This window comes from Pipistrellus kuhlii, unplaced genomic scaffold, assembly GCF_014108245.1.
Source record: "Pipistrellus kuhlii isolate mPipKuh1 unplaced genomic scaffold, mPipKuh1.p scaffold_m20_p_1, whole genome shotgun sequence".
Taxonomy (NCBI): Eukaryota; Metazoa; Chordata; class Mammalia; order Chiroptera; family Vespertilionidae; genus Pipistrellus; species Pipistrellus kuhlii.
Window position 1 is genome coordinate 132,977,687 of NW_023425404.1, and position 72,089 is coordinate 133,049,775.

The 72,089-nt window shown below is 39.9% G+C and overlaps 1 long non-coding RNA gene across 1 annotated transcript; it reads left to right on the forward strand.

The window, feature by feature from the left end:
* Nucleotides 1-35,350: 35,350 nt before the first annotated feature.
* On the forward strand, nt 35,351-50,639 carry LOC118703272. Its single transcript, XR_004982973.2, has 3 exons — nt 35,351-35,361; nt 46,075-46,085; nt 50,543-50,639. It is a non-coding gene; the product is annotated as an uncharacterized LOC118703272 (long non-coding RNA).
* Nucleotides 50,640-72,089: the final 21,450 nt, after the last annotated feature.

Here is a 72,089-nt window from a genome sequence, read left to right on the forward strand (position 1 = left end):
TCGCTCCTTTAGCCTGGAGTCCCGAACAGGACTGAACTTTGTTCTTCTTATTTTGTATCTTGGGATGCATATCCATTCCTTAAATTCATCTAAAATGCATTTAAAAATTTCCACAACAATTTTAAATCTCTGCTGCTCACTCCCGAATCAGGGGTCCTGCCCTTCACCCAGCCCTTAAACCACATTACTGAATGATTATTGGACATTTTCATTTCCGTGAAATCTGCCAACAGCATTAGCCATCACTGCTGTGAACATGGCAGTCATCCTTGACGTTGTTGCCTTCAGTTTTCTTCTTCTCTGTCAGCAGGTTCTTGTCTGCTTTTCTACTAAAATTGAACTTTCCATCCTGCCCGCCTTCCCTCTCCCAAGCTTGTCAGTTAGTCCAGGCTCCCACTATTTGGCATAGACTTCTGGCCTCCTCAGATCTAGGCCTTCTCACTTGCAGTGTATCCTGTTTGTATCTAGCAGATGAATTTCCTTTCAGCGTTGCTTTAATCCCATTCCCCACCTTTTATTGCTTCTTACTCTTCCCCCTATATCAAAATTTCACATACCAGTGCTGTGTCCTGTATGCTTCACTGCATGCTTTCATCTTACTAATTCAGTATTGCCTAAGTCAATGCTTCCCACCTATAACTTTTGGTGGTATATGAGTAAACTTCAAAAAAAAGTTATATATTTAAATTTAATGCAATCTAGAAAAATACACATGCACTTCAAAAAATACACATGCACTATCAAATTGATTTGATAGATTTTTATTTTTTAGACTGAGATTAAAGAAAATATCAAAAATTTAAAAAATCAATTTAAATACTCAAAATACTAAGTATATAACATGAAAGCATTGTGAAGGGGATATGTGAACAGCAGACATTCTTTCAAAAGTCATTTATGTTAATCCTCGCTGGCTCAGTAGCTAGGGCATAAGCCTGCAGATTGAAGGGTCCCGGGTTTGATTCTGGTCATGGGCACAGACTGGGTTGCAGGCTTGATCCCCAGTAGGGGGTGTGCAGGAGGCAGCCAGTCAATGATTTTTATCTCACCATTGATGATTTTTATCTCTCTCTCCCTCTCTTTTCTTCTCTGAAATAAATAAAAATGTGTTTTGTGTGTGTGTGTGTGTGTGTGTGTGTATGTGTGTGTGTGTGTGTGTGTTTAAGTCATTTACAATATTTTCACTTCCTGGAATAATGTGGGACAGATTCCACTCATCCTTTCAGTCCTAGTTTATCTTCAAAATTCTCAACCATGCCGAAATGGCTAGAAAGATATAGGAGAAGAAAGAAAGAAAACAAAAGCCACTGGTTTTGACTGGGAACACTGGTCACGTGTGAATGCAAGGTTTTCATGCATGTTTCCAGTGGACGCTGATGTAATAACTCCCAACTGGGCTGCTCTTTTGAATGCTGAAGGGAAAAGGAGAGCTAGGACCAGAGGGAAGGGGCTGTCCCAGGTGAGCACATCCATTGCTCTCAACTGCCATCCAGGCAGGCAGCTCCCTCTGAATGTTGGACAAGTGCAGGTTGAGAAACACCAGAGCTCTCTTCCTGCCCTCCTCTGTCTTCTAATGCCACGACCACCACCACTTCCTCTCCTACCAGCACCGTGCCCTGGGCTGTGCTCTCTGAATGGAGACCAGGACTAGGAGCGGGGGAGGGTGCGAGGCCAGCTGTGGGCTGTGAGGAAATGTGCCATGGGCTGTTGTAGCTTGTCTGTGCTCTTCCTGGAAAAACCAGTCTTAAATACTTGGGGGAAGAAGCCCAAAGTGGCAATTAATGTTGCTCATCCTCCTCCCACTCCACAAATAGAGGCTTTCCCATAGTTAAATCATGGTTAAGTCATAGGATGTTTTTCCCCCTTACTTTCTCCCTCAGGGGTCTTCGGGACTCTCCCATCCCCCAAGACTGTGCCGGACGAGGTGCCATTCTGGTAATCATATTGCTTTGAGGCATCCTTCTGTCTCTCTCCTCTGCAATTAAGTCAGTCAACTATAAAACCATTTTTTTTCACAACAATTTTTAGTGGTTTCACTATCACACAATAAGAAGAATTTCAAGTGAAATTGAAGTGTGAGTAAAAACTGAAGTAGGGGTTGGGTATCAGGTTTACTTTAAGCTCTGCCTTTAACAAGCTGGGTGCTGAGGTGCAACGTGGTTTTCTCATCAGTAACATGAAGGGTGGGACTTCAACACTTCTAGCCCTCGCCCAGTTCAATGAACGTGAGGACTGCCTTTCTCTCAGTGTGTTCCAGTGTTTCCCAGTACTTCCTTTCACCTTCTTGGACACCCTGCCAGATCCACTGGTAGCAAGTGTATCAGCTGATTTGACAGTTTTATTTAAGAGGCAGGTGGATAGTTTTCATTTAACTTCTTACAGTGTTCTGAGTATCACAGATGGGGGAGGGCAAAGGTGACTGGTTCTATCTGGTCCTGGTTTGAGTAAGAAACAATGAGTGTTTTGAGGAGTTGGGACTAGAAGTGGGTAAAACGATGTTTTGAAAAGTGAGGGTAGTCTGCTTATTTATCAAAGTTACTGAAAAATAGTCATTCACAGGTTGAATTTAGGAAAACTAAATACAACCAACTGAGCACTTTAAGCTGAGATAGGGAGAAATCTGCAAGTTTATTCTTCTGCTTCAGGAAAACTTAGTATTTTAACATCTGAAACTCCAGGTTCCACTGTTAGAGAGCTCACAGTGTTAGACGTCCAACTGTTCCACTTTCAGACAGTGCTGATACACTCTACATGTGTAGGCTGTTTTCTAGAGAGTTGTAAAACCCTCTGACGATATGCCACTGGTGTGTGTGTGTGTGTGTGTGTGCGTGAGAGAGAGAGAGAGAGAGAGAGAGAGAGAGAGAGAGAGAGAGAGATGGGAAAAGTTTGTAAATGTTTTCTTTTTCAGGGAAAGCTTATTATTTCACAAGTGTGTACTGTGGGTGGTCATTTGACTTGTGCATCTGAGAGGTTAGAATTATGCTATGAGCCTGGCCAGTGTGTCTGGGTGTTGAGCATCAACCTATGAACCAGGAGGTCATGGTTTGATTACCAGTCAAGGCACATCTTGATTCCTGGTAGGGGTGGCAGGTAAGAGGCAGCCAATCAATGTTTCTCTCTCATCATTGATCTCTCTCTCTCTCTCTCTCTCTCTCTCTCTCTCTCTCTCTCAAATCAATAAAAATATATTAAAAAGTATGCTATGAGATTTTTAATGTGTTACTATAAATTTTCCCTAAATATTCTCGATTTGAGGTCCTTCAGGACGAATCCTTGTTTTCAGGAAATTGAAAGTTTTAAGGGCTCCAAGAGGAATGATTCCTAATAGACCTCCTTTGCCACAGGTTATTCCTTTGTTGATGCTCAGACCACAAATCATTTCCCCAGGAACATGGCTCAAAAGGTTTCATTTAAAAAACAAGTAACTTTGTCTAACATTCTGTCTGGGGGGAAAAAAAACAGTGAGTTTATTCTTTTGTATCATGTCCTCCATTTCCAAGGAAAGTTTTTAAATGAAAAATGCTTCTAAAGAAATGTTATAAAAAATTCAGGATTATCATTCTTCCTTTCAAGGTGTTTAGTGCTTTCTTAATATAAAAACAAGTTCACAAATAAAGTCTTTATTTTATTCTCTATCTATGAGAACAACAGTAATAATAGTGGATACCATTGATTAGGCAATGTCTGAGCTGTAGGAACTGAGCATATTACCCCATGAGGTCCTCTCAACAAATTCACAGGACTGTGTTCTTTGTTTTAGCAGCTGATGAAACTGAGACTCTTAGGGGTTAAGCATTCTGCCCAAGGTAATATAACTAATAAGTGCTAGTTATAAAGCTTTTATCCTTCCTTTATGCTACTTTTTTTTAAAGTACTCTAACTTTTTTCCATTAATAAATATTTTTATAGTCATTTAAAGAACAAAAACATCTGCTTTAGACACATTAGAACTGACTTTTTGAAATTAATTTAGAACACAATTAGAATAAGGTATGCACATGCATCTATGGTTTGAAAAAACAAAACAAAAACAGTAGACAGCCTGGCCAGTATAGTTTAGTGGTTGAGCATCAACCCATGAACCAGGAGGTCACAGTTCAATTCCCGGTCAGAGCATGTGCCGGGTTGCTGGCTAGATCTCCAGTTGGGGCCATGCAGGAGGCAGCTGGTCAATGATTCTCTCGCATCACTGATGTTGCCATTCCTATCTCTCTCCCTTTCTTTCTTAAATCAGTAAAAAAATATTAAAAAAGAAAGGAAAGTAAAAACAGTGGATATGTTTGGAGTAACAATTTATGTTCCAGTGTGATCACCTCTTTGGTGTTGGAAGGGCTTTTTGAAATCTCACCAAAACATCTGGTGTGGAGATTCCCTCTGATACTGCCCTTGGGGGAACTACTTGAGATCATTTAGTGATGGCACATGCAGAAGTTTTCAGGTTCACATAATAAAGGACTTTCCACGTTTGGACAACTTGAATGACCAGCACAATAGTTCACATTTATGCACTCTTTGCAATTGACATATTACGTGTTTCATTTATGAAAGCTTGTTCTTATTTTAAGTCCCAGTCTCTTCTCCCACTTACTTCAGTTGAGAGGCGTAATGCAAACTTTCTCTGTATAGAATATAAATGAGGAGGGGGGGGGGACAGTGTTGGAATGAATAGCTTCTAATTTAATATTCAAGATGAGGAAATTTTTGTTAAGGTTATCTTGGTGAACATAATCCCTTGTAGATTTAACAATGAGTATTAGCTTCCTCTTTGAAAGCTACAAGACCAAGAGCTTTGCTGGTGAAGCTCAGTGGTTTCCCCTCAGGCAGGAAAAAAAAACCCTCAACACTGAAGGCAAGGATGTTTCTGACCAACGCAATAACTTGCCACCTTAGCAACAATGGATCTGTCTGTGGAGAGAGAATTACAAAGTAAATTCTTGCTCACTAAGACTGTTGCTTTAGTTTTAGAGACAGATATTTTGACATTTGATTTACTTGTTCATGCTAGTGTTGATAAAACACAAAGAATAAATATATATTACATATCCTTTAGTGCACTTTTTGCACTCTTAAAAAAGCTCATTTTGAGGGAGGGCTGGATGATTAAAAAAAGCATGAGTCTCATTTTTCCCTTCTAACTTAGAAAGATATGTAGATATGTAAATACACACACACACACACACACACACACACACACACACACACACACACACACACACACTAGAGGCCTGATGCACGAAATTCGTGCACTTTGGGGGTATGTGTCCCTTAGTCCAGTCTGTACCCTCTCCAATCCAGGACTGCTGGCTCCCAACTGCTCACCTGCCTGATTGCCTCTAACTGCTTCTGCATGCCAGACTAATCACCCCTTAACCACTCTCCTCCCCTGCCAGTCCAATTGTCTCTAACTGCCCTCCCCTGCTGGCCCACTCACCCATAACTGCCCTCCCCTGCTGGCCCACTCACTCATAACTGCCTTCTCCTGCTGGCCTGATTGCCCCCAATTTTCCTCTCCTGCTGGCCTGATTGCCCACAACTGCCCTCCCCTGCCAGCCATCTTGTGATGGCCATCTTGTGTGTTAGAGTGATGATCAATCTGCATATTTCCTCTTTATTATACAAATTAAAGATTAATGTATTGAATTTTAGAGAGGTGAAGGGAGAGAAACATCAATGGGAAAGCGTAACATCGAATGGCTGCTTCCTTCATACTCCCTACTGGTCATCAAACCTGAACCCAGCCATGTGCCCTCACCAGGGATAGAACAGACATTTGGTGCATGGGACAATGCCAACCAACTAAGCCACATGGGCCAAGGCAAGATGCCGAATATTTTTAACTTGGGTCCTCCTCGGATTCCCTCCTACTCTCTCCCCACACACTTACCTCATCCCCATGTGTAGAATTTAAGTGCGGGAAAAGGGAGTATGCAATCAAATATAGTTCTTAAAATGCATAAGCAAGAGTCCCAGGGATAAAATCATGTAATTTCACTAGGTCAGTTCTAATTCCTGCATGACTCCAGTCTGTGGGACATGGTTATATGTCCCTCCGGTAAGAAAGAATCAACTGCACTGTCAGTGCAACTTTTCAATCAGGCTTATATCCCCATAATTGTTACTTGATAGATAAGTTTTACCTTTTGATTTATGGGTAAGTGTGCTCCCTGATCAGAATTTAGAGGCATGCTCACCACTAATTTCACCTGATCTGTCACTTTGTCAGGGAAGATTAAAATAGTCTGACAGAACTTTTTTCAACTATGTTATTTTTTCTAAGAATCTTCTCAAAGGGGTTTCAAATAGGTATATTCCTAGTTTTTTTTTTTCTCTTTTTTAGAAATATCAGTTATTTAATACCCATGAATATTTTACTTTTTCTTAAGATAAACATTGAATCAAACTCTCAGTTTTCCAGCCCTTACTTACTATTAGTAAGTAAGAAAGTTGTGTTCAGGGAGTGAAGGTGTACTAGCATATTAAAGGAAAAGGGAAGGCTGGTGCGTAGAAGTTAGTATGAGGGGTAAGGAGAGGAACTGGCCATATTCAGTCTGAACCATATTGAGCTGGGGAAATGTTACTTATCTTCAATTCACTGAATATTGAGGACAGGCTATGGTTATCCTTTTTATAGTCCCAAAGGGAAGGAAAACAATTATATGAAGAAAATATGCTTCTAGGATGCAGAATTTTACCTTTATATCCACCCCACCCAGAAAGTGCCCATACATCTGAGTTTCCTGAAAAGGACTTATCCATTAGAATTGTTACAAGATGGATAGAATAGGGCCATTCCAGATATTTCCAATCAGGCTTATTCTATCTAATAAAAGAGTAATATGCAAATTAACCATCACTCTGCTACACCCACAAGCCATGCCCACCAGCCAATCAGTAGAGAGTATGCAAATTAACCAAGATGGCTGTGGCCATGGAGAGAGCAGGATGCTTGGGTTTTTCCGACAATGGAGGAAGCCAAGCTTTCTGCCTGCCCTGGCCTGCCTTGGCCTCTATTTAAGGCTACAAAGTTTCAATTATAGAATAGAAAAATCCCAGATACCAGGGCCTGTGCTTGGGTCGCTGGGGGGCATGGCCAGCCTGCAAACCACCATAGGCCCATTGCCCAGGCCACCCCACAACCCAAAAAAACCCCACCCTAATCTGGGACACCCATCAGGGCAAACCAGCTGGACCGACCCACACACCAGGCCTCTATCCCATCTAATAAAAGAGTAATATGCAAATTGACCATCAATCCAACGCACAAGATGGCTTCCCCCATGTGGTCAAAGATGGATGCCCCCATGTAAACATAAGATGGTTGCCAAAAGATGGCCAGTAGGGAAAGGTAACTGGAAGGGACCCAGGCCTGTAGGGGAGAGCACTTGGGGGGTGGGGACATGCCTGCAGAGAAGGGCAGTTAGAGGTGACCAGTCCTGCAGGGTAGGGCAGTTAAGGGCAAATAGACTGTCAGGGGAGCAGTTAGGCATCAATCAGGCTGGCAGGGGAGTGGTTAGGGGGTGATCAGGCTGGCAGTCAGGATCGGGCCTAAACAGGCAGTCGGACATCCCTTGAGGGGACCCAGATTGGAGGAGGTGCAGGCTGGACTAAGGCATACCCATACCCCCTTGCACAAATTTTGTGTACCAGGTCTCTAGTACCACCATAATTGTTATTTGATAGGTAAAATTTAAACAAATAGACAGAGACCAATTGTCAATGATGCTAAAGACTTGCTTTGTGTTGAACACTGTGGATACCACAAAGAGCAAGGCACACACAGCCCTTCCCCTTTCAGAACTAGAAAGTAGAAGAGAGAGAAAAGGAAAGTTATAATTGGAGCTGCTCAGAAATAGGACAGGGCCAGAAGGGAAGAGATGGGATGCTTTAGCGGTATGGTGGCAAGTGGCAGTTGCATCCAGGTTGGGCTGGTGCACAGTTATGAAGGACATACCATCCCCTCTCACAATGAACTTTTAGTCTGGGTGGGTGGCTCACACTGTAGAGGGGAAAAAGGAGTAAAGATTGGTTCCATCTGGGATTCATCCCTTGGGATCTGACTCATGTGTTTCTCTGGGGTGGTCTCTGGAAGCTTCGAGTCTTTCCTTGATCGTTAGTCAGAAACAGCTTTTAACACTATCCTGCACTAGAGATTGAGATATATAGAGGATCTACCTAAAGCTTAGTTACAAACTCAAACAGACAACCAAAATGAGGAAACAAAGAAGCAGCCCCCAAATGAAAGAACTAGAGAATTCTCCAGAAGAAGAGATAAATGAAGCAGATATAAGAAATTTATTTGAAACAGAGATCAGAATAATGATGCTAAAAATTCTCAACAGTATGAAAAAAGACATATTAACTATAAAAAAGAACAGTCTGAGATAATGACATAGCACAAATAAAGAACACATTGAAAGAAATGTACAGCAGGTTAGGGGAAACTAAAGATTGAATCAGTGACTTAGAAGACAGAGTTGAAAAAATAAAGAAAAAACAATTAAAAAACAGCTTAAGGGAAATGTGGGACAATGTAAAAAATAACAATATTAGAATAGTAAGTGTGCCAGAAGAGGCAGAAAGGAAGAAAAGAAAAGAGGTATTTGAAGAATTAATGGTAGAAAACTTCCCTAACCTGATAAAAGAAAAAGTTACACAAGTTCAGGAGTCACAGAGAACCACAAACAAGAAAAACCCAAACAGACCCACCCCCAGACACATTATAATTAAAATGCCAAAATAAAGACAAAGAGAGAATCTTAAAGGCAGCAAGAGAAAAGAAAACTGTAACCTACAAAGGAGTTCCCATAAGGCTGACACCTTATTTCTCACCAGAAACTCTACAGGCTAAAGGAGTTAATCACCACCAAGCCAGCATTACAAGAAATGCTAAAGGGATTGCTGAAAAGAAGAAACATAGAGAGAAACCTAGCCATACAGAATTAAAATGGCTATACATAATTACCTCTCAACTATAACCCTAAATGTAAATGGATTAAATGCTCCAATCAAAAGGCTTGGGTAGCTGAATGTATACAAAAACATGACCCAATTATATGCTGTCTACAAGAGACCTACCTTAAAACACAAGACACCAACAGGATGAAAGTAAGGGATGGAAAAAATTTTCCATGCAAATGAAAAAGAAAACAAAGCTGGAGTAGCAATACTCACACCTGACAAAATAGGCTTTAAAAGCATCATGCTAGGTGAAATAAGCAAGTTGGAGAAAGATAAATATCATATGATCTCACTCATTTGTGGAATATAATGAACAACATAAACTGATGAACAAAAATAGAGCTGGTGGGGTGAATACTCTAGAATATAATAGAAATAATCTTGTTATTTGCAGATTTTTAATATTTCCTACAACTTTCGTGATGTCATACTATGTGAGTACAGTTTTGCTAATATTATTATACTTAAGATCATTTTATTCTTGAAATATTAAAGTCTATTGCATTACTATTAGTATGTGCAAGATCACTTTTCTTGAATAATTGGTATCTATTGCAAGTAACATTATCATATTTAAAATCATTTTTCTTGAAATAAAAAAAGCTGGGGGGAAAAAGCAGGGTACATTTACACAATGGAATACCTCTTGGTTGTGAAAAAGAAGGATATTTTCTTTACAATATGGATGGACCTGTAGAATATTATGCTTAGTGAAATAAGCCAGTCAGATAAAGGCAAATACCATATAATTTTGCTTATATGTGAAATCCAATGAACAAAATAAACTAACAAACAAAATAGGAGCAGACTCATAGATACAGAAATCAGACTGACAGCTGCCAGAGGAGAGGGGTTGAGGGGTTGGGTGAAAAAGGCAAACGGATTAAACACAGGGGGAAAAAAAATAATAAAACAAAAACTCATCTCATAGATTCGGACAACAGTATGGTGATTACCAGAAGAAAAGGGGCGTGGTGGGAGGCAGAAGAGGATAGATGTGGAATAAATGGTGGTGAAAGGAGGCTCGGCTTTGAGACTTGGCAATACAATATACAGATGATGTCTTATAGAACTGTACACCTGAAACCTACATAATTTTATTAACCAACATCACCTCAATAAATCCAATAAAAAAAGGAAACTGTTGGATGTTCAGCAGGCAGTTCAGCAACCATGAAAGGATACTTTAATGGATTCTGATCATTATCTAAATGCACAGCCACAGAGCCAAGTGAGTGCATTGTTAAGCATCTGTTGTGAACCTGGTAAAAGAAGATGTAACAATGCACCCAATGAGAAGTTTTCCTTTCCTGACTTTTACATTGCAGAGTTTGATTTTTGAGATCACTGAAAAGAGTGGTTTCTTGGAGCATCCACTAGAAGGAAGGTGCATGTTCTTGTTGTAGGAACAAGGTGGTGGAGCTTAGGAGGAGCTCTGCAAATGGCCCATGCTTTCCTTTCAAAGCCACTGAACTTACTGCTCATGCTGTGCTTCAATTCTAGAAGAAAGCATGTCCCAACCCAGAGAACGTATATGTATGCTAGAGGCCCAGTGCACAAAATTCATGCATGGGGAGGGGTCCCTCAGCCTGGCCTTAACATTCTCTCTCTTAGATTTTAGGATGCAATCTGGGACCCCTCATGGAATATCTGGCAGTCAGACATCCCTCTTGCACTTTGGGACCACTGGCTCCTAACTGCTTGCCTGCCTGCCTGGTTGCCCCTAACACCTTTGCCTGGCTGTCTGATCGCCCCTAACGGCCTCTGCCTTGGCCCCTGCACCCAGGACTCAGGCTTCCCTCCCTCTGGCTGGCCACAGGCACTGGGATGCAGGCCGGCTTCGCCCAGGCTGGCTGTAGGTACCCAGACCCTGCACAGCTTTATCTGGGCCAGTGTCCAGGCCCCGGGTGGCATCGCCCAGTCCCCAGGTTTGTCAGGAGGGATGTTCAGAATGATGTATGGTCTATCCAGACTAATTAGCATATTATCTTTTTATTAGTATATATATGTGTGTGTGTGTGTGTGTGTGTGTGTGTGTGTGTGTGTGTGTAGGTGTATGTGTATTTTATACCAGCAGTCAGGGACACAGACTGTTGGGACCAAGTCTCCCATCTCCTGGCTCTCCTCTGCACTGGCTTCATTCTCTGGTTTGCTCAATGTCGTGGGCCCTTCTGGTTCAAGCCTTTCACCCTACAAAACTAAGCAGCCTCAATAGAGAAAGCTTCTTCTCCTCCACAATTCAGGTGAGCATCAGCGTACTAATGTGAATAACTGGATCATTCCTGAACTAGGAGGTAAACTATGCTGATTGATTAGGTCTGAATGACATTACCCAGAAAGCCCAAGCTTTGATTAAATCATCTGACCTACGTGAACTGGAAATATTGTAGAAGAGGTGGTTTCAAGAAATGTGGGAGTTGTTATAAGGAGGTGGGAGGGATGCTAAGCAAAAATTAAACTTTTTATTCTATATAATAAAAGCCTAATAGGCTAAGTATCCAGTTGTCCATTCAACCAATCAAAGCATAATTAATTTGCTAATGATATGCTAATACTGCTCAGCCACTCACTATGATGTGCACTAACTGCCAGGGGGAAGTGGACTGATAGACCAGTTGCTATTATGTGCACTGACCACCAGAGGGCAGACACTCTGACCAGTAGGTTAGCTTGCTGCTGGGGTCTAGCCAATCGGGACTGAGTGAGACAGGCTGGACATGCTCTGGAGCCCTCCTGTGGCCCCTTCCTGGTGGGCCAACCTCCTGCATCTCTCCCTGGCCCTGATTGTGCACCGGTGGGGTCCATCAGCCTGGCCTGATCCCTCTTGCAATCTGGGACCCCTCAGGGGATGTCAGAGAACCAATTTTGGCCTGACAGCAGGATGACCCATTGCTTTGAGGCCCACTGACCACCAGGGGGCAGACACTCAACACAAGAGTTGCCTCTTGAAGGTAAGTGTGCTCCCACAAGGGGAGTGCTGCTCAGCCAGAAGCTGGGCTCACAACTGGTGAATGCAGAATTGATGATGAGAACCTCTCCTGCCTCCACAGCAGCGTTAAGGATGTTCAACTGACAGCTTCTAGACTGCAAGAGGATGCAGGCCGGGCTGAGGGACCCACCTGAATGCATGAATTTCATGCACCAGGCCTCTAGTTTTGAGATAATTATAGATTCACTAGAAGCCTGGTGCATGAAATTCATACACAGGTGTGGTTCATAGGCCTGGCCTGCGATTGAAGTGTGAGTGTCTGGCATGGAAGGGCAGGACTCAGCTGACTTTAGGCCCTGGGCAGCACCTGGGCCTCCTGGACCCTCATACACCCCCCCTCCTCTACCTCAGTCATAGTGCCCAAGTCCCCATGTGGACACTGTGGGCCAGGGTACAGTGTGGGCCTCTGGTCTGCCCAGCGGCACAGTACAGAAGCTTGGCGGGCAGCATGCTTTCTCCCAGCACCTGTGTGAACCCTTGGGGAGCCCAACTGGCCCAACCAGTCCTGGCAGCTGTGGCCTGGCTCACCTGGAAGAGGACCTGCAGGTGCAAGGTGGGCTCCTTGTAGGGGCCTGGCACATGAGCATAGGGGCTTCCCTGGCACACAAGCCCTGGCTTCCCAAGGGAGGGTATCAAGGGGAGTGAGAGCAAGCTTGAACCCGGTGGATACCCTGCATTCTCACAGCACCTCCATCCTTGTCACCCCCACCCCCAGGCAGCCAGTGAGAGGTCGTGTGGATCGCCAATGCCTGCCATGTTCCACACTGTCCTCTGGTGGTCAGTGCACATCATAGCAAGTGGTTGAACACCCGGTCGAAAGACCACCCTAGGGGACAATTTGCATATTAAGCTTTTATTATAAAGGATGTGCAGTTGTAAGAAATAATACATAGAGTTACCTTACTCAGTTTTCCCCTGTTGGAAATCCTGTGAAGGTATAGTACAATATCCCAAGAAATAGTCATTTGGAATGGATACAATGATTCTGATTAAATGAAAGCTCAAAATTTAAATTAACTGTAATACCATGTCTTACACACCGTCATCAGTGATTAATTTTTTAATTCATCTAGTCAGAGACCATTTATTTAAATGTAAAATATAATCAACCAGTTCACGTTATTCATTTTATAATATGTATTAAACACTTGCCACATGAAAGCTAAGTGGAGAAAAGATACAAAGGTAGGAAAGTGTGTGATGTTTGGGACAATGATAAATTGTCCAATGGGACTGCACTGCCGGTGTGAAGCAGAAGTTATCAGACTGCAAGTAACAGAAAATGTGGCTAACCGTGTCTTAACTACATAGGGGTTCATTTTTTCTCACATAGCAAGAAGTAAGGAAATAGGTGGTTGCTAGCATTGTTTGCTTTGCTCACATGCTGTGAAAGATATAGGCTCTTTCTGGCTTTCCATTCTGTCTTCCTTCTATTTGCTGGCTTTTCCTTTTCTGCATAAGGCCCATGGTTTTTTAATATGGCTGTCACAACACCAGGTATCAAATCAATACAGGGAAGTGAGGTTCCAGGCATATCTCTTTCATCAGGAAATACATTCATTTCTGGTTTCATAGGAGGGTGGGAAAGGCTACCTGGCAAAAGGCAGCAGCTTTATGATTATTGTCTTAGAATGATCACACTTTACCCTCTGGGGATGAGCACATACAGGCGGGAGTTCTGAGAGCAAAAATAGGGCAAACTGGCCGCTGGAGGGCAGCTCAGAGTATTCCACAGAAGAGGAGAAAAATAAAGTTGGTGGCAAACTCTTGGTGGCCCTTTAGGAAGTTGTAGGAGTTTAGATTTTATCAACAAAGATGTAGTATTTCATATGAGTCTCTAATGAATAGATTGGATGGTTACTTGTCAGGAACAATGGAATACTTCTAAGGTTTTAGGTTGTAGTGTGATCATGAAAATTTTCTCAGTATTTCAGTTTTAATATTTATTTATTGTTATTGATTTCAGAGAGGAAGGGAAAGAGAGAGAGAGAATCAACTGCCTCTTGCACTCCCCCCTACTGGGGACCAAGCTCGTAACATGGGCATGTGCCCTGACTGGGAATCAAACCATGACCTCCTGGTTCATAGGTGGATGCTCAACCACTGAGCCATGCTATCGGAAGTATTTTAGTTTTATGTCTTAGAAAGAAATACTTGCCCAGTAGGCCTTATAGAGGGAAACTTTTGCAATCTGTTTAGCAAAATGATGAGGAAAATGTAAGACAAAATAGACCAGAAGCCAGATTTATCTTGGAGCAGCCTATCTGGCTGCAGAATTCCATGAGGGTTTGAGGGAGAGAGATGCAGCTATCCCCAACAATCTGGCAGTGGCAAGTGACTGGCAAGTTGTTCACTCTCCAACCCATGGACTATCTCCCCTTAAGAGGATTTGCAAATACTCCGACAACACATACCAACTCAGTGCCTCCTGTCTAAATATGATGTAAAAATAATAATTCTTTTTTTTTTTTTGAGAATAGACAGAATTTGCCCGTGTGCCACCATGTTCTGCTTAAAGTGTTCATTGAATTAACTCTCTCTTAAAATGTATTTAACTGATCATCAAAATACTAATCATCTTGGATCTATTATGACAGATGCTAGGAGATCTAAAATGCCATGATTTTTAATATTTTTGGGAAAATTCCTTTTAATAAAAGTGCTACCAAGAAATATCTTTGAGAGTTTAACCAGGTATTTCTCTGTTTAGTGAATACACATGTGTTTGGGGTATATGTGTGTGTGTGGTACTGGAATTACAGATTTGGAGGTGAGATTTCATCCATCTTTTTCAGTATCAGTTAGTGTTAACTTTTACTAATTATGTAAATTAACTAAAGTTTTTACCTTCTGGGGGCTTGTTTCTTTTTTGTTGTTGTTGAGTTTAATGAGCTTGCAGTAAGTTCTACATCTTTGGAAGAAATGTGACCAAACCTGGCATCATTGTTTTGAAAGCTAACATGAAAGTGTCTAGGGCTATCCAAAGAGAAGATGCAGAGACTTGTTCAGGGCAGGGGTGGGAAGAGGTCATCATGCATTAACTTTTCCTAATGTACCATGTTCCTTTCCTGTGGGAAAATATGAAAATGTGTTTATTCATTAAGACATGCTAACCAGGAAGTAAGGTCTCTATGGACATTTCATATCTAGAAGCAATATTATACAACTGTTGCTAAGACAGATTTAATCAGCAGACACCAAGGCTTGAGGCAATGGCAGATAAACAGAGATATAAGTGCTGGTGAAATTGTAATTAAAAACTTCCTCCCTCCCTCCCTCCGTCTCTCCCTCCCTCTTCCTTCCTTCCTTCCTTCCTTCCTTCCTTCCTTCCTTCCTTCCTTCCTTCCTTCCTTTATTCCTTTCTTCTTTCCTTCCTTCCTTCCTCTCTTCCTTCCTTCCTTCCTCCCTTCTTTTCTTCCTTCTTTACTTCCTTCCTTCCTAAATAACTCACATTCATTCTTTCTTGGGTGGACATTTTTAACAACTGCTTAAGAATCCTATATAATAAAGACCTAATATAATAATTAGACTGAATGGCAAAACGACCATCCGGATGACCTTCCAGACAAAGCCAGGGCTGCGAGGGCCGAGCGCCTTGCACCAATTTTGTGCATTGGGCCTCTAGTTATACAATATTTGACAAATGAGAAAACTGAACACTGAAAAAATCATACCATAGAGTTGGAAATAGCAATCAGGTCTTTCTACTTTTGACTCAATAAACTTTCCAATACTATATTTTTTTAGGTACTAGGTGACAAAATTAAACAATATAACATTGTTTTACTGACATGTATAGTTTCAGAAAGTGTTCAACTGAATTATAGAATGTAATCTAGGCAATTAAAAGTATTTTCTCTATGAAATAACATTTCTATGTGTTCTTTATCTTGTGATTGATTTTAATGGGTCTACCCAGAGAATAGCTTCATTTAATGATAATTCCTATTAAATTCTGTTTTTGGCTAGGCTAAATAAGCTACTTGTGCTTCAAAGAACACGGGACTGTTTGTGAAGAGTGTGGGTCCATTAGAATTAAATAACAAAAATGGAGCAAGAGTGTTCAAATCACCTTTGTATTCAAGAAGGTAAATGTCAAAACCCTGTAAAAGATTCAGGACTTACTCTGTGGAAAGGGCGGTGTGAAGAGCCTTCTTAGGAATGATGTGTTTGAGAGGAACTTTGCTCGCGGGAGTCCATGTATTATGCAAAGCAAAAAAAAAAGAACCTTGCTTCTTGATGGAAGAGTCTTATATTAGGATTTCATAATTTGCTAGAGGGCACTCACTGACAAAACTTCCACCTGGAAAAATGAATGGGAACCGAACATTCTGGGAAAAGAAATCATACCAGTTAGGGTTTTCTAAGTTGCTTGACATGACATGTTCTAACTTATACTTTAAGCTTGTCTGCCTTCATGTATCTCTTAAGTAGCAAAACTATATATTATTTACCCACTTATTTTAGATGACTGGTCACAGGAACAGTGCATGCCATTTCCATCATCTTGTAAGTCTAATTTAGCTGAATGGCAATAAATTTTTGTTTTTTTGTTTGTGTGTGTGTGTGTGTGTGTGTGTGTGTGTGTGTGTGTGTGTGATGGAAAGCCTTGCAAGTTATTTGGGAGCAGACATTTTGTAGCTTACAGAGCCCGTAAAACTTTCTCTTATCTGATTTACAGTGAGAACCGGATCCAAAAAATAAAATGCACATCAAATCCGGTTGACTCCAGAGCCCAGTCTGCCAGCTCATATAGTATTGAAGGAGTTAGGTGTAAAGGAGGGTGAGTCTGCATGTGTGTGTGTGTGTGTGTGTATGTGTGTGTGTGTGTGCGCGTGTAGGGGTAGTTTCGGCTGTCACAGGGATTGTTTTGTTGGGCTTGATGAATCTCATAGAGAACAATCATGCCTTGCCAATCAGGTTTCTTTAAAATATCTTCTCTCAGTGCTATCCAAAATGCATTAGCTATTATCCTCCTGTGTGTCAACATGCCTTCTTTCCTGAGTAGAGCAAACAAGGCAGCTTCCCTTCAAATGTAATCTAACACCTAATGGGCATGTTTTGTTTTTTTTTCATCATTTATGTGGGTAATTACAGGTATTCCTGCTATAATTTATAAAAACATAGGAAGTGTAATTTTTCTTAGTGTGGTTTTCCATCACAGAAAGTTGTCTGACTAGTACCAGTGATTTACTCTCCAACCTGTTATAATACATTAATTTTTTACTTTAAATTGCAGTTCTTTTATTTTCCACCACCATGATAAGAGTGGATGGTTTAATGAGGTATAAGAGTTTAAACTCGAAAAAGGAATGAAGTTCAGCTGAAGTGTTTTGCTTTTGATTGATTGATTTTAATACCTGTCTATCAATTCACCACAAGTCTTAAAAATATGCATTGTGAGAAATAAGGCTTAGGCTATTTATCTCTTCCCCAGTGTGTTATTTTATAAAAAGAAGGTTTTAACCAAACACAATTAAAATGTAAGTAAAGAATTAAGTGATACATTTTAATAGCATGCTTTATTCTAAAAATAAGATTTTTCTTTAATCATAATCACACTATGTTTTTCCCCCTCTGGAGCAATTAATGTCTTTTGCATAAAAGAAGTTAAAGTAAACTATTGGATGGCTTTAAGGAGGTTCAAGTAAAATTGGACGTACTATTCAAAATATGGTCTAAATGCAAACTTTGCATGTATGTATGTGTTTAATTTTTCCATTGATTATTTCACATAAGAGTAATCAGAGTCTTTGGCAGTAAATATTTTGAACAAAATAAAATGTAGCTTTTCTACAGGGAGCAATACTAAAGAGAAATTTAATATATACTGAGGACTTACCTGAATTCTGGCATGACCAACTAGAAAAGCTGAGATAGACTAAAGTGTAGAAGAGCATTATTTTCTTAATTAAATAAAATAGAACTTCTCTGTGGCACAAATATGAATTAGAGGTATCTCCAAAGAGATCCAAAGAAAGAAGAGGAAGGTTGTTGTTATGATTATTAATGTTCTCAGGAAGAAATCTTCAGAAATGCTATCTTTTCTCTGTATGTTCTAGTAGCATCTCATCTCTTCTGGCACACTGAAGTAATATTTCCTGTATGGTGTCTTTGGGGCCTGAAAGTATTGTTATGTTTCTCTTTTTAAAACTGAATAGAATAGTCTTTAATTTCTAAACTAACGTATATGAGTTCATAGGTATCTAATGACTATTAGTTGTCGTATTAATAATTCAAACTAGTAAAACTGATGGTCTCTCTTTGGATAGCCCCACCCTTTGATACTTCAGGAGAGTCTTACTTTTGTTATTCTTGTTCCACAGTGTATTTGAGTGTTAATTTCAATCCAGGTTGCCTCTCCTTAGAGTCCAAAATTCACAGTCCTTAGTGCCCTACAACTTGATTCCTCCTGAATCAATTTTATTTTGTCCTTTCAGCTGTGGGAAGTCTATTTAGCTCTCAGAGGTCTTTCCTTCTTAGGCTACACATTAACTATCTCCATGTGATTCATCCTCCATGGGTGATTCCCTGGGAATAGAAAAGCAAAACATAGATAGAATCATTATTGTGGCATCTATCTCCCTAAGCAAATAAAACCCACCCACTGTTGTTCATCCTGCCGAGGGTTTCCTAACCATCATCAGAGTCACTGAGTGAGATAACAGCAGGGCTCTCTTCTCAGTGGAAGTGGAGTCCACGTGACCAATTGATCTCAGAATTGTGCTGTGTGCTACAGCCTTGGTGGTTCTGACTACCACTGAAGTGTAATTATTCCATCTTCGTCTATTTTCCTATGCACATTTGTAAATATATACAACTTGGTAACAGGATGTTTTTTATGCCCTGCATACAGGCATCCAAGACAGAGACAGTCCAAGGACACATCGGACACATCTCTTGGTGCACAGAGCTTCTGCCCTGCCAGAGGAAAGGTGAGCAGTCCTTGTACATGTATTACACAGAGACAGCAGGATTTCCCGGGAGGGAAACTGCCTTAAGGTACTTTTCCTTTTTGGCTGAAAGGTTATTTAAATTTGTGAGATGGACTAGGGCAGAGGTTGGCAAACTCATTAGTCAACAGAGCCAAATATCAACAGTTCAACGATTGAAATTTCTTTTGAGAGCTGAAAACCGACTTCTGCACACGGGCCAGGAAGTTTCATTCGCACTGTACATGCATGCCCGCATGTGGTATTTTGTGGAAGAGCCACACTCAAGGGACCAAAGAGCCGCATGTGGCTTGTAAGCTGCAGTTTGCCGACCACTGGACTAGAGTGATGCTGACAAAGTTCAGATGTCAATAAAGTGCATAGAAACGCTGATAAAGAATACATCAAGAAGTTATGGCTGTGTCTAAGTTAAACTAGTGGATAAAAAAATGTTTCCAGGGAAGTTTGACTCAGAGCCTTTGGGAACCCCATCATTTTGTTACAGTAGTGGGTGTGTGACTGAATCCAGAGAGTTGCTACTTTGGGAGTTGAAGGCAGATTTAACATAGGGTAGCCTCTCTCAGAGTTAAATCTCCTTTTTCTGGGCCAAAGTTTGACTTGGAAGTTCAGGCCAAAATCAGAGTAGGCTACCTCTGTGGTCTACCTTGATTCACTGCCATCTGTAATGATGAGCAAGGTCGCCAGGGACACCCAGAGTGTGATCCATTTAGGAGGCAACTTCAGGTTGTATCACTCATGACTACCAAATCTTCAGCATTACAGGCAAAACAGCAATACAGAAGAAGTTCCTGGAACAACCAACATCAAGAGAACAGCCACTACAGAGGTCTCCAGGTCTCTAGCCTAAGAGGAAGGGTTTTGTTTGGATCTAGGGTAGTGGTCAGCAAACTGCAGTTCGAGAACCACATACAGCTCACGAGCTGTGGTTTGCTGCTCTGTTGACTAATGAGTTTGCTGACCACTGAGATAGGGGCTTAATCACAAGGAACAACAATCGCCTGGATTATTGGAATCGAGTGTCTAGGAGCAGATGGGAGCACCAGGAGAATAATCACACAGCCTGGGAAAATAACTCAAAAATAGGCTGGGAGACTTGGAGTTGTACTTGGAAGTTTTACTGCAGAATCATATGTTGTATCCCAAGCTTGGGAAGAAGATGATATCAATTACACATTCAAACTCATAGGACATATGTAAAACTTTATATTGTGAGTATTTCCCAAGTCATTAAAGATTTTCCAGAATCACGAGTTTGAATGACTTAATAATAGTCCACCCTATAGGTGTGAGGAGATGTTTTGTAAGGTGCTCAATATCCAACTAATGAGAAATATAGTCTCATCACAGAATCTAATCCCGAAGGCACCAGTTCAGTGTACATAGTGAACAGAATATAAGCCCCCAAGTCAGAGAGGCCTGTGTTCAAATCCTGCTTCTCTTTTTCACTGTGCAGTTTTGCTCAAATTATTTAAACTTTCAAGTTCTCCAAACTGTTAAAACTGGGTCTCAATTTTTTCATCTGTACAGTGGGGATAATCATATCTGCTTTACAGAGTGGCTGTAAGGATTAGGTAATATAGTGTTTATTAATCTAAATAACAACAGGCAACCAATACAAGATAGCTATTGTAATGTTTTCCATGTGGACAAATTAATTCTTCAAGTTCTCATTTTATTTGGGTTACAGTTTATACCATTAATGTAGCAGTTAGTTAAGGCACTTGTTTTTTAATGATTTTTTTTTCTGTTTCTTAAAAGAAAATACCCAAAGGAAGAAGAACTGAAAATAGTCTCTACCTCCTATGATACCATTTCCCTTCAAATATCATGGCACAATTGCTGGTTTATAACTGTATTGGCTTAAAAATGAAATAGAAATGCAACATGTTAAAGTAAATATGCTAAGTAAGTAGTTTTCATAACTCTCAAAAGTCCATGCAGATAATTACACAAAGGAAAATTATACAAGATAAACAAAACTTATTTTAATAATTTTGCTTTTTAAAAATTTAAGATTAAGTTTTCACATAAAGTATTCCTTTTAACTTAGATTTCCAAATTTAAAAGCAGAGAAGAAAATTAAAATATGTGAAAAATAAACCTCTTAGGATAAGGGTATTCATGGTTCTCAGAACTAAGATAGCCTTAGATTGTCATCTGCTAGTTTCTGGCACAAAGAGGGCTTATATTTTTGTCTAGGTTTTTCTTCTTTTTTTGACAGGTAAATTAAGCATCTGAAATATAGAACGGTGTATTTTTATTAATTGAACTATATTTATATTTTTCCAAAAATTTACTTAACACATTTTTAGAATTTAAAATTATAAATTTCCTGATAGAAAATAAAAAATGTAGCTAAGTAATAATAAGAAAAAAACCCCCACTCATAACCCATCAGTCAGAGACAATTACTGGATATATTTGAGTCTTAAAAAAATGTGTTTATATCTACCTTAGTCAGTTTAGGCTGCCATAACAAGCTACCATTCCTAAGTGAAGTAGTCATATTTTAAGTTACAAGGAACTGAAAGTTGATTTGACTGACATAAGATCTAAATGGTAATTCAAGTTCATGATTTATGCTATTTTAGAAAAGGGTTGCTCAAATACAAAACCCCATAAACATAAAATACCTCTCATTAGTCCTGGGCTTTTCATCTAGCGGTCAGGTAGGGTTCAAAAGAATAAATATAAGTATTATAGAATTCATGACTAGAGTCCTAGAATGTGAACAGAAAGGCTCTTTAAAGTCCTAGTCCAACAGCCAGTCAGTTCACGGAAGAAGATGTTAAAACTTGGTGAGACAGCTCGGGGTCATGGAAAACCTTTAGACTGTAGAGTTAGAACCTGGGTTCAAATTCTGGTTCTGACATTTATCACAAGTCAATAGGAAAATGTACTCAATCTCTTGGAGCTTTAGTTTTGCCATCCATCCTATGTGGTTAATATTAACTGGTTCACTAGACTGTTGTGAAGTCAGTTCCCTTCTTGTCCATTAATGACTTACCCGAGGCCACTTAACTAGTCACCCAGAGCCCTTCCCCAGGTTATTCATCATATGCTCTGTCCACTACATCCTGGCTTCTTTTCTAGTTAAGTATTTTGAAGCATGGCATATTAAGGCATGTCATTTTAATGAAAAATTGACTAGAACAAAACAAAGGTGTGGCAAATACTCCTGTTGACCCACTTTTCTCTGTCAATGCTTTCCAGCTAGGAGCACTGGTAACGAGCAAGTTGGATTGATTACTGGTTGCAAAGAGAAGACCACACACCCTGGGGAAGGAAGGACATTTCAGTAGAAGGTGTCTGACCCGATTATTGTAAGATCAAGATTCAGGTGATTTGGGGAGAAGGTTTAAGACGAAGTGATGTTGCTCTGGATGGGCTGCTGTCAGGAAATGGAGATCATTATATGATTGGATATTTTAAAAATATTATGGATAAGGTAGAAAAACTAAAGTGAGGCTAAAGTTACAATGGGAAGCAGCAGCAGGTCTCCATATGAGCCAGGGTAGGGAGATGTTTGGGATGTCTGTGGTTCACACAATGACCTTGTGTCTGTACTTAGAGAAGGTTACAGAGTAGCCTCATTTTTCTCACTCATCGCGGTCACGGATGGGGATTCAGAAGCTAGTTTATGGTCAACAGAACACCAAAGTCTCTTGTGAGTGCTGCCCTAGCTCCTAACAACACCAAAGCCTGGTATAAATGTTAGGACAGTATCTAGATGTCAGAAGCTGCTTTTTTTGTTGTTGTTCTTGTTTTCTTTCTCATCTCATCTCCCTTCTCTCTTTCCATCTTTAGGCCCACAGGGACTTGGGGACAAAATTTGGGCCAAAGAGTCACAAACAAGCATTTTCTGGGAGCTTCCTGATAAGTCATTTACTTTCAGATATTGGTACTACCCCTTCTTGCTCTCAACCTTTTTCTTCCCAGTGGAAAGAGCATATAATTGTAGAAACTGCAGCAGCCCTTTTGTAATTATTATATTATTAAGGAAATCTCAGTCTTCAGCATGATTTAGCAGCCGGACCAGTTCAAAACTGTGAGGGTTTCTCACTATGGGGAAGAACACTCTCCCATTTGAAAAAAAAACACAAAAAAAAAAAAACAAAAAAAACAACCCACGCCACTCCAGTTAGGCTGTTTGTGATTTGTAGCTGAAAGCATTCCTAAAACATTAATTATTCATGTTCATTATTTACTAAAATAGACATTCTTCTGGCAGCCAAATGTTCTTACGGCGGCGGCGCAGAGCACAGTCCATTTGGAACCTGAGCTTGGCAGTACCCTGTTTTAAAAAGAAAATTAGGCTTATGTTAGGAGGATAAATTATTGTTCATTCATAAGGTTTGCCATTATTCCTTCATTCAGATGCAATTGCTTCCTTGGTTTCAGAAACCCGCATGAAAATGAAAGCTTTAGAAACCTTCCAAGTTCAGTTCAGCAGAATGAAGTGTGGGCACATTTTTGTGGGCTTGACTGTTGAAAGGGTGAATACGGCTGTAAACCTAATTGCTGGATAATTGTGACTTTGGCATTGTAATTTCCGAGCTCAGAGGAATGGGTGCCTTTGGCCATTGTGATTTGTTAAACCTAACAATACATTTGCATGCTTATTGACTCGGTAGAAAAGAACTGTTCTCTGGGGGGATAATTCCCTGGTTACTGTGTGCCACTGTGGTTAGCAGGTTAGACTCTATGATACAGAATCAATGCCCACTGGAAAGCTGATAATGTGTAGGGAGGTGAGGAGGAGGATCATAGTTAATGGCTATTAATACTTAGTGGGCAGATCAACTGAACTACAGGGCCAGCTGGAGTCCAATGTCTGCTAGATGTGCGGTGAGAGTGCTTAAGGAATGATACATGCAAATGTTCAGGGAAACCTCATGTATTGACAGCTTGCATTTATATATTGAAAGTTATGTGCCTATAACCAGAATAAATTTTACTCTACCTACTAACTGGTAATCATCGGACAGGCGTTTCTTTTCTTATCGCTCCCTTTCTCTTACACATAGTCGGTGCAAAATAGTTGTTCAAGAAATGGTTAAAAATGTGTTAAAAATTGGCTCTGCAGAATGGCTCTGCAATGGTGATAGTAAGAATTTATCAAAAATAATTTCTTTAAATAATAAATTATTTATCAGATCACAATTTGTATATTACAGACACTGAGTAAGATATATTAATATTCACCGTGGTGAACACAAAATATCCAGATGCAGGTAAATTTAATAATTGATGAGGGAGATTCTTGTCTACTCAATGTAATGGGATGTGAATGTTGCATGGAGTGCTGGACCGTATGGGGAAAATATGTCAGTGTGTAAAACAGACCAGTGCCTCTAATTTTCTAGAAAACACTTAACAGGACATTACAACTAAACGGTTTCACAAAATAAGTTTAAGGTTCTACACTCAAAATGTTTATAGGAGGACTGATTTTCTTTCCCCCTCCAGGTCTTGTAGGCTGATGAAATAAATCCTTCCAAATGAAATGGTTCCTATAAGCTTAATCCACTGAGGGATTATTTGTTGCAGTTATGTGTTGAAATAAAAGGACATATACACCTTCACCACTACTTAGTGAATTGCAGAAATATACTGAGAGACGACATGCAGAGTCCAAGTTTTGTAGGAACCACATTCAGTCTGACTGTCAGCATGTGGGATTCTCAGTTTCTCCCGCCACCCTGTTTCTCCAGGAAGGATGCTCTTTGAAATGAATAGGAGATCCATGCTGGGAACGGTATTGCCAAAGGCTGTTTTTCTGATTTGAGGGATTGGTACTGTCAATAATCCTGCCAAATTAAGTTTTGATATGAAGTATGCATTTTGATTAACTTATTTTGAGAGAATGAATGAATCAAAGAACTGTTAGCCTTTACTTAAAAGTACATTCACTAGGAACTTCTCTCTGGATCTGTTAGAAACCATAATAAGGGCGGGGGAAGTGGCAGCTGTAATTCAGTGAAATAAGTGCCAACTCCCAATAAGAAATAGAAAAGGGGGTCTGGAAGGAGGGACCCTGTGTTGTGGAGTGATAGGACCTAACTGGGAGAAGGAGTTTTCCAGGTGGACAAGGAATAAGGAGTGAATGGCATGCTGAGGAGTTTAGATTGTCCTTAGTCAGGATACCCAAAGCATCAATGTAACCAAAACCTGTTTGGCTCAGTGGATAGAGTGTTGGCCTGCAGACTGAAAGGTCCCAGGTTTGATTCCCATCAGTCAAGGGCATGTACCTTGGTGGCAGGCACCTCCCCAGTAGGGGGTGTGAAGGAGGCTACTGATTGATGTTCTAACTCTCTATCCTTCTCTCTTCCTCTCTGTAAAAAAAAAAAAAAATCAATAAAATATATTTTAACACACACACACACACACACACACACACACACACACAACAAAGCGTCAATGCAGCAGCAACCACGTCTGCTTCGCTCAGCGCAACAATACTGGCGACTGGGAGATTGCCTGCTATTAGAGGTGCTTAATGTGTATCAAATAGGAGCCACTGAAGTTTTTTTTTTTTTTTGTTTTTTTTTTTTTTTGTTTTTTTTTTTTTTTTAGAAAAGGAGCATCCAATTAAGATTTAAATTTCAGGAACATTACGGACAGCAGTGGGGACACAGAAGAAAGGGTGTGTTTATTCTCTATTGCTGCTGGAACAAATTACCACAAACCCAGTGGCTTAAAACTGCAGATTTATTGTCTCCCAGTTCTTTGGGTCAGAAATCCAATGTGGGTCTCACTGGATAAAAATTGAGGTGTTGGCAGGGCTGTCTTCCATTGTGGAGGCTGAGGGTAATCCGTTTCCTTGGCCTTGCAGCTTACAGAGGCTGCCTGCATTCTTGGCTCATGGCCCCTTCCTCCCGCTTCCTGCAGCCACACTGTCTTGGACTCTTCCTCTATCTTCACATCTCTCTTAGATGACAGTCTAGAGATGCTTGCTTTTTTGAGGGGTGGGGGAGAGGTGGCTCATGTGATTAAGTTGAGTCCACTTGGATAATCCAACATAATCTCCCCCTGTCAGGGTTCTTAAACTTAATCCTACTTACTAAGTCCCTTTAGCCATGGGAAATAAAACAATCCTAGATTCTGGGAAATTGAAGGCCCTTATCCGGTCTACCACAGGGGCATGAAGGGGCTTCACAGTACTAAGTGTAAGAGAACAGTAAGGCAATTTTGACAGGGATAAACTAGTTCACTAAATTGTTTTTGCTTTTCCTTTTTTGCCTGAAAGATAGGCTATGTTTTGCATCTTCTTTATACTTAGTTGCGATCAATGGGACCAAGTTCTGACCGCTAGGAGTGCTATCCGCCATCACTAGGCCTGGCCCCTTCATCCTCCAGCCTTTCTCTCCCCGCTGGCGGGACCTGGAGGGCCCAGCGGAGCCCTGGGAGGCCAGGGGGAGGGTAGAGTCTCCAGCTAGAAGCTGCCGGGTTCCTTTGTGGAGCAGAAACCCTTAGCAAAGCACTTTGCACCACAATTTGCATAAGAAATAAAACTTTGTGTTTACCCTTTGAAATTTGAGAAGCATTTTCCAGAGGAAATAGCCTACCTGCCTAATATTGAAATTTGCACCTCCCCATGGGGTGCTGCTGTAGCAACAACAAATAAGAAATTGAGAGAGTTTGGCCAGTGGGCAGTGAGGACCCCAACATTACGGGCTTGAAATAGAGTCACCTATGTTGTGAAGGGGATAAACCCTAGGTAAGCTGTTGCATGGAATAACTTTGGAAGGCAGGATTCATACTTATGATTCTTATAGTTTTAGGACAGTGATTCTTAACCCCGGATACAAATTAGACTCACTCCCAGAGATTCGGTTCTTAACTGCTCTGTATTTTTGTGTTGGGGGGCCTGAGGATAATGGTGGCATATCATTATTTTAACAGTTTTTCAGATCATTTTAATGTGCAGCCAGGCTTGAGAACCAAAGCTCTAGGTCAGAAGTCAGCAAACTTTTTCTGTAGAGGGCCAAATAGTAAATATTTTGAGCTTTGGGAACAATACCATCTCTTTGACAAGTATTCAATTCTGCTGGCACAACATGAAAGCAACTGAGATAATATGTAAGTAAATAGATGTGTCTAAAATAAAACTTCATTTACAAAACAGGCAAGCAGCTGGATATTACCTGTGGGCCATAGAGCTGGTCCCTTCTCCAGGAGAAAGGCTCCTTTACCCTTTTAAAGATCACACAAAGCTTTTGTTTACATGTTATATCAAGTAATAATGACCATATTAAAATTAAAAGTGAGAAGTTAAAAATATCAATAAACTGACAATAATTATAAATCCCTTATGCGAATGTAAGTAACATATTTTATAATTGCATTTTTTAAAAATGAGTAAAAAGAATGGTATTGTTTTACATTTTTGAAAAACTCTATTATGTCTAGCTTAATGGAAGACATATGGGTTCAATTTTGCTCCTTCATTCATTCTCTTGTGAGACATTATTTTAGTGGATGTATCTGAAAAAAAGCTGGCCTCACACAATGTGTAGGTATTTCATGTTAGAAGACCAATTTTCTTCTTTTGAAGAAATATTTTAATAGCCTTTCAGGTAGTTGTAGATATTACTTGATATTACATAATAACTACCATAATAAATTTTTAAAAAGTTGATTGCAGCGGAAACCAGCTTGGCTCAGTGGATAGAGCATCGGTCTGCAGACTGAAAGGTCCCAGGTTCCATTCCATGCATGTACATTGGTTGCAGGCACATCCCCAGTGGGGGATGTGCAGGAAGCAGCTGGTCAATGTTTCTCTCTCATTGACGTTTCTAGCTCTGTATCCCTCTCCCTTCCTCTCTGTAAAAAAATCAATAAAACATACTTTAAAAAAAAAGTTGATTGCAGTGTGGAATCTGAAACCATATCAGTAAACTTGAAATTCACAAAAATCCATTGGTTTACTTACACTTTAAAGAGATCTTTAATATAAGCATGATTTTATAATATCTTCAATAGGTTACTTTGAAGATATTGTTTCATTGAGTTAAATCATTGACATGCATGATTCATTATGTAATATTTTTAAAAAAAATCACATTTGTTAACATCACCATTGAGCTTTTCAGAAATGTCTTTCAGAATTCAGAAACTATCAAGCTCATGGTGGTGGGTGCAAATTTTCCAAAATTTGAATTTTCATTTGAAAGCTCACATTTTATCATTGGCAAAAAATATTCTCAGGCTGTTTGCCTTCAAGTGAGAGGCTCACTCATTTATTGTCCAAGAAATGACTGCCAAATAGCCAAGTCTGGAAACCATATTTTATTTATCATTTGTTCTCTCAAGTAAAGAATGATGCTCCATAAAAGATAGATGAGTTCTGTTTGCAACTCAATGGCATATGGCTTTTCCTCCAGACAACCATTGCATTGTGGTCCGCAGCAGAGCTGTTCCGTGCTCTTTCCTTCCGGTCCCACAGAATATTTAGAAAACCTATACTCAAGGGTTGATATTTAACAAAGTAAGTAATTTTACTTTTTTACCAAGGGCATTTCCAAGCTAAATTGTTTTTTCCCGTTTCAAGTAAGTACATGGCAGCAGATATGATACAATGTCCAATGATATGACAAGGTTTAGTAGTGCCTCGATTTGTGCTAAAGCACCAAGTTTTACCCACCATTGTTTTTGTAGCATCAGTGCAAATGTTAACACAGGAAAAAAGGCAAATAACTTCCTTCTTTTTATGAAAATACTAGAGGCCCGATGCACAAAATTCGTGCAAGGGCTTTGGCCCTCGCAGCCCCAACTTCATCCGGAAGGTCATCCAGACGGTTGTTCTGCTGTTTGGTCTAAGTAGCATATTAGCTTTTCATTATATAGGATTTTTGACCTTGAGGATCCACTAAATGGGTCTTTGTCAGGGTTGTGCCAACCACGCTGTGAGAACAACTACCTTAGGGAAAGTGTTTTAAAAGAATTAGAGTGTTAGCATGTAACAGTTGCTATTGGCTTCCTTTGTGTTTCACAAAAGAGACACGCTCAGAAACAACTGGCCAGGATACAAGCTGAACAGAAAACAACAGGGAGAGCCCAAGGATCAGGGTGAAAAGTGGTTGGGAAGCCAGCTGCTTCCACATTCCAAATGGAGCCACAAAGGGCCAGTACAACTTCTTGGGCACATGATTTAATTCGACAGCAAAGATCAGATTAAAGGTGTGGCCTTCCCATAAGAAACCATAACCAACTAATTGCAGCAATTTAGCTGCAGTTGAGGAAAGCGATGGAGAGGAGCGGGGAGGGAGAGGAGAGACCTGAGAATTATAGATGGCGGTAAATACAAGAGAAGTCTATCAAGCTTTTGAAGAAGTTATATTGTCAAGAATCCAAAATAGACCAAAAAATACATCTGACTGAGCTGTAATGTCACCTTTTAGCTTGCAGACTTTTGGTAACACGCATTTCAGCAGTGCCCAAGGGGAATAAATAGTAAGAATTCCTAAGAGCAGAGGGCCAAGGAAGAAAGGGACAAGGGAACTATTCCAGAGACCAGAATCAAAGTTCAATCAAATAACTCATTCTCTGTCAGATTAGGGAGCTTCATAAAGCCTGCCAAGCAATATTTCAGAGTTGCAGTGGACTAGTGGACACTACTTGCTTGCCATTATTAGCTTTTTTGAATGGCAGTTTTAACTGCATTTATTCTCTCCCTGCTCCCATTGTCCACAAACTAAGCCCATAACAAGACTACCTTCTCTCTGCTCTCACCTGCCTGCCAGTTATAGGGTCTGGTGGAGGAGATGGTACAGCCATTGGATGGAAGGAGCCTGGTTTCCTGAATGGAGCAGATCCTGCCCATCAACTTGCACTGAATTGTAACATGACAAGGAAAAAAATTATTGTGCTAAACCATGGCGATTTTTGTCACCACATTCATTGTTACAACATTGCAACTACTCTGAATAATGTAGAGGCTAGTTCATGGATCTAAACATAAGAAATTGAACCAAGGCAGTGGCAGAAACTATTAAGAAGAAATAAATAGTTTGGAGGAAGAATCAATCAGCTCTCATAGACTGAGGAGAGGGGATGTGAGAGCAGAATGAAGGAGAGCAAGGAGTCTGGGATGGGTTCTGGATTTCTGTCCTGGTTCTTGTGGTGGAAGTTTTGAATGGTACTAATAGAACTTCAGTGAAGTTCAAAATGCAGTAGCAGTTTGGGGCTAAGAGCTTGAGAAGTCTGGAAAGGAGGCACATACAGGCAGTTACTAGGATACATAGGTGCTGGCTAAAGCTGTGGGAAGGAGCAGAAGTGGATGAAACTTGTTTAGAAGACAATTCAGAGGGAGAAGAGCACAGAGGTCACTTAATTAAGAGCAGCGAGACTACAGTCAAAAGAGAATAATAATAAATACCCAGAAAATAAGAAAAAATGACAGAAAAGAGTAGATCACAGAAGCCAAGTAAGTAAACAGTTTGAAGAATTATGAAATGGCAAGCAGTCAAATATTGCAAAGAGATCAAGTATAGTAAGAGCCACGTGTTTATTAGATTTTAAAATTAAGAGGGTATTGGTGACCTTCATGAAGATCATTTTAATGGAGCATTGACGTAAAATTCAGGTCACTGTAGGAGAAGAGTCTTACAATTTTATGGATGAAAAACAGACTGAAGGTGTGAAATCTTGACCAAGGTCATTAGTAAATGTTGGCTCTTGGCTTTGAAATCTTGCCTATCCAATGCTACCACACAGGCCCCTCCAACATTCCAAACTGAATCTGAAAAGTGCACTTAGCTAAGGTGCTGATTGATGGTGGTGATGTTAAAGCAAGATAAAAGAGAAGGCTTATAGAAAAGATCCATATTTGTTTTCAGAGAGAATGGTGTAGAGAAGTTACTAATTTTCTAAAACATTTTCTGAGTGAATATTTCTCACACATCCCCCAACCCCCATTTCTTCCCTCTTCACTCTCTGTTTCTTAAACTGATTCTATTCATTTTATTGGCAATTAGGAGTTAAATTTTATAAAATGAATGGTGTGTTAATGTTACTTTTTTTTTTTTTTAAGTAGGGTAATTTTGGTTTTAGAACACAGGGTATATCAATCTCCTAAAATAATGTTTAAGTAAGATGACTGATAGAACTTTTTCTCTCTAAAGTCTTATAATAAAACTTAATTAGTAAGATCAAAGGCTACAAAAGTTTAATAGCCACTTCACATTTACCAGATGCCTTGTTAGTAATTCAGTTTTAAAGTAGAAATCCTAAACCAGCCACAAATAGAGCCAAATGTTTTTAAGAGATTTAACTTACGATTTAAAAAAAATAAATATAATGAATAATCCTAAATGCTGTCCCAGAGCACTATTTCAAAATAAATACATTAGCAAAATAAACAAGACATGAATCAACCTGAAGAATCTCCTACTCTTCAGACTGCAGATCTTGTGAAGGAAATCACACCTTTCTTTATTTTTCTTTTCTTTTCTTTTCTTTTCTTTTCTTTTCTTTTCTTTTCTTTTCTTTTCTTTCTTTTCTTTCTTTTTTTTTCTTTTCTTTCCTTTTCTTTTCTTTCCTTTTCTTCCCTTCCCTTCCCTTCCCTTCCCTTCCCTTCCCTTCCCTTCCCTTCCTTTTCTCTCCCCCTCTCTCTCTCTCTCTCTCTCTCTCTCTCTCTCTCTCTTTTGTTAATCCTCACATTTTTCCCATTTATTTTTAGAAAGAGGCAGACACAGAGAGAGAAACATTGATGTGAGAGAGACACATTGATTGGTTGCCTCCTGCACATGCTGGGGATTGAGCCTGCAATGGAGGTATGTGCCCTGGGCCAGAATCAAACCTGTGACCCTTCAGTCCATGGGCCTATGCTTTAACCACTGAGCAACTGGCCAGGGCTCTTTTATTTAATATAAAAAATTTGTCTGAAATAAAAGAAAATAATTGGCATCATTTGAATCTATTATGCATTAAATTTGCTATTTTTCTACATGTACTGATTTTAACGTGTACTGATTCCCTAATCTGGAATGCCTGCTAAAATATCTTCATTAAGATGTGTTATATTTACTAGTAAAGAATCTTCCAGTTTGGAACTCAGAATACTTAATTTGGACTATGCACAAAGTCAAGAGTAAATGCAGTCAACATTTCAGCATTATTAAACATAAACTTGATACTGCCTTATATCAGTCACAGTTTTTGCTAGTATAATTCATTATTATTTATTCCCTTTGCATTTCTAGAGCAACTATTTCTATGAAATTTGTGCATTTGGATGAAGTGCCCAGTAGAAAAGAAGCATTTAAATTTTTTGAAGGCTGTGGTGTAGTGATGAGAAATTGAAAAGTAATCTGTTTTGATACAAAACAATTAAAAAAGGTTGTGTGCACACACGTTTGATGTATGTCCTGTTTTAAAGATGTTAAGCCCTGTCTGATTAACCATGTTTTCTTAAAACAGAGTGGCAGATGATAATCTTCTCTTAAAAATTAGTTAGTTGAGAGGAAACAATTTAAAAACAAAGGAGCACAACACTCCAACCTGAAAAATCTGTTTTTTTTTTTAAATAACTGCATATGTCTAAGTATAGATCTAAGTTGAAAAATATAGCTAGCATATATCAACTACACATGTTACACAGGAGGTAGGGAAATGGATGTGCTCCACATTTTAAGGTATACAATTTTGTAATGCATACTGCCATATGAGAAATGAAAACAAAGTTTATGAAAAATCAAAACTAAAATAAACTTATTTTTATTTTCAAACTCAGCTTCTTAGCAACTTTAAACCATTTTATAGTTATTCTCACCAAGAATTAAATTTGTCCTATTCTAACAATTAGTTTAGAAGCTCCCCAAATATTCTGCTTATGAAATTGAATATCTTACTTAAGAGCTGCTGATTTCAAAGAATATACCATGTTCATGGATTGGTAGAATCAACATCATTAAAATGTCCATATTACCCAAAGCAATCTATAGATTCAATGCAATCCCCATTAAAATACCAATGTCATATTTCAAAGACCTAGAACAAACTCTCAGAGAATTCATATGGAATAAAAAAGACCCTGAATAGCCATAGCAGTCTTAAGAGAAAAGAACAAAGTGGAAGGGACCACAATGCCAGATATCAATCTGTATTACAAAGCCACTGTTCTCAAAACTGCCTGGTACTGGCATGAGAACAGACATATAGACCAATGGAAACTACAGAGAACCCAGAAATTGACTTAAGACAGTTTCTTCAATAAATGGTGTAGGGAAAATTGGACATATGCAAAGAATGAAACTAGACCACCAAAGTACACCATTCACAAAAATAAATTCAAAATGGATAAAGAACTTAAATGTAAGATGAGAAACCACAAAAACCTTAGAAGAAGCCATAGGAAGAAAAATAGCAAACATATGTCATAGCAATATCTTTACTGATACAGCTCCCAGGACAATAGAAACTAAGGAGAAAATAAACAAATAGGACTACATCAAAATAAAAAGTTTCTGCACAGCAAAAGGAACCATCAACAATAACAAGAAAGCCCACTGCATGGGTGAACATATTTGCTAATGTTATCTCTGATAAGGGTTTAATCTCCCAAATTTATAGGGAACTCATATAACTTAACAAAAAGAAAATAAACAATCTAATTTAAAAAATTCAGACTTAATAGAATATGTCCTAAATAGAGGACATACAGAAGGCCAAGAGACATATGAAAACATGCTCAAAATCCCTAATCATATGAGAGATAAAAAAAAAATGACAATGAGATACCATTTCACACCCATCAGAATGGCTATCATCAACAAATCAACAAATGACAAGTGCTGGCAAGGATGTGGAGAAAAAGGAACCTTCTTGCACTGCTGGTGGGAAAACAGACTGGTGCAGCCACTGTGGAGAACAGTATGTAGTTTCCTCAAAAAATTGAAAATGAAACTTCCATTTGACCTAGTAATCCCATTTCTAGGAATATATCCCAAGAAAACAGACACACCAATCGTAAACGATATGTGCACCCTATGTTCATAGCAGCACAATTTACCATAGCTAAGCTTTGGAAATAGTTTAAGAGCCCAACACCAGATAAGTGGATTAGAAAACTGTGGTACATCTATAATGGAATACTACACTGCTATAAAAAAGAAGGAATTTTACCATTTGCAACAGCATGGATGGAACTGGAGAGCATTATGTTAAGAGAAATAAGTCAGTCGGAGAAAGATAAATATCACATGATCTCATTCATGTGTGGAATATAATGAATATAATTAACAAAAACAGAACCAAAGTCACAGAAGCATTGAACAGATGGTACAACCTATGAGGAAAGGCAGGGTAGGGGTGGTGAAGGGGTAAGAAATCAACCAAAGGATTTGTATGCATGCAAATGAGCGTAACCAATGGACACAGACAGTAGAGGGATGAGGACATGTGCTGGGGGGGGGGGGGTGAGAGGTCAATGGGGGAAAGAGAATACTCATGTAATACTTTAAACAATAAAGAATTTAAATAAAAAAAAGAGCTGTCCATTTCTATGAATATTTTTCAGGATCTATTATATGTTGGAAAGATAGGATTGCAACTTTTGAATATCAGCTCTCAAGACTAACATATTTTAAGAGATAACGAAAATAGAAATATTTTATGTTGATTTTGTTATATATTTCTGAAATTTTGAAGCAATAATCATGTTATTTATGCATGCAGATAAAACAATAAGGCTATAAAACTTTGGATCTTAAAATCAGAATAGTTGTCTTTTGTAGTATTAGTTATATATAATAAAGGCAAATGAAAAAAGTAATTGCTAATTTTTTATTTTATATTTTTATTGATTTGGAGAGGAAAAGAGAGAGGGGAAGGAGAGAGAGAGAGAGAGAGAGAGAGAGAGAGAGAGAGAGAGAGAGAGGAAGAGAGAGAGAGAGAATATTAATGATGAGAAAGAATCATCAATCAGCTGCCACCTGCAGGTCCTTATTGGCAATCGAGCCTGCAACCCCGGCATATGCCCCTGCCCCAGATTTGAATCCAGTACCCTTCAGTCCTCAGGCTGACGCTCTATCCACTGAGCTAAACCAGCTAGGGCAGTAATCTTATGACACTATTTTTAATTCATTCATCAAACAGCTCTGAAGTAATTTACTGTGACAAGGTATTATAACTACTTTCCTGGATGCATAACAAAAGTTTAGCCACACAATTGTTTCTATAACTTAAGGACTAATTCTTACTGTCACTGAAGTAAAGCTGCTTGGTGTGCATACTGAGTAAAAGGAAAAAACAAAGCAAACAAAACAAACAAAAAAGCACACACACACACACACACACAAAAAATGCCTGCCAGTGAATTACAAAAACTATTGTTTAAGTGGAACCAAAGGTTGTTGGTGCCATTGGCCACAACTATCTGAAAAAAAAATCACACAAAACACCCAAATGTCAAGCTGACCTCTGAATGGTTACTGGGTGAATGCCAAGGTTCAATGGTTTGTTCTGGATGAACATCAAGACTTGGGGACGCTAGCCCAACACTTTGGTTAGAGCTTTTTCTTCCATTAGAGTAGTTTAGAAAAGTGTTTCAAGTGTGACTTGCTCTGAACCTTCATGGTTCTATTTTTATCATTATATTAAACAAATGAAAGCACTCCATATTCCCTTTCCTTACATTCATATGGGGCTACAGCTGCATGGCCTTCTGTAGTTAGGAATCATTGTTGATAGCACGACTATGAATATTGTAAATTCAGAACTTGAGAGACAGAAAATAAAATCATTATGGGCTGTGATGCTCTCTGAATAAGACAGATACTGGTGGTATAAATGATAGTAATTGGGCTATCTATGGAGGTGGGTGGGAACAAGGTCCAAGGGACCTCTCTGAGGAGATGACAAGTAAATTGTGGTCTGAAGGATGAAGAATTGTACAAAGAAGCAGGGAGAGAGTCTGTAGGTAGAAAGAAGTGAAAGGTAGATGTCTGAGGAGAAAGGAGCTTGTTGATTAGGAACAGAAGAGAGGGTAACTCACATTTCCCTGGAAAGAACTTTTCTTATTTAGATTAGTCCATAGCCAATGGAGAGTACCCTGCTATCAAGCAGATAGCTTTGGTCCTGCTACACTAACCAACCGTCCTCAGTGTTAGCCCCCATAAACAGCTAGATTCATTTCTCACTCACTCTGTATGTCCATCGGAGGCTGGCCAGGGGCTCTGCTCTGCCTCCTCATCCACGGCAGGACTCATGCTGACGAGCAGTCTCTGCCTGGAACCCTGAGGTCACGGTGACAGAGTAGAGAGGGGAAACATAGCACGTCAAGTTCGGGCTCTTAAACCAGCCACACACATCACTTCCACTCCCATTCCACCGGCCAATGCAGTGACTAATCTTGTCAGCCAGGAAGTAGACTCTCCCCTGTGCCCGGAAGAGGAGAGAAACCGTAACTGGTGGTGAGCAGCGGGCGTATCTCCCATGGGGGTCAGTGAACAAGAACATCCTGAAATTGCATGCATAATGTGTGTGTGTGTGTGTGTGTGTGTACGTAGACACCTTTTCCTTGTCTCCAGGGAAAAGGTCTATTGCTATAATCAGATTCTCAGAGGGATCGCTGACACAACAATGATTAAAAACCACTGGACCAGTTGAAAACTGTCATGTAAACAGATAATTGCTCTACAAGACAATTTGCAGCATGAGTGAGAGGCTGAAACAATTAAGGAATTATGCATGCGTGCATATGTGTGCGCAGGTGCGTGCCTGGCGATAAGAGAAACGTTGAGCAAATCTGCAGGCTAGAGGGTAGAAGCCAGAGGACAGAGCGTGATGGATTAAAGAACAGAGGTCTGAGGACAAGTGACTGATGTAATGAGGTCCAGAAGAAGCCTGAGGAGATGGAGTTCAATATTCTCTGGAAGTAGCAACTTCAGGGGCTAGAAGAGATACCTCGCTTCTTGTGGGAGGAAGGAAGGAGAAGGCGGGTGGCCCTCTGGGTCAAGCTGCAGGTGGAGGGGAAGGAGAGGACCTCTATGTTGTCTGTGACGTACGGACAAGGACAGTTACGTAGGAGGGGATCATGGGCATGTTGATAGTTTGGAACAGCTGTAAGGGAAATCGGACACAGAGCTGACTGGGGACAAACAGAAAGACTGCCAGTAGCCCGGAGGGTCCAGCTGATGTCGGAGAACATAGACTTGACGCAATGCCAGTGAACAGAGTGAGGGGATTTTTCCTAATTTGTGCTCAGCTGTCTGGAAGTAGAGCTGAGAACGTTACTGTTGAGCTGATCCAAGGCTAGGGATTAGCAGAACAGGTGCAGCAGCATGCTTTGCTGATAATATAAAGTTCAGGAATCTCTGGGCAGGGAAAAAGACCGAATTTTGCCTTTTAATTTTAACAGAAATAATGAGAAGCAAAACTTACCCCTATAGTTCTCCTTTCTGAGTTGCAGTTCTTGCTCCCTGTACAACTTGTTTTTGTTTTGAATTTATAATGAATAGGTCTAATAATATAACCAATATAGTTAGGAGTAAATAGCTAGCTTATTTCTTTTCTTATTGTTTAGGTAAAACCAATCATGTCAACCCACCTAAGAGTGTTCCTAATACTCTCTTACTCCACTAGTGAAATCTGACAGAAAAAAGGTAAAAGGAAAAACATGAAAGCTCTAAAAAAAGATAATTACATATTCAGAGGCATAAATATAGAATTGCTTAGCTAGGCATCTTGCTATTAATTAGCATGCCATCAATTTTGCTTCCTTGAGTGATTAAGTAAGACATTGTATTTAGAGAAACCATTAAAGGAAGACAAAGGAAAAACATCTGTAATAGTTTAACTCAGTGCAGACTGCAGTCTGAAATGGCATTGTGTTACTTCTCTCTTTTCCCAGTTGCCTGCCAAGTCCCTGTGTTTTCCTGATCTCGATGCGGTTACATCACAAGCATTTGGTGAAAATGGTGTTGCTGTTCGTCAAAGCTGCATCTGCATATGGCAGGCAGACACAGCCGCAATAAAAATAATTCTGGTTTCCTGAACCACTTTGCTTGAAATCTGTCATTTTATTTTCCATTTCCTCCGAATGGAGGTTTCTTCTCTTAAGTGTCTATTGAGGACTGGCAGGTGAGGTAGCAAGCCACGTCTATCATTTAGAATTATGTTTGAAGCTGAGATTAAATATGACTTTTCCCATCCTTCCTCAATAGAAAGAAGTTAGCAGGAGGGCACGCGAGTTAAACAGAGATTGTTGCTGCAAATGGCTCTTTCCCAGAAGGCCCTCTCTTGGAATTTCAGTTGTTGATAACTAGCAGGTTTCATCTCTAGGAACTCAGATAAGTTCCTTTGCGCTTCTGGCCTGCCAGCTTGTAGACGGTCTCCAGCTGAGGCAGTGCCACCAGAATGGATAGTAGGAGAATGTATGCGGCTCTCTATTTATCCAAAAGTATGATAATTTGAGGGAAAATTAAAATCGTCAGTTTTTCATTACACCCTACTGCTCTCAGTGCTGGTTATCTAATCATACCGCACAAACATACTTCTGCATAAAATTCTGTAAACGGAGGGAAAAGCCAAGAAAAGAGGGGAATTGATGTCTTGCCAAGGACCACACTGTATGTTTAGGGCAGGACTGGGCACCTGAGTCCCCTGACTGATCCGGCTGGAGTCTGCCTGCTCTAGCCCAGGACAGCAAGCTTGTGGATGCTGAGATTATGAAGTTATGCTAGAGGCAAGGACAATAGATTTTATTTATCTTTAATTTTTAAAACACACATTTTTATTGATTTCAGAGAGGAAAGGAGAAAGAGAGAGAAACATCAATGATGAGAGAGAATCATTGATCGGCTGCCTCCTGCACGCTCCACTCTGGGGATTGAGCTGCCACCCAGGCATGTGCCCTGACCGGGAATCAGACTGTGACCTCCTGGTTCACAGGTCGATGCTCAATGACTGAGCCACGCTGGCCAGCAGGACAATATATTTTAAATATACAAACATTGACTTGCACGAACCTGTTCCAGAAGCCGAAGGACTGTGGCGCTTTGAGGACAGTTCATCTTTTTGCAATCTAGGCTTCAGCTCAATGCCTGGCATATCAATAGATACCTAGTCAATGGTGAGTAAATTCTGTCGAATAAATACAGAGCCTTTAAACATGTAAATCAAATACACCATTCTCTGCTTAAAATGCTGCAGCAGCTTCTCATTTCTCTCAGAGTAAAACTCCAAGCCACAAACTAGGCAATCTGGTCTTCGCTACCTCTCAGATGGCATTTCCTCTTCCCTTCTTCCCCTCCTTTGGCTCCTTCTCCACAGGAGGTAGCTCCCTTTGCACTGGCTGTTCTCTGTGCCTAGACTCTGACTCTACATGCATAAAAAGCTACCTCCCTTATTTCCTTCAAGACTGCCCAATGGCCCAGTGATCCCACTTCTAGGAATATATCCTAAGAGACCTGAAACACTCATCAGAAAGAATATATGCACCCCTATGTTCATAGCAGCACAATTTACAATAGCTAAGATTTGGAAATAGCCTAAGTGCCCATCAGCAGATGAGTGGATAAAACAACTATGATACATTTACACAATGGAATACTACATGGCAATAAAAAAAACAAACACAAAAAACAAAACAAAAAAACAACTCTTAACATTGCAACAGCATGGATGGACCTCGAGAGTATTATGCTGAGAGAAATGAGCTAGCCAGAGAAAGATTAGTATCACATGATTTCACTCATATGTGGAATCTGATGAACAGCATAAATTGGTGATCAAAAATAGACCCAGAGACATAGAAGCATGAACAGACTGTTGAACCTCAGAGGGAAGGCAAGGGAAGGTGGGTGGGAAGAGATCAACCAATAAACTTGTATGCAAATATTATAACCCACGGACACAGACAATGGGATGGTGAGGGCCTGGGGGGAGGGATTGAAAGAGGTTAATGAGGAAAAAAGGAGGACCTATGTAATATTTTCATCAAGAAAGATTAACAAAAAAAGACTTTGACCAAATGTCACTTTTTATTAAAAGGCATATTCCCACTGCCCCTTTAAAAATTGCAGCCCTTTTTCAGCTCCCTGCCCACACTCCTGATCTTCCTCAGCCTGCTCTATTTCTTTCATAACACTATCATGTCCTAACTTTAATTTGCTATATTGTTTACTTAACTGTTAAGTGGATGTTTTGTTGTCTGTCTTCTTTTTGTTAGGATGTTAGCCTATGAGGGTGAGGATTTTTGTCTTTTTATTGTTCACTGGTATCCCTGGTGTTTCAACACCCAGAGGGTGCTTTTTAAATAATTGTTGAATGAATAAATTAATAAAACTGGATTAGGGAAGCAAATGAGTGGGGAAGTGCAAAGGATCGGGTTTAAGACAAGTATAAAGGTGAATGAACCATAATTCCTGGTAAATTTATAGAGAGGTAAACATTCATTTTCCTATTACTAGTAAAAAAGTTCTTGCAAATTGAGATAAACCTGGCCAACTTTTAGAGTCAAAGCTACAAACATTCATCTTATTAACTGTTGAGTTCTCTTGTTAACAATGTGCTGGTTAATCCCTGAGAAATTTAGACAGAGAGCACATGTATAAATTGGCATTTTCCAAAGTGGGTAGGAGGCTCTCTGCATTAAGATTGTTGATAAGTATTAAGGATCCTGAGCCTTATCCAGTTTGCTGAATATTCTATAAGGATTAGATCCCTAGGGGATTTCCATGCATGCTAAAATGTGAGAATTATTACTATATAGCACATGTATACAAAACAATGGGAATATACTAAAACAGTATCTCTCAGTTGCACAATTATTCCACAGGAAGCTATTAAGATTGCAGTTGTTTTTTTTCAGAAAGCATTCTTAAAATAATAGAGTAGATAAACAATGAGTGAAATTGATTTTTAAAAACTATATAACAGGAATTCTCAGGACTTTTGATCTGCTGACATGATTGTGAATTCCCAGCAGGAGGATATAGTATGCTGCATCCCAGATTCACTTCATCATGCACACTCTTTTTAGGCACCTCTTACTAACTTTTGGGAGTGATTTATCTTTAAAGAAAAAGTCTGGGCATTTCTGTTATAGATAATATCAGAGATTCAGTTCCTGATTCTAGCAATCTATAATTCTTTGTAATTCTGTTTCCTTTCTTATTACCTCCCTTAGTTTGTAATCTAATTGGGGCTTTTTACACCCCTGAGCGAGAGGTATGAAATAGTGTATTTGTATTTCATGGTTCCCAGGACTCACCTTGCCAATGAAAAAGGTCTTTTGCATTTGTGTGTGTGTGTGTGTGTGTGTGAGAGAGAGAGAGAGAGAGAGAGAGAGAGAGAGAGAGAGAGAGAGAGGGAGGGAGAGGGAGAGAGAGAGAGAGAGAGAGAGAGAGAGAGAGAGAGAGAGAGAGAGAGAGAACAGCAGGAGGAATGCCAGTAGAGAGAGAGAACACAGAATAAATAGCCTGTGTAAGTATACCTGAATGAGTGGGTTTGCTTGTTAAAGACACATTTGGTAGATTAGTAAGTGATGCTTCCATCCTTTGTGTGAGGCTGTATGTGTCAGTGGGTGCTCGCATATAAAAGTCTCCCTGGGTGTAAGTCCAGGCGGGGCGGCTTCTCCAGCGTTGATCACTGCTATCTATTCCCTCTGTCGCTTTCCACCCCTCTGGCACGGCCCATGGAAACAAGATGGTCTATGTGCCTGGAATGAACAGCCTTCTCCCGCTCTGAAAGGCAGCCGAGGTCCGCGGCACATTACATCCTCCCGGGTAATGGAAGGACCCGCACGCGGGCCATCGCTGTCTGCGGCGTAATGAGCCGAGCGGGAGGTAATGAGAAGTGACTGTCACGCCGTCTCCGGGGCCCGCTCCTCCCGCCGCGCAATTACACGGTGACCCTAGAGGGAGACGGAGAAGGAGGAGGCCACACTCCCCCGCTTCCTGCGGGCCTGACAATCAGCCCCAGATCACCAGCAGGAGCTGACAGGCAGCGGGCTCATCTGACAGCCCAGAGGGCGTGCGTGCGAGGAGGTACGTGATGATAATGCGGGAGGCGCTCTCCGCAGCCACAGGCTGTTTTCCGGGCGGGCTTGGCCCGGTGCCTGGAAGAGGCCAGCAGACCAGGACGGTCCTCTCCGGCTCCCCCCTGGCCGATGCTTCGGGGTGAGAACCCGAGGGTCCAGGGAGCGCGCTGGTGGGCAGAGCCAGCTTTAGAGGAAGGCCCGGGCGGCTGTCCCCCAGAAGCTCTAAGTGATGGAAGTAACAGCTCCCGGACGCCCGGTCTCCCCAGTCCTGTTTCGGAGTTTCCTTTCACAGAGAATGTTCATGATAGGGACCATTTCCACAGGCTTTCTTCTAGTGTTGAAAGGGACATGGTCGGGCTGCAGAAAAGGGAAGGGGTTGCCCGCAGAGTCAACTTTCATTGATGACTGACTGATTGATTGATTGATTGATTGATTTTTAAATATATTTTATTGATTTTTTTTTTTACAGAGAGGAAGCGAGAGGGATAGAGAGCTAGAAACATCCATCAGCTGCCTCCTGCACACCCCCTACTAGGGATGTGCCCACAACCAATGTACATGCCCTTGACCAGACTCGAACCCAGGACCTTTCAGTCCACAGGCCGAGGCTCCATCCACTGAGCCAAACCGGTTTCGGCTCATTGATTTATTTTTAAAATATCTTTTATTGCTTTCAGAGAGAAAGGGAGAAGGAGAGAGAGACAGAAGGAGAGAGAGAATCATTGATTGGCTGCCTCCTGCATGATCAGGAATGGAGCCCGCACTTAGGCAGGTGCTGGGGCCGGAGTCCAGCCGTGACCTTCGGGTTCACAGGTCCACCTCAACCACCGGGCCCCCACTGCCGGGCCAGCGTCCGCTTTCGGAGAGAGAGCATACAGAAGGAGCAAAAAGGCGGAAGCCTCTGAGAATTCTTCTCATTGTCTTCATGTTGCTGTGATAGCTGAGGCCGGCCCATGCTCTGAGGGAAGCCTGGCAATGGTGAACGGGCACGAGCTGGGCTGCTGGGTTGCTTGGCACCGAGAGAGAGAGAGAGAGAGAGAGAGAGAGAGAGAGAGAGAGAGAGAGAGAGAGAGAGAGAGAGAGAGAGAGAGAGAGGGAGAGAGAGAGAGAGAATTGCAGCGCAGGCCGCCTGCTGGCAGGGCCACCCCATTTTCCACTCCTCTGCGCCTCGTTGCGGAAAGCCCCCAGGTGGCATTAGGGAGAATTAGCGTGTAAATCGTGCAAATCGCAGGGCCTGCTAATTCCTCACCACTTCATTAGCTGACAGTTCAAGGAAAGCGCCCTCCTGCCATTCACCTCCCGACCGGGTGCTGGCACGTCTCATCAGCGGAAGCAGAGTTCAGCCGTGTGGCGCTGACATGCTGGTGACTTCTGCTTCTCCCCATCATGCGTGCTGGTTTATTCCCTGACCCTCTCCTGGCAATTAATTACCTACTGGAGGTCCCTGGGACTTCTCCCTGAAATCTCTAGGTTCAGACTGGGTTTAGTGTCACCAGGAAAAGGTGGAAAATGATCCTGTCCTTTTTTAGAATGGGTCCAAAGATGTGCCATGGAGAGGAAACATAAAATAGTACCCTCTATTTAAAGGACACTCTTTTACAACATTACTACTAGCTCATATGTTTTGAACGCTTACTATGTGCCAGGCATTATTCTAAGTACTTTATAGGTCACTAGTGGTGCATGAAAATTCATGCATGGTGGGGTTGTCCCTCAGCCTAGCCTGTACTCTCTCCTTTCTGGGACATCCCTCTCACAATCCGGGACTGCTAGCTCCTAACTGCTCACCTGCCTGACTGCCTCATCAGCCCTAACCACTCTGCCGGCTGGCCTGCTCACTCCCAACTGCCCTCCCCCCTTTGCTGGCCTGCTTGTCCACAACTGCTGCCTTCTCTGCTGGCCTTCTCACCCCCAACCGCCCCCCTTCCCCCCGCCAGCCTGCTTGTCCCCAACTGCCCCCCTTGCTGACCTGATCACCCCCAATTGGCCCCCATGCTGGCTTGCTTGCACCCAATTGCCCTTCCCTCCTGGCCTGATTATCCTTAACCACCTCTGCCTCGGCCCCACTACCTTGGCTTTGACCGGAAGGATGTCGGTAGGTCTCCTGGTCTAATTAGCATATTACTCCATTATTAGATTATTAGTATAGATTATATACTCACTAGAGGCAGGGTGGGAGGTGTTCCTTAGCCCAGCCTGTGCCCTCTTGCAATCTGGAACCCCCAGGGTAGGGTCCCTAGGCCTGGCCAGTGATCAGGGTCTATCAGGGCTTTCCTTCCCCTGGCTGCTGGCAGCTGGCCCTGCCCCCGCCACTGCCACTGCTTGCCATCTGTAACCTAGGCCTCCCTCTGTGGGTCCATGGGGGGGCGATTGGCAGATTATGCTTTTATTATTACAGATTTGTATTTGATACAGGAGGAAACTGAGGCACAGAGAGGTTGAGTTTGTTGCTTAGGACACACAGTATTTGAATACATGAAGCCTGGATCCAGAGCCCACACTCTTAAGTACTAGGGTATTTTGCCATAATTAGTCAGTCACTTACTTAATTCCTGGATTAACTGAGCAAAAATTAATGAAGCACCAACTATGTGTTACTTAATATGCCAGAGCTTAGCCTATTAGAGTTTAGCTGCCCATCCTTTTATTTCAATTTCCATGTCCGAAGGCAGTGTGGAGCACCCACTGTGTTTCCATGGTTGTGCTCATGTAGATACAAGAGAAGTGTGGGGTGTGATCTTGCCATTGAGAAATGTACAGACATGTAGACCAAGGGCTGACAAACTTTCCTCTGTAAATGGTCAGATAGTAAATATTGTTGGCAATGAAGGTCACATGGTCTGAGTCCCAATAAATGTAAAAGCAGCTTTAGCCACTATGTAAGTAAATGAGCAATGTGTGTTCTAATACAACTGCAGAAATAAGCAGCGGGCCATATTGGGCCCATGGGCTTCCTGATAAAGGGGCCCTAAGAGAAGAATGTAGAACAGTCAGCAGTGATAATGTGACTGAAAGCAGAGCTCTGTGGGTACTACCTGTCTGGCAGGTGAGGTGCACAGATGTAGCAAAGGGTCAGGGAGCACAGAGACCAGTGTAGTGTGCATTTTAATTAAGAGGCAGATGGTTTTTGGAGATGGAGCCTGACCCTCCACTAAAGGATGGAAAGTATGCCACTCCCAGCTGTGAAGCTGTAAGGTGGCTTCATGAACCAGTTCATGGTTCTTATTACTATGGGTAACAGGCAAGTTGGTTGTCTTATTTCCCTCTTCCCTTCCTTCCTGGCTAATAGAATTCCACTTTTGTTTGGTACCTTGAGTTGCTCAGCTCCAAGCAATGCTGCATCACTGATTAAAGTTAATCTTAATAATTATATCCTCAAATTTTCCAGCTATATGACCTAGTTCTGATCAAAGTGCCTGCTGGGTGAAGTGGGGGTGGAATGATTGGGAAACTTTTAGCTTTTCTCATCAAAGGGACAGACAAAGTTCATGCCACATACGGCTCCTGTTTTCCTGTCACAATGGGAACATGAAGATGAGCGAGGGCAGCCTTTCTGGGGCGACTGTGTTGTAGATGGGGGCTGGGGGCAGAGAGAGGTAGCCACTGAGTAGCTGCGTGGTAGCTGGGCTGCCTGCCTCTGGCTTCTTTGTTAAGAGATAGCTACATCTATATATTTTTATCATGTTATTTGCAATAACTAAGCATATATATATATATATATATATATATATATATATATGCTTAGTTATTGCAAATAACATTTATTGCAAATAATATTGTTTCAAGCCACTCTTAGTTGATTAAAAAGCGTGTCTTTAAAATTGTTCCAGGAGAACTAACTAGAATTTACTTACTCCTAGAATTTTCCCATTTCCTTAGCTATATCAGAAAACAGTGCTAAATCTGATAAGAATTATTTCTAATAGTTTTCATCTTCTTGTTAAGTTCCTTCCCCACAATATACTAATTAAGAGAAAAAGAGCATATTGCACAAGCCCATTTTAAATTAATATCATTAAGTTAAACATCATTCACTTACACTCTTAATGTATATGTCTTTAAATCTGTATGACAAGGGGTCAATAGTGGTTGTGCCTGGGTTATTGATTTTCTGTAGGTGTCAGGATTAAGAGTGTGTTCTTTTGCTTTGCTTTATTTTTCTAATTATTATAGAGAAAATACACAAACAGAAAAAAAAAAAGTATAAAATGGCACTGACAAAAACTAAACTCATTTTATGTGAAGGCAAGCTTTTTTTCTGGATGACACTATTTTCCTCTCATTTCTCCCTTTGGTTTTCTAATCTCACTTCTTACAATTTTTTTTCTTTTTACCATATTATTGGTTGTTTTTGTTGTTGTTGTTTGTTTCATAAATGTTATCTTTCTGTACATTTTGCTGTTAAGTGAGTTCCACAGTACGATGTTGTGAGTGTAAAGTTGGGTCACATGTTACTAAATGTCACCCGATTTTCTCTTATAGTCACTCATTCGTTTAATAGATGTTGTAGTGTGGCTGTTATGCACCAGCCTCTGTTCTGTGTGTGACAGAATGAGGAGGAACAAGCATTTGGAGCTGTGTACTCCTCCTTGCTTTGGGCTGTCACATATCACTCATTCTGTAAGGCCAGTATAAATGCTGCCTCCCCCAGGAAATCTGAAGTGACCCACTCATTGAGGATTAACTTACCCTTCTACATTTCCATCAAGCTATTGTTTCTACCAGTCTTTGCTTATTTTTGTATTGGTGGCACATTAGGTTTATTGGTGTGCATCCTTGTCTGGGCTGTGAATTCCTTTAGAAGAGCTGCTGTGTCATTTTGGCTTTTCCTAGATCTGTGTTGCTTCTTTAAACAAACATGCCTTTATCCACAGTAAGGGTGACAGGCCACATAAATTACATGCTCAGATACATGCTCTCTGTGCAGAATGTCCTGAACTTGACCCATACATTGTCATATGTTAATCCTCAATTTTCCCAGATGCCAATAGGCACCAATGCCACTTGTCTCTCTGATCTTCTCTGTGTTCTTCAGGTAGGTTTCATCCCTGGTCTTTTCTAAAACTCAGCTGTGTCCCCTCCCGAACTTTCTTACTTCGCAGGGAGACTCAGGCCCTGCAGAGGGACCCTCAGACTGACTATATTTAACTCTTATTAAGCCCTTACTTAATAATGTATTTAATAAATAGGTGGATGATCAAGTGAATGTTCATAGAAAGCCCACACTTAAAAACTTGATGCTTTTAATAGCAAGTTTGGTGGGAAAGAAAATCAAAATACTATTGGCTGCAGGCGGTGTTTATGGAAGCGTGAGGAGGCACACAGATATGGTGGCACACAGGCCAGTGCTCTCCTGAGCACATGCTTGTTGGTGTGGTGACCCTCTTTAAGTGAGTGAGAAAGAAAAAAAAAAAACACAACTTTTTTTCTAATCGAGTTAGATCAGGAAATTGTGGCAATTTTTGGAATGTCAAGAGTAAAAATAAGAAAGAAAGAATTAATCCTGTTAGCCCCAAAAGGGAAGCTGTCACCACCAAAGCTGTAACTCTCTAAATGAATGTAACACCTCTGAAAACTCCTACCACTGTGCCAAGTGTTTACATGTTCTCTGCGAATGTGGCGTCAAGCAGCAAGTGGTTTTGGTGGAGAAGCACACCATCTGCGTGATCACCCACCCTTGCTAGAGTGCTCTGAACTCAGCATCTCCATCTACAGCACTCCTCCTCGCATGGTTCAGAATGGGTGTGAGGAAGTGAGGGAAAACAACCAGCTTCCTTGAAACTCAGACTCCATCTGACATCTTTCCAGACACCTTTCTTAACCACATTTAGTGCAGTCCTGGAAGGTAACCTGTTCACAATAGGTTTACAAATAGTTAAACAGGATGGCCTGACCTAGAACATCAGCGGCTGCCTTCACCATCACTCAGTCTGGAAGGGGGAACCAGATCATCATTTGGTTCGCATTTAAATGAAAGTCTGTGTAGTTGTGGGAGAAACAAGTCCACAGAAGTTATATGTGTGCCCTCCAGGCAGATGAACGAAAATGGTTTTACTAAATACTTCATTGTTAGTATCGTAGATGTGTCTCTTTGGAAAAATAACACTAAATAATTTTGATGAAAATACAAAATCAAGAATGAAAGACTGTATTCCATCCTGTGCTTTATATTTTGCTTATTTAAATATTCCACAGATGCCCTTGCTAGTTAGGCTCAGTGGATAGACTGACTGAAAGGTCCTGGGTTCAATTCTGGGCTAACGGCACATATCCGGGTTGCAGGCTCGATCCTCAGAAGGGGATATGCAGGAGGCAGCCAATCAATGATTCTCTCATCATTGATGTTTCTATCTCTCTCTCCCTCTCCTTTCCTCTCTGAAATCAATAAAAATATATACTAAAAATATTCCACAGGCATTCACACAGGTATTTTATTTGAGGATAAGTTCATCCTAATTTCAGAAATGAAATCTAAAGTTTCACTCATCTAAATGTACATATCAGTAAAGGCTGTCACCCCTTATGAATCATGTCCTCACTTGCCTGCAATTGATGCGGTGACATCATGTCCTTTTGGGCTGCTCAGAAGCCATGTTGGGTGAGGAAGGGACATTCCTTACATAAGTGGGGCAGCTTTTCCCACTTTGCCCCCAGGCCTATCTTGCACTTTTCCTGTCTGGAAGGTAGAGCAATGTCAGTGTTGAAAAAAAGCACACTCCAGGAATGAAGTGATGGTAACTAAAGAATTTGAGAAGTGGTGGGTGTAAGATGTGTCATTCTACATTTATGTGATAAATTCAAAACAGCTCTTTAATACAATCAGAAAATGAGTTGTCATTAATATTTTCCTGCAAACTCGGGGTAAGGCTTGCCACCATCATGAAGCACAGTGACAACCTTTGAGAGAGTCATTAGACACTGGTATTCCTGGGTGGCTTGCTGGCTCAGGAAGCCATGCTAGTGATGCAACCAGTGTTACAGAAATTAGGTTGGGGAACTGCAGAGGCAAGAAGATCTATATCATATCAATACAAACATACTCCAAGGAGTTTTGGCATTCTGAATCTTGACAGCATAGCTATTCCCCCCCCCCCCCCCATCTCCCCTCAGTGGGAAAACAAAAACAAAGCAAAACAAAAATCCGTAATTATTTTTACCCTTCAATTAGGTCAGGAACTGTCAACAACTTTTGGAATATCAGTACTAAAAATGAGAAATACAGAATTAATCCCGCTAACACAACATAAAGCACGATTGCCATGGAAAGATAATGACAACGTAGTTACCAGCCCTGAACAGGAAGAGGGGGCACCTGGACACTGGGAAGAATCTTCACCTGCCTGGATTGGATAGTAAATCAGTCCACCTTCTCCACTTAGGATTTTAAATCTTCTTCGACAGATCACTATACCTCATGTGGGCCCATGTATTATTAATGCATGCTATTTATCTATTTATTTTATTTGTGAGTTTATTTTATTTTTTATTTAAAAATTGGGGTAACATTGGTTAAGAAGGTTAGTTTTTCAGGATCAGATTCTGATCCATAATCTTTATATTGCATTGTGTACCCACCAACCAAAGTCAAATCATTTTCCGTTGCCATATATTTTGCCACCTTTACCCTTTATTCCTCCTACACCCCCCTCCCTTTGATGACCACTATACTGTTGTTTGTGTCTGAGTTTCAGTCTTATATCACATATGAGTGAAATCCTATGGTTCTTAGTTTTCACTGACTGACTCATTTCACTTAGCATAATATTCTCAAGGTCCATCCATGTTTTTGCAAACAGCAGTATTTCATATTTTCTTATGGCTTTGTAGTAATCCATAGTATCTATGTACCACATCTTTTTTAAATTATTCATTGTTTTTTGCTTTTATTTTTTAAAATCTTTATTGTTGGAAGTATTACACAGGTCTTCTTTTTCCCCCTTTAACCTCTTCCAGCCTGCTCCCGTTTTCCCTCGCCCCCAGGCCCTTACCACCCCATTGTCTGTGTCCATGTGTTATGCATATATGCACTCAAGTTCATTGGTTAATCTCTTCCCACCCACCCTCCCCTGCTGTACCACTTCTTCTTTATCCAATCTTCTACCAAAGGACACTTTCTATGTCTTAATTACTATGAATAATACTGCAGTGAACACAGAAGTTCACATATCTTTATGAATAAATGTTTTCAAAGTTTTTGGGTAGATACCCATAAGAAAGATTGCTGGGTCGTATGGTAACTCTAGTCTTAATTTTTTGAGGAACCTCCATACTGAACCAGGAATGAATGAGAGTTCCTTCCCCCCCCCCCCCCCCCCCCCCCCCCCCCCCCGCCCAATCTCTCTAACACTTGTTATTGCTTGTCTTGTTGATGATAACCATTCTAACAGGTGTGAGTCTGTGAGACCTTGGTCTTAGAGGAGATTTTATAAATTTGACCTCAAAGGCAAGGGAAGCAAATGCAAAAATAAATGGATGGGATTAAATTAAATTAAATTAAAAAGCTACTGTAAGTGAAATAAACCACTAACAAAACCAAAAGGTAACCAACCAAATAGGAGGTGATATTGGCAAACAACACCTCTGACAAGGGGTTAATAAGAAAAAAATATAAAGAAGTCATACAACTCAAAACCAAACAAACAACCCAATTTATACAAGGGCAAGAGGTTCTGAACAGACACTTTTCCCAAGTAAACATACAAATGGCCAACAGATATATGAAAAGATGCTCAACTTCAATAGCTAATACTAAAATTTTAATGCATTTTTAAACCAAATTGTTTATATCGACAGAGGATCTGCAAAAAAAAAATTAAAATGAATAAATAAATAAATAAGTAAATCTGCCAAAGACCCCATACTCTCAAGAGATTGCCCTGACCTGGAGAACCAGATGGACTTTGAACAGTATTTGATAGTCTATACATAAATATTGAAAGGATGTTTAACAATCAGATTTTATTTCAGAATTATAATATGCAAAGAGACCAAGTAGGATGAATTAGTGGGTGTACAAGGAAAGATCATAGCTTGGAAGGGTAGGAGACCAATGCAATTGTCCATTTGAGGGCTGACCCATAGTGTAAGTAAAGGGACTGACATTTCAAACTTAAAGCAAAATGAGCATGTTTATGTGGTTAACAGATTAGTGCCATCTGAAGAATAAAGAGGGTTTTTTTGTTTGTTTGTTTTTTTGAGGGGAGAAATGCATTTAGGATTTTATGCTTTGGAACACTGGTTATTTAACTTGAATTTTAAGAATGATGACACCAGTGGAAAGTCTTAATACTGCTTGCACTGAAATTTCAAGGTCTTTTGGCTGCAATTTCTCAGAAACATTACTTCAATCTTTGATTAATCAGAAAGTTTACTTAGACATTCATCAGAGTTCTCTGAACCTGCCTTTATGCAAGCATTTTCAAATCAGTTAAATTAGTTTCCCAAAGCAAGTAGGAGAGAAAAGGTCTGGCTTTTCTTCCTCTTTTATCTACAGCACACCATTGACAGCTAACAGATAACTCTTGGTAAAAAAAGAAGAAATATATATATATATATATATATATATATATATATATATAATTTCAAGACAGTTTTGATGTCTCTGGCTTGTTTTCAGGTAACACTCCTTTACTCTTGTACTCCTTAAAATGGAAACAGGCCCAATCAATACTCATATGTGGACAAAGAAACATTGCTAAGAGTAAAAGAAAGATACCTTACATTGTGTGTGTGTGTGTGTGTGTGTGTGTGTGCCCATTGCCCCAGTTTCTCATCAAATGGAAGGTGCTGACATTGGTACACAGTTCAATATAAAGCAAGGGCATGGAGGATAAAAGTGATTATTGGTGGTTATCAAAATTTGACTAATAGTTGTGCTGTTGTGGTAAAGGTCTCAACTATCCTGGTAAAGATTCTCATATAATGCTTGTTTTCTTAACCATGCTGTGGGTTTTCATACATGATGACTGATTTGGTGAAACTCTGTGAAGTACCACAAGCTAATTACCATGACAGAAAAATGTCAGTAAAAATATTCTACTCAAAAAGAGTCACAATATATTGGGTTACTTTGGTTTTTTAAAATTTATAGACTGGTATATTAAAGTTAAAGTTTTGATGTAACTAGTATTATATAAATTAGGTTGGGGAACTGCAGAGGCAAGAAGACCTATATCGTATCAATACAAAATAGATAAATAACACACATTAAGAATATAATAAATGGGCCCACATTCTTCTTTGGGAAGAATTCATAATAATAATAAACTGCATAACTTTTTTGAAAGTATATAAAAACTTCTTCCCAGTACTTTTCTCATTACATGTCCATTACATGGTTATTAAAATAATAACACTATGATGATAAGGAAACCAAAGCATAGAATTTAAGTAATTTTTATACAGTTAGTTAATGGCAAAAGCAGAAATAGTAAGTAAACCCTCCAGAGCCTTTCTACTAGATGACACTTTTTTTTGTATTAATGCTGATTCTCATTTCAACTTTAAAAAATTCATATGTAGTAGATCACATTTAACAGACAAAAAAAATCAAAATAAATTGATGTAAATGAAGTAACCCCCCTCCCCCAAAATTTAGTCATCCTACTGTTTAAATTCTATAATTACTAAGAACAAAACGTTTGTGTGTGTTCTATTCACTGTTTCCCTTTCTGTTCTTTAAAAAAATGTTTTATATTACAGATGTTCTCATTTCCCCCCTTTGCCCACCTCTACCCAGACCTCACACCCTCCTCCTTCAATCTTCTCTCTAGCCAACACCACTTGTCTGTGTCTATGCATATATGTTCTTTGGCTAATCCCTTCACCTTCTTTAATCTATTCACCCTCACCCCTCTTCCATCTAACCTCTGTCAGGCTATTCCTTGTATCCATGCCTCTGTTTCTATTTTGTTCATCATTTTATTTTGTTCTTTAGATTTCACATACAAGTGAAATCATATGGTATTTGTATTTCTTGGACTGGTTTGTTTCACTTAGCATAATAATATCTAGGTCCATCCATGTTGTTGCAAAAGGTAAGAGTTCCTTTTTTTTTTTTTTTTTTTTTTCCACAGCCTTGTTGTATTACATTGTATAAATGTACCACCGCTTTTTTATCCACTCATCTACTGATGGGCATTTTGGCTGTTTCTAGATTTTGGCTATCCTATATAATAAATAGGCAATATGCAAATTGACTGTCATTCCAGCACACAAGATGGCCACCCCAAGATGGCTGGCAGGGGAGGGCAGTTGGGAAGGACCAGGCCTGCAGGAGAGGGCAGTTGGGAGTGACTAAGCCTGAAGGGAAGGGCGGTTGGGGTGGAGGGGGGGTGAGGGGGGACCAAGCCTGTAGGGTAAAATCATTGGGAAGGACAAGGCCTGCAGAAGAGGTCAGTTGGGGATCACCAGGTGAGCAGGGGAGGGCAGTTAGTGGTGATCAGGCTGTCAAGGGAGGGCAGTTAGGGGAGACTGGGCTGGCAGGGGGACAGTTAGGCATCGATCCAACTGGCAGGGGAGTGGTTAGGGGTGATCAGGCTGGCAGGAAGAAACAGTAAGGGGCAATCAGGCAGGCAGGCAGGCAGGCAGGCAAGCAGTTGGGAGCTAGCAGTCCTGGATTGTGAGAGGGATCTCAGTTTGGAGAGGGTACAGGCTGGGCTGAGGGACACCCCCGCCCCCCATGCACAAATTTCGTACACAGGGCCTCTAGTTATTGCATAAAAAGTAACTATCACAAGAAACCACTGAATGCTAGAACACTGCAGATCAGGATGCACTCAAAATTAACCCATAAGCTATACCAATAAAATATAAAAAATTATAATTCTCTAGAAATGTGGAGAACTAAAAATTTCCCACCATATCAGAACCTTTAAGTCCACTTGAGTTTATCATATAAGTATATTCCCATGTTAATATCTTTTTTAGAAAAGTGAAAGTTTGGTTGTGCTATTTTTCTATTCCCTCTCAATCAGTACTTGGCTTAATCTTCAGTTTTCAGCATTTGTTTTATTGTAATAAAATATAATATATTGTTTACCTACCCATAAAGTCATTGACCAAAGAGTTCTTTAGAGCAGTGTTTCCCAACCTTCTCTCATGATGAGAATCACCTGGTGGAGTTGTTAAAAACACAGATTCCTGAATCCCAACTAAGAAGTGCTAAACTAGAATTTTTGGGAACATATATTAGGTCTAGTAATAATTAATGTCGTTTTCTAATACTTTTTTAAATCGAATTTATTTAAACAATACAACAAAATTTAATCAACAATATAGTTGCCGTTGTTTTCTACTACTTGTGCCCAACGCTCAGGAAGCATTTTAATCCTTCTGTTGTAAAATTCTTGTGATTTTGCTGCAAAAAATTTGGTCAATGCATTTTTGAGGCATTCTTTATTATTAAATTTTTTTCCAAGAAGAAAGTTTTGCAAAGAACGAAACAAATGGTAATTGGAAGGGGCAATATCAGGAGAATATGCAGGTTGAGGGAGAACTTCCCATTCCAACTGGCGCAGTTTTTCAGCAGTGATTCTTGCAGTATGCGGTCGTGCGTTACCATGGTGAAGAATTACGCCCTTCCGATTAATAAGCGTGGGTTCTTTTTCTCTTAAAGCTTGGGCTAACCTTTCCAATTGGGCACTACACACTGCACTTGTAATGGTTTGGTTAGATGGTAAAAGTTCATAATGAAGAATTCCTTTAAAATTCCACCAAACACACAACATCACTTTTTTCGCATGCAAGTCAGGTTTTGGCATGGGCTGTGGAGCCTCATTTTTGTCCAACCATTGAGGCCGCCTTTTCACATTAACATACAGCACCCATTGTTCATCTCCGGTAACAATTTGCTCTAAAAACGGCAAACGAGCCGGGACCGGTTTGGCTCAATGGATAGAGCGTCGGCTTGGGGACTGAAGGGTCCCGGGTTCGATTCCGGTCAAGGGCATGTACCTTGGTTGCGGGCATATCCCCAGTAGGGGGTGTGCAGGAGGCAGCTGATCGATGACTCTCTCTCATCGATGTTTCTAACTCTCTATCTCTCTCCCTTCCTCTCTGTATAAAATCAATAAAATATATTTAAAAAAAAAACAAAAAAAAAAAAACGGCAAACGGTTTTGACGAGAGAGGAGCAAACTGCAAATTGTGACTCTTTGATTGCGGTTGTTGTTGGTCAACTCATGAGGAACCCATTTTCCAAACTTTTGGACTTTGCCAAGTGCACGCAATTGATTGGAAATTGTTTTTTGTGAACAATTTAAAGTTGTCGCAAGCTCTTGTTGGGTAATTTGAGGATTTTGCACCAAAAGAGTTTGAAGAGCTTCTTGATCAAAATTGGACACACGGCCTCCACCACTCTTGTCATCTAACGAAAAATTTCCCTCGCGAAATTTCTCAAACCAACGCTGGCATTTTCTGGCGCTAACTGCATCTTGACCAAGAGCACTACAGATGTTTTTTGCAGCCTCACTTGCTTTTCTTCCTAATTGGAACTCGTAAAGCATGCAGTGCCGAATATGCTCTTCATCCGCCATCTTCTTAGCCCTAGTTTTGCAACAAAAACCAAACCAAACACAAACTTTTTCAAGCAAAACTTGTTAATTGCACTTCACACGTTCTGTAGATACCACGTGTTTGAAGGTTATGTCAATACAAGTCAACGCCAAGCAAGATTTTAAACGAATGTTAAAAACGACATTAATTATTACTAGACCCGATAGGTAAAATTGTATACTTAACTAGTGCTCTAAGACAGATTTTATATACAGAGCACTAAGTTAGGTATGCAATTTTACCTATATGTTCTCAAAAATTCTAGTTTAGCACTTCTTAGTTGGGATTCAGGAATCTGTGTTTTAAGAACTCCACCAGGTGATTCTCATCATGAGAGAAGGTTGGGAAACACTGCTTTAGAGTATGAAATGTGTTAATCATTTGATAAGGAGGCATTGGCCCTTTCAAAGATGTTAAGAATGAGTTTACAATCTAAACTCAGGTGAATTTCTATTTTACCTTACATTTAATATCCAGCTATCACTTAGGGAGAAGACTGTTGCTAATTAATAGTATTTAGGTTAACCAAGGGGAAAGAAAACATAGCTTAACAAATTTGTAGAAAGAGCATCTCTACAGGGGTTTAGGAGACAAGAAGTTTGATTTGATTTGATTTGATTAAACTTATTGGCATGGTGAACTATGTAATTATCAGCATGTATCAGGAGAGCAAGTTTAATATATATTACTATATTACACATTTTAATATAGTGAGCTGACTCACAAGGAGTGAAAATGTTGAAATGGAAATCAGACTTTGAAATTCCTAGAATCTCTGAAACCATCTTGCATTTCTCTCTCCATCTGCCCGTCGACATGACTTTCTGAAATAACTAATCTCAAAGGAATATTTAAGAAAAAAAAATCATGTGGATGTGTTTTTCTCCCCTAATAAATGCCAATCTTAGGCAGTGTTTTTTTTTTCAGGAGTTTCTGTTCCAGCTTTAAAAGCCAAAAGAAAAAAAAATGAAAATGAGTATAGTAGAATTTAATTTAAGACGCAAATGTAGATTCTACAGGAAAGCCACAAAAGCTAATTGTAGTTTTGCTCCAAAGACAAAGTGTGTTGTCATCTTTCTCCTCCTGGGAATGCCCAGACCACAGCTGCCCTGCCACATTTTGACCTCTCAGATAAAGTATGCCTGACTTAAAACACACAAGCGCGCGCGCGCGCACACACACACACACACACACACACACACACAAACATACACACACACACTCTAAATTAAAAAACAACAATAAGCATTCTAGACCCCAGTGCCAGTGGCAGAAATCAATAGACACTTAACCTTATCCAGAACAAGGTGCAAAGGCAACCATATGTGACAATATGACTGTTAACTCATGAGAAATCCAGAATAGAAACAGCAGTTGCATATTATCATATAAAGAAAGGGCAGTGCTCACATAGTATAGATTAAAAAAAAAAATCAACCCCTGAATTAAGGACACCACTTGTTCATACCCTATGAAGTTGCACATACATTTCATAGTTAGACTAACTTTGAGTCTATTCTAAAATGTACAACTTTAATTTCTTTTTATTGTTGTTGTTATTGTTGTTTATTTCTGTCAAACCTGGATACTAAGTTATCTACATATTATGCTAAGCTTGGGTAAATATACATATTTGTAGCAAAACTTTGTTCACTCTTTTAAATCTTAGGACCTTTGTTAATTCTTACCTGAGGATATTTTTTTTCCCCATTGCATTTCAGAGAAAGCAAAAGAGAGTGAGGGAGGGGGAGGAAGAGAGAGAGAAACATTGATGTGAGAGAGTCCCCGGACTGGGGACTGGTGGGTGGGGGAGTAAGCTGGGGTGCAAACCATCAACCGAGGCATGTGCCCTTGACTGTGATTCGAACCCAAGAACCTCTGGTGCACAGACCACCTTTATATATATATATATATATATATATATATATATATATATATATATATATATATATATATTTTTTTTTTTTTTTTTTTAATTAAAAATTTTTTTTATACTGTCCCCTTTTTCTTTGAGTGGAAGTGTGTTATAATAAATTGAATCACCATTGTGTCACAAAATGGGAGTGGTCTTGCACACATGCCCAGGAAAGCCAGAGAAAAGGTATTATTTAGTGTCCAGGGGACTGAATGAATTTACCAAATTAAATAATTAGGAAAAGCTTGAGTAAGTCACAAAATTAGAATTTAGAATTTTAAAAAATGACTCTGTGACTCACATGTCCTTTCTCTATTATGTATGTTAATTAGGACCACAGATCCTGTGACCAAAAAAAAAAAAAAAAAAAAAGGTTTTCTTAATCTTTATCCTTCCCTGTCAAAACTCAATTTACTCAGTTAATAGAGTTCTATTGGTTTTATGTGCCCTTTCCTGCCCTCTACTAGGGGGGCTACTGCATTAGAAAATGATCAGAAACAGGAAGGAGGCTGTAAGGGGGAGTGTAAATAATTGTATTAACCACACTAGAGCATAACATGGTCCCAGGTGTCCAAGCATGTGCCATAGTCCAGAGGTTGTCAGGGCTACTCATTGAGGGAGGGGTGCCTTAGATAGAGCAAGGGGTTGGGGCCCACAGTGAATGTACTATGTGGCTTGTACCTACCTGTAAATTCTCTTCAAGCTTACCCTCTGGTGTTATTCTGCTTAATAGCAAAGGACTACCTTTCCCCACTCCTTTTTATTGATGTGAGTGAGTAATTAGGCAAAGTTCTAATTACTGGTCATCTACTCTTCTTATCTGCCTGTGAAAGACCCTCCTTGCCTCTGATGTCCCATGTCAAAGTGACATATGTTGGGGAAGACTGTCCTGAACCCCTTTACAACACAGCGCTATGGTACAAAAATGTGCCACTAATTTACTCTCAGTTGACACTTATAACTGGGGTGATTTAAAAAATGTTTAATAACCAAACAGCAGGGGAACTTGTGTCTCATATTCAAGTTGATAGCTCATATCAATCTCCACTTTCTACCATGTACAGTCAAAATGGACTCAGACTGTGACTTTCTAACTAACTAAACATATATTTTTACATATTAGTATGAGTATGGTGGCATGAACAAGAAGGGAAGTGACTCTAACAGTGTTATTTTACTACTCAATGTGAACTGTTTGGAGAAATAGACTCTGTGAAATGCATATATTTTTGCTTGGTTTTCAATTTCAAATATTGCTTTTTCCTTTCCTTGTCAACCAGGAAAAATTTCCAATTCCTTAACAGATGGAATAATAAGTGATGTTTCAATCTTGCACCTCAAAGAATAATAGCATAGTAATTAGAGCTTTCTCAGGATATATGCCAAATATATATTTAATATACTTGACAACTTTTACTTCGGCAAATATTTAATTTAAACAAAATCACAGGAGACAAAGAATATCTAAATAGCCAACATTTTAATTTAGTTTTGAGATCAGCAGTAATTTAAGCAAATGAGGACTGGACAGCTTTCTGAAATATTAAGCGGTGGACTTGCGTCTAAAGTGTAGGTTGGAGACATGTGAAGTTGATCTGGAAAGTTTCTAAGAGTCCTTTCACCTTCAGGCTGAATAGAGACTTTTACCCAACTCATGCTGTCAGCACAGGAAGAAAAAGCCCACTTGTTGAGTAGCACTATCCTATGGCATTTCTGAAGGCAAATTGTTTCTATCCAAATCCCTTGGCTGGTAGGAACGACAGGGGATTTGCTCATTATTGGCATTGTGTTCCCCAAGGAAATCCAAAGGATGCTGGGAACCTGGGTTGGTTATGCATTGTACACCTTCCAAGGGGCTTCATATCACAAAAGAACAACCCAAACTCCACAGAGGGTGGCGTTTTAAGAAGAATCAGTGCTTGTGCTGATGTTGTCTTGCCATTTCATGTAGATTGGCAAAGGTCTAAAGGTGAAAAATCTCTGGGTTCACTGTCCATTGACTGTATCTTACTAGTAACCATGAAGCTTTTGGGAGGCTGAGTCTCAATCTGAGCCCAAGGGTTCAGCCAGAGCCGCTTGTTCTCTGCCAGCGCAATGAGTTAATCCTGGTAACCGGCAGGCTTCAGCGCCGGGTCACCCTGCCAGGACAAAGTTTATTGCCATGTCTACCAAGGGCCAATAAACTGGCTATGTGCATATGTGGTTAGTATTCTACACGGTTGGCTCTAAGTGCTAGAAATGGATCTGTACTTGTGCCAAGGAAATAGCTATACGCACTGCAGATATCTTGGCTTTCTCCTGCTGCTTCTCAGGTGGTGTGAGTCTTGGCAGGAGCCCAGCTCCAGGATGGAAATTGGGTTCTTTGTCCCACCAGCTATGCTGGGCAGCTTCACAGGGCATGTAAGGCAGTTCCAACTGGCAAACAGCCCCTTCTTTTTAATAAAGCCGTTGGCACCTTCCTTAGGGGAAAAACACAAGTGAGAAAAAGCTGGTCTTCCCTAGGCACTGAAGACGCTAAAATGGCTATCTTTATCACAAGATCTTAAGCGGAATTTAACTGAGAATACCAATATATTGCAAAGAAAAGGTCTATAATTTAATCATCTTCACCTTCATCACCATCATCGCAATCACCATCATGATCATCGTTAAAATACAAGGCAGAATGAAGTAGTACCCCGAGGGCTCCGAGGCTCCCAGAATGGAACAATTATGACTTGGCACCTGTCTTGCCAGAACATCTTGTAAGCAGGTACAGTGCCAAATGAGCACATGTGAACAAGAATACGCAGCAAGGAGGAAATGTTTATTTTATTAGTGAGTACCAAATCTAACTAGAAGCAGGAAAGAACTGCTCCATCTGCTCTGTGGACAGAGCCATCCAAGGCTGCAAAACAACAGATAACTACTGGTGTATCTAGAAGTCATGGGGAAAGATAAAAGGTATGCATCTGGCCCTTGAGCAAAATCTGGTAAATAAGCATTCTGCAGCGTAGAAGCACCTTTTACCTGCCCACCCTGTCATAGGAGGAAAACGTCTGTAAATCAAATCCATACGCTTTGCTACTCATCAAACATTGATTATTATTGTTCTGCTGGGCAAGTAGGAAGAGTGGCTAGCTGGCTGCCTTTTGCATGTATAAACAAATTGTCCATGAAGACTGCTTACTTTATTTGTTGGTTCATACACTTGCAGGTAATATGAGGGGGGCGGGGGAGGAAGTTCCGTGTGGGCCAACAGCAGACACCCTGATTTATTTCTACCTACATAGTAGCCTAATATTGCCTCTGGAGAGTGTTTTCCTTTCTTTTTGCTTCTCTTTTTTAAAAAAATACAATTTTATTGAGGTATAAGTGATATGTATATTAAACAGCGTACATAAATCTTACAACTGATAAATTTATGTATAGAATATATATCCATGAAACCATTGTTACAGTTGTAACATATTTAGTATCAAAGAGTTTTCTTGTATCCTTTGTAATTTATTCATACCTGATCCTCCCGCCCCAATCTTTCCTTCCCTTACTGATCTGCTTTTTGTTACATATAGATTACTGAGCATTTCCTAGAATTTTATACAAATATAATCATGCATTAGGTACTTTTTTATTTAACTTATTTCACTCTAATCATGCATTATGTACTTTTTTGTTTGATTTCTTTCATTCTTTATATTAATTTTGAGATTCATATGCTTTGTCATGTATCAATAGTTCATTATTTTGTTTTGCAGAATGGTATTATATTAGATGGATAAAGACCCATTTGTTTACCCATACACATGTTGATGATATTTGGATTGTTTTAAGTTTTTTAGCTATTACAAATAAAGCAGTATGAACATTATGGAGGAGATGCTATCATTTCTTTTATGGAAATATGTAAGAGTGAAATGGCTGAATTATATGGTAAGTATAGGTTAATTTTAAGAAATTTCCACACTATTTTCCAAAATGGTTGTCCACCTTACATTTCCATAAGCAGAGCATAAAAGTTGCAGTTCTTCCATCTTGAAGCCCTTTGAAATTTTGTTTGTTTCAGTAGTTGTGCAGCAGTATCTCATTGTGGTTTTAACTTGTATTTCCTTAATGACTAACGAACTCGAAATTCTTTTCATGTGTTTATTTGCAATCTGCCTGACTTTTCTGGGGAAATGTATGTTCAGATTTTTGGCCTATTAACATTTTAAAAATTGAATTGGTTGGGGTGACATTGATTAATAAAATTATATAGGTTTTATGTGTACAATTCTATAATACATCATCTCTATATTGTATTGTGTGTTCACCAGTCCAATTAAAGTCTCCTTCCATAACCATTTTCCCCCACTTTTACCTTCTTCTATACCTCCTCCCTATGCCTCTTTTCCCCTGATAATCATACTGTTGTTTGTGTCTGTGAGATTTATTATTATTATTATTTTTCTTAATCCCTTCACCTTTTTTTAGATTTGAGTGAAATCATATGGTACTTTCTCTGACAGGCCTTTCTCAGACAGGCCTTATGACCCAGTGATTCCACTTTTGGAAATACTCAAAAAAAAAAAACCACCCAAAACACTGATTCAAAACATAGTGCAAACTTATGTTCATTGCAATGTTATTTACAATAGCCAAGATCTATTGATAGAAGCAGCCCAAGTGCCCATCAGTAGATGAATGGATCAAAAAGATGTACTATCTGGGTTCTCTATTATATTCCATTGGTCTATATGTCTGTTCTTGTGCCAGTGCCAGGCTGTTTTGAGAACAGTGACTTTGTAATACAGCTTGAAACCTGGTATTGAGATCCTCCCACCTGTTAGAATGGCAATCATCAACAAATCAACAAAAATCAAATGCTGGCAAGAATGGGGAGAAAAAGGAAGCCTCATGCACTGCTGGTGGGAATGCAAATTGGTGCAGCCACTGTGAAGAACAGTATGGAGTTTCCTCAAAAAACTAAAAATGGAACTTCCATTTGACCCAGTAATCCCACTTCTAGGACTATATCCCAAGAAACTAGAAACACCAATCAGAAAGGATATATGCACCTCTATGTTCATAGCAGCACAATTTACAATAGCTAAGATTTGGAAACAGCCTATAATAAATGCCCATCAGCAGATGAGTGGATTAGAAAACCATGTTACATCTTCACAATGGAATACTATGCTGCTATAAAAAACAAGGAACTCTTACCATTTGCAGCAGCATGGATGGACCTGGAGAGCATTATATTAAGTGAAATAAGGCAGGCAATGAAAGAAAAATACCACATGATCTCATTCATTTATGGAAAAAAACAAAACAAAACATTATAACCTGATGACCAAAAAGATAGATACAGAAACAGTAAAGCACTGAACAGACTGTCAAATTGCTGCGGGAAGGCTGAAGAGTGTTGGGGAGGCGGAGGAAAGAGATTAACCAAAGGACTTGTATGCATGCATATAAGCACAACCAATGGACACAAGACAATAAAGGGTGGGGAGTGGGGTGAGGGCATGAGACAAGGGGTAGGGAGGCTGGGGGAAAGTCAATGGGAGGAAAAGGAAGATATATGTACTATTTTAAGTGATAACAATAAAAAATGACATTTATTTTTTAGAAAGCTATGCTACATTTATACAATGGAATGCTACTTGGTTGTAAAAAAGAAGGACATTTTATCCTGTGCAACAGCATGGATGGACCTGAGAGCATTATGCTAAATGAAATAAAACACTCAGAGAAAATAAAGTATTTTTTTCTATTTATTAAGTTTTGAGAGTTCCTTATGTATTCTTTAAGCAACTCCATCAAATATATAACTTGCAAATATTTTTCCCTCGTATGTGCATATTTTCTCCCTCAATAGTGTTTATTATTAAAGAGCAGGTTTTTAATTTTAATGAAGTCCAATTGATCAATTCATTCTTTTTAAAAAATATATATATTTTTATTGATATCAGAGAGGAAAGGAGAGAGAGAGAGAGATAGAAACATCAATGATAAGAGAGGATCATTGATCGGTTGCTTCCTGCACACCCCACACTGGATATCAAGCCTGAAACCCGGGCATGTGCCCTGACTGGAAATCCAACCGTGACCTCCTGGCTCATAGGTCGATGCTCAACCACTGAGCCACACCGGCCAGCCCAATATCACTGATTTTCTCCTGTATTTTCTCTTTCTCTTTCTCTTTTCATTATTTGGTGCCAGGAGCAGAAGTGGGAGAGCTATTATCCAGATGTTAGGAGATTCCTGTTTCCTGCACTGGGCAGCTCTGTGCCATCTGGCCATTTGCCATTTGAACTTGACGCATTAGAAACAAGGTGGGAGCAGGAGCCTTGAGGATTTGCTGTGAGACCACACAGTCCAGTTCAGGAAAAAGCTGCTAATTGCTTTTGTAGAACTTATCTCAAAGGCTTCAAATGTAAACAGTAGATTTTTCCAAGAAAAAGAAAGAAGAAATTTTATACGGTAATTTGAAATGTTAACCAGTGGCATTTATTATTTAGAAAAACCTAGGAAATGGAAAGAACTTTCTTGGCATTTTAATCTTAAATTGTAAATAAGATATTCTTTCCATCTGTGCTAATTTGGATTGTATACTTCTAGACAGTGACCTTAACTATGGGCTCAAAATAAATAATGTAGGTGCTAAAAGAAGAGTTCTAAGGACTTAACATTTAGGTGACAAAAATGTAGGCTTCATTGTTCCATTTGGTCGCCATTTTTGAAAATATTCCCATGAGTTATAATTCTGGTCTGAGCTCTGTTTGCTGAAATTGCCTTTATTCAAGGCGGATTTCATATGCTATTTTCCTAACAATCCTAGTGTCTTAAGTCACCAATAAAATCCCTCCTTGAAGTCACCCACTTTGAAATAAACTTCATTTCTTTGAGAACAAACTTATTTCAGACATTTACATTTAATTTTAATGCTTATAGAGCAGCTATTCTAAAAGTTGCTTAATTATTACCATGTGATCCTTTTACTGGAAATCTATTCTGATATACTAGAGGCCTGGTGCATGAAATTCATACACAAGGTGGGGTGTCCCCTCAGACCAGCTCTCCAATTGGGATCCCTTGGGGGATGTCTGACTTCTGGTTTAGGGCCAATCCCGGCCTGGTTGCTCCCAACTGCCCCCCTCTGCCAGCCTGATTGCCCCCAACTTCTCCCCCACCCCTGCTGGTTTAGTTACCCCCAACAACCCCTACTGCCAGCCTGGTTGCCCCACACAGTCTGCTGTTCGGTCATCTGTCTGGTTGTTTCTCTCATGATGGCACCAGGCTTTTTATATATTAGGATTACTGATATATAGGATATTGCTCATTTGGGAATATTTGGGATACCATATTCTTTTGGGAATTTTGAGATCATTTTGCAGAAGATATGGTTGCTTTGCATTATGAAGTTTAGATTTAAAACTCTGCACTGAGGAGGGTGTCTGTCACTAAAAGTGGTTAAGTAGTTTAAGATGTCATTAGAAATGTTGTTTTGCATTTGGCAGTATAAAAGCTAGCCGAAGGCCTTGAAAAAGCTCCTATAGGAGGGAGGAAGAGGGATTTGAATTTCTTGCCAAGGGCCACCACTAAAGCAACTGTTAACAATTTAAACAAGGATTATTTTTTAAAGCAAAACTGTTCAAGTTGAGTTTTTACCTTGAGGCAGGCCAAGGACATGGCTGGGCTCATCCATTTTTAGCAGCTGACATGTTAATGAGAAGATTTCCATTGAAATGAGCTAAATACTATCACCATTTGTGGACTTCCCACTGTTTTCTAAAACATTTGTTGAACTTCAAAGAGTGCTTCCAGAATAAATTAAAAAATAATTTTAGATTGAACATATATGCATCCACAAACAGTCAATGCTTATATTAATTTAACTTGGCTCATATCATGTCCAATTCTTTTTTCCAAAGAGTTGGATCTTTGGTAGCTAAACAATGATATAAATGAAATCTGGTAGAGTTTGTAATCCAACTTAGTGAACTTTTCAAAATTTTAATTTGCCTACTTTTCGGGGGGTGAAAATAACAACTAAAACATCCACTGACCAAAAAGCCATTTGTTAGTTATCAATAGGTAGCCTTAAAGTAGGGAGAATGACTTGCTTGGTACTACAGGAAGGTGACTGCATCCTACAACAGTGGGAGAGAATGGAGCTCTTCTCTAGCTTCCACATCTGAAAGTAGCATTATTATGAGGAGGAAGTTATCATTTTGGAGTCAAATATGAATTGGTCAAAGCACTTATCTATTCTGGTTTGGTTATAATAGCTTACATTTTTTTCCCAAATTACTTTTATATAAATTATCTTATTGGTCCCTCACAACAAATGCTATTATGCTCGTGAGAGCAACTAGAAACACAGAGAAGTATTTTGCTCAAGTAATATTGCCAGTTAGAAAAACCAGGGTAAGAGAACTGGCTTTCTCTAATTGCTTTTCCTCTAGAAATTGGTGCCACTTTTGTTTCTTTAAAGCACTTCTTTTTTTTTTCTTTTAATGGAATATTCAACTATATCTATTAATAAATCTGCTTTTGTTAATATCTGTCATTAGATGAGAGTTAAAAATTAATGTCATTTAACTTGGTGGGCAGAAGAATAAAAACACTGAGAGAGTCCCATGTGTTATTCAGACACACAATTTCCTATTTTCAGAAAACAAGGCTCTTGTGCATCCCAAAGTTTAGGTTCAAGACTTTGACACTGCATCGAGGAGTGTGCCTCTCCCTAAGGCTTCTTTCCAAGAGAATTCCTGAGAGGAGGCCTATCTGTGACCACGCTACTGTTTGATGGGCATATCTCATGATCTGCTTCTCAAAAATGTGTATCTTCAGTGCTCCACCCCTGCACTCCAAGGTTGTCAGCTCAATCCTCTGTCAGGGTCTGAGACACATGCAAGAATCAACTAATGAAGGCTTAACTAAATGCAACAAGTCACAAATCTCTCTCTCTCTCTCTCTCTCTCTCTCTCTCTCTCTCTCTCTCTCTCTCTCTCTCTCTCCCTCCCTCCCTCCCTCCCTCCTTTCTCTTTTTCCCTCCCTCTCTGGGTCTAAGGTAGAGTTAATTTCCTTGGCACAAAAGAACTTCTAGAGGCCACCCAAATTCTTCCATGGTCTTTCCTCCATTTTCAAAGTCAAACATCAAGTCCCTCTCAGACTGCCGTCTCTCTCCCTTTTTATTTATTTCTGATTTCCTCTTTCATTTTTAAGACCCTTGTGATTATATCAGACTCATCCAGACAACCAAAGTAATCTCTCCATTTTGCAGTCAGCTATTTGCCTCCTTTATATCATGTACAAACTCCATCCCCCTTTGTCATGTAACATGACATATTTAGAGGTTCGAGGTTTTAAAACTTGGATGTCTATGGGAGACCATGATTCTGTTTACCACCCTCCCCTCCCTTTCCATCGTTGCATGTATCCACACCATCAGCATATGTTATTGTACCTTATTTTTTATCATTACATTTATTATTATTTAATATGTTAGTATAGATTTACTTGTTTGTTTTCCACTTCCCCTATTGGGATGCATCATAAGGCAAATACGTTGTCTTATACATTGCTACATGCAAAAAGCATAGTAGGTGCTCAATAAATATTTCTTAAAAGAATAAACCAAATTTGTCACTGAAGATTGTCAATTTGACTTTGATAACGTCTTCCACATATCCATACCTTTTTTTAATGTAAAATTTTTATTGTTGACACTATTGCAGATGTACCCCATTTCTGCCCCCTTTGCACATCTCCACCTAGCCCTAGATAGTCTTTGTCAGGTTTTTCCACCTGAAAAGAAGTTACCTTCTTTTCAAATTTTCATATTCTACTCTTCAAAATCAAGTCACTAAGTGTGAAGAAATGGGGAGTTCAGGTCTATTTATTATTTGTGAGGGAGTATCTATATAAATTATTTCAATTATTCCATACAGGAGATTTATCTTTTCTTATTCATTTATATCAGCATAAACTCATGGATGCTTATTTTGTAGTTTGGGTTATTATCTAATACTTTATTAGTTCCTTGCTTTGAATTGCCCACAGTTTTAGCCATTGGGAGCTCTTTCCATTTGGTTCCTATATCCCTTTGATATGCCCACATTCCTTTATTTTTTGATACTTCCTTACTTTCTAGCACTATAAATTGCTCTGGCTTGCCTCTGTATTTCCAGTACCAGCCCTAGAATCAGCTATTTCTCCATGGAACTCTGACTCCTTATTTATTTATTTACTTTTAAAGAATGTATTAGAAAACGAAATCTGGAGACAGAGTGTAGATGAGTATTAATAATTTTTCTTTTTTTTTTTCCTTTATTTTTAAACTAATGGCAGTGGGCCTCACTTTATTTTTACAGCATTCTATGGCTTGATCCTATCTCTTTTGCAAAGTGCCAGGAAAATGTTTTATCCTCAACACTTTTGCCTCAAGATAATTTAACAATCACTTGATTTGAACTTCTTAGGATAGTTTAGTTCTATTCTTTTTCTTTTTGTGTGGGGCACCAGGCTAATTTTTATGTAATACCACAGAATATATATCTTTTCTTTCTCCTCCCATCTCAATTTCACTCTCCCAAGGAGTAGCAATTGCAGTCAATTATTTCACAACCCATTTGTGTTGTCCCACCATGCACAGATCTTTATAAAGAGGCCCTCAGCTTTTGATGCCAGTTCTAGGAATTTAATTTGAAAAATGGAGCCATATACTGGTAAATGCAGTGGACACTTGTTATAGATAAGAGATATATCCTGACACTTTAAAATCCCAAATTTTAAGCATCTCATTAACCAGATAGACTCCATAATCAATTACTAGTATATAGAACACAATAAAGCTGGTTGAGAGATTGTGACTGGCTAAATGACTCACTAAAGACTTAGGTTCAAAATTCAAGAACACTAGAAATTAGCACATATCATAAACTTCTAGGGTATGTGCTACATTTTAAATATATGTATTTTTTATTTTTCATTGCGGTTGATTTACAATATTAGTTTCACTTATACCACACAGGGATTAGATATTTATATAACCCATGAAGTGATCTGCTCAATAAATCAAGTGCCCACCTGACACCATACATGGTTATAATAGTACTAGGGGCCTGATGCACAAAATTCGTGCACTGGGGGTGGGGGTGGGGGTCCCTCAGCCCTGCCTTCCCCTCTCACAGACTGGGAGCCCTCAGGGGATGTCCTACTGACGGTCTGGCCTCCCTCTGTGGGAGGGGACTGGGCTGATCAGGGGAAGGTGCCAACCTCATCACCCTGCTGCTGCAGCCACTGCTAGCCACCACAGCCACCAAGGTGTTTTCATCAACACGACTCTAATCCCTTCACCGTGAAAAAAACAACAATTTTCTTCAGGCATTTTTAAGATGACTCTTTCATAGAATATGACAGTTCTTCTTTCTTTTTATTTCATTTTTTATCCTCACCTGAGGATATGTTTCCATCCATTGACTTTTAGAGAATGTGGAAGAGAGAGAAAGACAGAGAGAAACATCAATGTGGGAGAGACACTTTGGTTGGTTGCCTCCTGCGTGAGCCCTGACCTGGGCCCTGGCCAGGGAGGAGCCTGCAACCGAGGCACATGCCCTTCATCAGAACTGAAGCCCGACCCTGCGGTTGGCAGGCTGAGGCATTATCCACTGAGCCAAACCCACTAGGACATTTCTTAGCCCCTGCAGCAGTGGATCTTTGTTTTTTCCTCCAGGAGTGTGGTGGATTCTTATTACCCAAGTTACTAAGAAGATTACCAGTGACGTACAGGGAGCTTAGCCAATGAGCGGTCAGAAAAGGTGTTTCCTCTGCAGCCCCTAGCTCCGCTCCTGCTCTGCTCAAGCCTCTGTCACCCTGCCCCTGGCCGCTTGGTGCCAAGGCCCATAGGCCAGGAATGGCTGGAGGCATTCTGGGACCCCGGCGGCTCAGGGCCTACACGTGAGCCTACAGGCTTGGAGCAGCCTGGGTCCCAAGGATGTTCCCAGGACCCAGGCTGCTGGGCACCTGTGTATGCAAATTAACCTGCCTTCTTTGTTTGATTAATTTGCATTATCACGCTTGATTTGGCTGATGGGCATCACGGAGGTACGGTCAATTTGCATATTTCTCTTTTATTAGTGTAGATTAATGACCATATTCCCTATGGGTCATTCCACATTCCCGAGATCATTTTGCAACTACCAATTTGTATTTCTTAATCCCTTCACCTTTTTTTCACCCAGCTCCCCAACCCCCTTCTCCTCTGGCAACCATCAATTTATTCTGTGTATCTATGAGTTATGTGCTAAATTTTAAAATCTCACATATCAGCTCTAAGAATGCCAAAGGCTTAATTTAATATAGAAGCAGAAGCTTACATTTCATTTGGAATATATTCCTTGAATCCTATCAGAACCAGCTGTTGTGATACAATGATAGGAAACGGGTCGCTTCACTATTGCCTCTACCTGATTTTGTCTCCATTTTCCCACAGTTGCCTGGAAAGCCAGACAGAAGGTGAGGTTGGCAAGGATGGGAACTAAACAATAGGGAAGACGTTGTTTGAGAGGTATGAAGAATGTGTGTAGGAATATAAAAGTGTGTGGATGTCAGTGAAGAAGAAATGGCTGAGGCATGGGGCTTCTGACCAAGGAAAATAGGATGCTGTAAATTAGGAGGACCAGAAAGATAAGGTTATGGGTTGAGACTTGATGGAAATGAGACCTATGTATGGAATGGGCAGGGGGAGGGGAATATTCCAGGTACAGGAAACACAAAGTACAAAGGCCTAGATGCTAAGAATGATTAAAAAAAAAAAAAAGCATTCCAATTGTCAGTGATTTTTAGATGTTCCTTGGGAATTTCTAGTTATGGACTCTCTCTAAGAAATTTAGCCTAGTTCTGAAGTCTGAGGATCATGAAGATAATCTTGAACTAGGATATTGTCATATTTTCTTGATTTTGAACAGGTAAACTCATTTTTTTTCTCTTTGAAAATTTTCCAAATAAATCTTTGGAAACACAGGGCAAATACAGCAAGGACTTGACTTCATTGCCAATGCCTGGAAATTATTTAACTCCCCAGGAAAATGTGGGTGATTTTTCTCTAAAATACACAGCTCTCTAAAATGTTTCATTAAATCTCAGCAGTGGGTTAAATCTTCCCATAAGCATGACCAGGGACATTTGCTTTAAGCTTGTTTATTTTTAACAGGTGTTAGAATTTGACATTTGGTTTGACTTATCCATATTTTTTGGAGAATGTAAAATAAGAAAGCATCTGAAATATGCATAAACTTTTTATGTAGAAAGCAACTTACAGATATATGTGTAGAAAAAAAAAAAAGTTCCAATAAAACTCTCCTTGTTACTTTAGGTTTGAAAAGGCTTGATACTTTTCTAATGGTTCCCAGCCAGCTGACTTTAGTCCAAAAGGCTGAGAGGAATATAATAAGAAACCTGTTCTTGTAAAATGTTCAGTCTGTCTGAAACAAGTTTGAGCAGGAAGCGTTTGTGAGAAGCCTGTTCTCTCAGCGTCTCCATCCTGCTTTCTCATTCCAGGAAGCTTCCTCCACACCCAAGTGAGTATCTGAAATTTCAGTGATTTTTTTTCCTGTTTATTACCAAGTCTGTTAAGTGGAAAATAGGCAAGTGGATCCAATGTGTCAATACGGCCTAACGGCACAGCCTTTCTCATTTGCTTCTGATGGTACTGTCTGCATCAATTCAAGATGGCTTTGCCATTTTTTAGAGCTGAACAGTGATCCTTAAACTTAAGAGATACAGGAGGAGTACTTCCTGGTCCTCTCACCTCTGCCAACTCTCTGCATGGACACTATACAACAAGCTCTGAAAGAGGGACCACTTTCTATCTTGTTCTCTACTATTTCCCCAGGACCCCCCCCCCCTTCCTCTCCCCCCCCCCCCCCCCCCCGCCGCAATGCCTGTCACATGAAATGTGTTCAGTGAAAATGCATTAAATATCTGAATGATCAGCCCTAACAACTGTCTGTCTGTGGCATCCAATTTTGAAAACTCAAAATCAAAACCAGATTCTAACAACTCTTTACCCAGAATTTGTCATCTCATGCCTTCAGTACTTATTCAATTTTTATTTTAGAAATAATTCAAAGTGAATACTCTTAATAATCCTCAATATACAGGAAACACTTTCATAAGTTTTTTTTTCCAGATAAAAATAGTAAAAGAGAAGAAAATCAGATGACTTGTTTATAATCAGATGATTATTGTAGCACTAATTCTATGTTCACAAGAATTACTGCCAATAATAATATTGGTAACAATAACAATAACAATAAATAATCTTTAGTCCTTTCATTCAAAATTTTATATATATATATATATATATATATATATATATATATATATAATCATTATATATTAAACTAGAGGCCTGGTGCACAAAATTTGTGTGGGGGTGGGGGGGAGTGTGTTCCTCAGCCCAGCCTGCACCCTCTCCAATCTGAGACCCCTGCAGTAGGATTGGGCCTAAATGAACAGTTGGAAATTCCCCTCACAATCTAGGACTGCTGGCTCCCAACTGCTCACCTGCCTGCTTTCCTGATTGTCCCTAACCACTTCTGCCTGCTAACCTGATCACCTCCTAACCACTCCCCTGCCAGCCTGATTGATGCCTAACTGCTCCCCTAAAGACCTGGGTCCCCCCCAACTGCCTTTCCCTGCAAGCCCAGTCATCCCCAGCTTCCCTCCTCTGCAGGCCTGGTCACCCCTAACTACCCTTTCCTG